Genomic DNA, 72,089 nt, shown 5'->3' with positions numbered 1-72,089 from the left:
TAAAATGAAACATACACAAAAGAGGTGTTGACATTGCGCTTCTACATATATGCACATTCATACTGTGAGAGATGGAGAAACTTGCATATATGAAATGCATATCTATGTTCTTGTGCTCTCTCAGCTCCCAGTAGATAGGACACTCATTATAACTCACTGAATTCATCAGCTGTTGCCACTGGGTGACCTACTATAGGCGTTTCCAGGAAATGGGGTAGCTAATAGACCATTTTGGAGTAGTGTTAAGATCACAGCTATCCTCTGCTTAAGGAGGTTAATATAAAACTAATTGGGGCCTGGGTGAACAGCTCACAAGACAAATGTGCCCACCTGAATTTTGAAAAGCTGGCTCAGTCTTCAGCTCTAACCCATATTCATCCCTGCTTCAGAGTTTCATCTTTTTTTAACTAAGGAGGAGAAAAAGAATGATAATAATCCATATATTATCATAATGGCTGGCCTGTTCTGGCCGTCAGCCATGAAAACTTCTAGAGCAACGTGTTACTTTTAGCACAATGAGGCTGCTAAAAGAGCGATATCAAGGCAAATGCAGAATATTATTCCCAAGAGGTACCATCAATGCTTTGCATCCTTCTGTTTTCAGTGGTATCAACACATATCAGCCATGGCAAAACATTGGTTTGTAGCCAGTGTAGCACAAAGTTAAAGCCCCTTTGCTTTGTATTTGTTCCTCCGGTGAAATGTTTTGCACCAGAGGAATGTTGATGCGCAAGAGGTTGCTGGCAACGTGGTTGCACAACAGATGTGCCGTCTGTTGAGCACCACATTTCCACTAGCTTGACTGTTGCATCGGATTCCTCCCTGGTGCATCATTGAAACTCATCCATCAGCTAGCACAAGAGCCATTGCACTGGTGGACAGACGTAACTGAACACAGCCCATTGTGGAATAACTGTGCAATGGAAGCCAGCTCTTTCCAAAGCTTCCCACTCAAATTTTGCCAACCAAGAGAGATCAAAGAGGCCACCTGTTTTCGTCTGCGGTGAAAAATTCATTCAGATTTGGAGGTTCACTTGTTTGGGTGAACACCACCACCATCATTATCAATTAAATTTGTATACTGACCTTCATCCGAAGATCATAAAACATCTGAGGGATTTCAAGAAGGCAAAACCAGTCTTGATACAAAAAACGTCAACCAACTCAGTAAGTATTTTCGGGTCCATAGGTAGTTATTGAGTTGCACCGAAAGTGAATATTTAGGGCCTGTTTTGGAGGATCTTATACAGGCAAACCATCTGAAAAAAATGTTCTATAGGTACCTAGTGGAGGGAAGTGACCGAATAGAATTTACATCACAACAGAGGTGAATTCTACCCATACAGTAATCTCCATGGGATGAAGGAGTGTACCTCCAAACAGAGAATTCTGGTGCTGTGGATAACCCTTCCCGGTCTCCATGCCGGGTAGTCAATAGGAGCCAATGCCTAAGGCCAATACCTTTCAATTCTGTAATCAATAAAGTGGTGGCCTTTTTATGCCCATTAACCTTAAACAATTTGACCAGTGTCTTCATTTCACATGGGCGAGGGGACTTGCCACACAACCAGTTTCTGGAAACTACAGGAGGGGAGAGGGCTCTTGTGCTCAGGACCTGCTGACAGGTTTCCCTAGGCATATGGTTGTTCCCTGGGACAGTAGGATGCTGCACAAGATGGGCCTATGGTTTGGTCTAGCAGGGCTTTTCTTATATTCTTATGTTCTACACAGTGGGGCAAAGTTAGCAATATCTGTTACTAGAAATGCCTATGACACTGAATTTAGAGATTTGTGTTCAGGAGAAATTTCCATGGATATCTGAGGAAAGCAAAACAGAGCTTTGATTAGACTAGCATTTCCTTGTTTGCAAGGTACAGTTATTAGTTTTTTCTCACCGACTTGTTACATAACCCAGCTGACTGAATCCTCTTACATTTTAGGATGAAAAAAAAGCTTTCAATGCTATTACATAAAAATGCAAGGACGGACTCTCTTTCTTTCCTTCCCCCACACCATAAATCTTCCATGTACCCAGAAGAGCCCAAGATATTTTTTTTAAAAAAACAACATCTGTAATATTCTGTCATTGATGGTGGAGTAGATTGTTTGCCAAACTATTACCATAACTGTCAGCTGAAATCAGAAAAATAATCTCATTGCCCCCTGAATGAATGCCTTTCTAGAATTATTGATAGAGATGCTCCAGAGTCTTGGAGAAATATAAAACATAGTGCTATTTACAAAAGGGAATTTGGCCAAGTCCTTGAGACACAGAGCAAGGGACAAGCATTTACAGAAAGTGAGATATAGTCTGCTCGTTCAAAGTTATGAGCTAGGGGGAGGCAGCATCCAGAGACAGCTGCAGGATTTCATTTCTCTTGCTCTCATTTTGCAGTGGCCTTCTTCTTCCATTCACCCCTTTGTCCTTACAAAATGACTTTGCTGTGGGTTTTAGTGCCATGAAGCTGCATGGAATTGTGCATTGCAGTAGGGCTTGTGATGTCTACATAGCCTGTCTGTGACAACAGCAAATGGCTGTCAAACAGACCAGGGGAACTTCAAGCCTGGGGGACAAATGTGGCCCTCTCCGCCTGGCCCTCGTAACTCTCTTAGGCTGCATCCCTTGCTATCTCTCGTTTGCATCTTCCTTGACAGGTTTTTCCTGGCTGGAATTTATGCTTGAACTCTGATAATACCTCTTGCTTACTTGAATGGAGGAGGTTTGTGTGTGTTTGTGTGTGTGTGTGTGTGCAGAAACTAGCCCACAGCACAAAGGTAAATATTGCATTTGTTGCTCCAACTACCACTGGTTTGTTGTCCTCAGGAGGTAGCCCAGGAGGTGGCCCTTAGGTTGAAAGAAAGGTTCCCCACATGTAAACAGGAAACCAGTATGTCTGTGCAGAGGCCTGCTTGACTTTATACAGCGTTTTTTGTCAGACACAAATGGGGCAACACATCAGACACCCTTGGAAAGAATAGAAGCAAAGGCTGAGGACTGAAAGAGACATAGCCTGCAGCTTCTGAGACTTTGACTTCTAGTGGTTGGGGCATGGGAAAAGCATGGGGAGAGCAAATGCCCCCCTTTCTTCTTCAGAGTCCAGATGTCAACCACTTCTGAGCAGGAGGGGATCCCCCATCCTTAAGTCTGGACAGAAGCTGGCCCAGGGATGGAGTACTGATTGCTCACTTGATGAATGCAATGTCTGAACACTCCTTCAGTTTCTCTCTCTCTCACTTTTTCATTTTCAGTTCAGTTTGCTAAATTTCTGCATCACTTTGCAATTTTGTTTTAATTCTCATGAAAATTCAGCTGCATTTTCATTCCCATTTCTCTTAATAAACATATTTCATGGAATTTTGCCAACATGTACATTTTGCAAACCATTTTCTCTTAAGTATGACATTTTAGGTGTGTTGTGATTTTCACAAATATATGCATTTCTATGCACACTTTCCCCTCATATACATATTTTTGTACACAATTTTGTGAATTGCATTGCAAAATTCATAAAGGTATGGATTTCAAAGAATAGCTGTTTTTCAGTTTTCCTGTTGCTACAGGAAGTATGAATTAAGCAGATTTGCATTAAATGCAGACCAAACCTAACCCCCCACAATCACCTATATCCTCATTAGAAAACAACCCAACATAAGCCCCACCCTCTCCACTTCTGCTGAGGGGGAATGAAAATAATCTTTGATTGAGATGGATGTGCCAACAAATGTCCTTTGAAATGTTGAGCCCCAGGGAAGACCACTTAAAGACCACACAGTTTTCCCTAATTCAGTGAAAGAAAGCACAAGTTCTAACATTTCGCGTAGGAAATAAAGGGCACGTGTGATTCTAGCCCCCCAACTCTAGTCTCATGGCATAGATAAGCAAGGGAAGCCTTCATGAGGACATTCAAACCCATGGGGCTTTTTCAGATCAGGAACTGTGCATATATCTGGGTTACTTTAAAAAACCTGGAGTGTATGTGTGCTTAATGTACAAGAATGCTTGCAATATGCAGGAATTGTTGGTGGAACCAATTTTTTGTTCTTGTTTTAAGTCCCTACATATAAAGTTGTTGTTGTTGTTGTTAGGATCAAGGAGCAAGTTGGGGATTAGGGGATGGGGATCCAGTCCGATAAGCTCATCATTGAGATTTTTTTGAAAATCTCCCCAATTTCTGAATTAATTAGGGGAATTCTCCAGCTAGATTCTGAAGAACCGAAATTCAGGGTAGGGTCAATCCATCGCGCAGTAAACAAGCAGCACAGGAGCAGTCCAGTCTTTTTTAATGTTGCTGTTTGGATGTTGGCCTAAGTTTTGCGATCAGATGTTTCTGGTAGATGCCTCTGCACATAAACGCACATCGCCACCCACTCAAGTTAGTAGCTCAAGAGTGTTTTTAATTGAAAACCATAAATTTGGCCTACTAAATCTACTAACGATTCATTTTAATTAGGAACCCAGCTGCTTCCCGAGATTTTGCAGCCTGTGTTTTAGAACTTGAAGCATACTTAAATGAGTCTCCAGTGAGCAGCTAGCAAGTTTTCAAAAAATCAGCATTTTCTCCAACTTCTTGGTGAAGACCAGAAAACGCAAGGACTTTCCACATGGATGAGATTGTCACCTTTGGATAAGTGACACTTCCTCAGGACTAGCATTCTCCTCAGCTGTAGGGATGATGTGAAAATCAGCTGCTGAACAAAGTGTTCCGAAATAAGCTTGTCTTTCATGAGCCTTTCTGCTGTTCTCCTCATACAGTTAGTGGGAAAAGAAAAAGAAGCTAGACTGGATGTTCAGCATTCACCCTCCACTCCCCCTAGTGGTTCAACAGGAAAACAACTATACATACCATTCAGGTAAGAGCAGCACACCTTGTGAAGCACAGAAGGAAAATTTCAATTCCAAGATGAGCTTTGAACTGGACACAAGAATAAGGAAGCAGAAAGAGTGACTCTGAGAATGCAAAATGGAAAATGAGCTCTCTCTGTCTCTCTCTCACACACCCACACAACCACACTTTTAATTTGACATTTGTCTGTCTCGAGATCTGTTAGATCTAAGAACCCATTAGAGCAAGGGGTCTTACCCCTAAAGGAGTACTGAAAGTTGTCCCTCTGGTGACCTTAGTTCTCTTGTCTATCATTCTTGCTCTTGAGGTGGAGAAAATAAGTCCATTCTGTTCTGTTTTTGCATTTTTCTGTCATTTTTAGACCCCTGCAAAATTGTATTAATATGTATTAAAATACATCTTTTGAACACATTTATCGCAATTACTTAATAGCACACATCGTAGTATCTCATCAACAGGGAAGTGGTGAGCAAATTGTTGGAAGGAATTAGAATCTGTGAAAGAAACACCATGTAATCACTCCATGGTGAACTGGTAGATCAGTGTTGATAATTTTGGCAGACTTTTGGCAACTGTGATATAATGATTTATGAAGAGGTGGTTGAGCTCATGTTCCGGAGGGGTAACTTGGAGGTGGAGCAAGGAAAAATGAGGCCAATCCCAATGCATATAGATGGCACCAATAGCCCCAGACCAAATGGAAACCCATGTGGTCATTTTGTCTAGCCAGTAGAGGACTATGTGAAACTAGGCAGAGAATATGTTTGCAGCTCTGCTGTCAACATGCCAGAACAGGCCTAGAAGAGTTCTACCCTCTACCCTCTGAGAGAACACACAATGAAGTGAGCCCAGCCAATGTAATCTGGGTGCAGCAGGTATCCTAACCTATTTATCAAACCCTTGTAGAGTCTGGAATCCCTTGAGGAAAGGGATTACAGAATGGCAAATCAAGTTGATGGACTATGCCAAAATGGCAAAGTTAACTGAGAAGCTCAGGAACCAAGAAGACAATAAATTTAAAAAAGAATGGGAAATGTTTATAACGTATATACAAAATCAATGCAAATAGGTCAAACCATTAGCAGGATTCTAAATACACTTGTAATGTATTGGTATGCAGTTGAAAACAGAATTAAGAAGACCCATGGATGGGATGGGAGGGAGTCAGGAGATTCAGAGCAATCTCGATATGTGGAATTTGTATGATCTTTTGATGTAAGTTTTTTCTTTTTCTTTTTCCTCTCTTTTTCTTTTCTTTCTTTATTTCTGAAAATCAAATAAAAAATTTTTTTAAAAAGAGGAAAATAATTATCAAACATTACTCTTTTAAAGCCCTAGGCAGCATCAAAGGAACACGGGACATTGCTTTATACTGAATCGGACCCATTGGTCCATCTAGTTCAGTATTGTTTACACTGACTGGCAGCATCTTCTCCTGGGTTTCCCTCCCAGCTCTATCTAGAGTTCTTGGAACTGGGAGCTTCTGCAAACAAGGCAGATGCTCCATCACTGAACTATGGCTCTTCCATTCCATCTGCATGCTCTGATAGCAATGTCCACCACTACTGCCTTTCTTCATACCACCTATGGAAGAACACAATAGTGGCTACCCCTCAAAGAACATGATGTCATGTATGACAGCAGTGGAAGCCCAAGAGGCAGTGCCTGCCTTGCTTCTCCCTCTGCTGCCTCCACTGCCATTGGAGTTGTGGGGCTGGCAGCGGCAATACTGGGGTAGGAGAGCTACACCTGGCAATCAATGTGCCCCTTTGGTTTCAAATATTACATGGGTAGACAAGTCTAAAAAGTCTGGGACACAAATTTTTGCAGCCCTCTAGCAGCTATGGTGTCTCATTTACCAGAAGTACTGCATTAAGACTGGTAGTGAATATTCAATTCTGGCCCAACTAAGCTCCTGAAGTATATTTTGCTCCTGCTGCTATTTTGACTTTTCTTAATATTTAAGTTGATTGAGCTTTCTGGGCATGTTGGGCAAAAGATTCCTGCATTGCAGGGAATTGGACTAGATGTCCCTTCTAACTCTATGTGATTCTATGATGTCCAGGTAAGGCTTGAAATATCCTCTGCCTGAAGCTATGGAGAGTCACTGTCAGTCAGTGTGGACAACATGGAGCCAGGTAGATGAATGGTCTGATTCAATGTAAGACAGTTCCCTATGTCCCTAAATGAATGTCCATAGATTTCAGAAAAGAGCACCCACATCTCTGCTTAAGCAAGACCAGCTACTGACGGATTTGGCTGGGTTGAGCTGAGTTCTGTACAGATATCTAGTGAGTTGCGGGGTGGCAAGGTAGGGAGACCAGGAGAGAAATACTTAGCTGTCTGATGAAATGCTTTAAATGCATAGGGTTCACCTTGGGGTTGGTTTCTGCTCAGATTTCATCCATTAATAACACGTAGGAATGCCTTGGTACTCTCAAGGGCTGATAGGAAAAACAGCACCACTTACAGTTCCTTTGGCTTGGCTGAGAGAGGAAACACCAAACACGGCCACCATCATATATTCAGGACCTGGAATTTACTCCATGAAAAAAACGAGGGTGTGGGTGTCTTTACAGTCGTACCTCCGTTTACGTAACCCTCTGGTATGTAAACTTCAGGATGCGCACGTGGCAAACCCGGAAGTATTTTATCGGGTTTCGCCATGCGCATATGCACAGAAGTGGTCCTCAGGTTGCGGAAACCTCGGGATCCGACCAGACCTCTAGAACGGATCCCGTCCGCAACCAGAGGTACCACTGTATATTGAAAGTCAGGGATTCCTCTAAATCAACACAAGAGAGTGTAGGGGGAGCAAGGGGTTGTAGCTCAGTGGCAGAACATCTGTCTTGCATGCAGAAAGCCCCACCTTCAGATGGCGCTGTGGAGTCCTGACTTTCACCAACGGAATTTCCCTGTGAGAATCACTTTCATCAATGGAATTTCCCTGTGAGAATCACTTTCACCAACTGCATTTCCCTGTGAAAATCACTTTTTTGATGTGTCTAGATTCAGCCCTAGTCTGCAGGATGTGGGAGAGCAGAATCCTTTTTGATCCAGTTTAGAAAATTGCGCATGGAGAGAAGGTGGACAGAGGGAAGGTTTCCTTCCTCTTTCTCAATACAAGAACTTGGGAGCCATCCAATGAAGCTGAATGTTGGAAGATTCAGGATGAAGAGAAGAAAATGCTTTCCCACACAGCACATAGTTAAACTATGGAATATTCTCCTGCAAGATGGAGATGTAGTGTACCTCTGTCTACCAGTTGCTGAGAATCTCCCCCCAAATTCAGCTTCTGAAAGCACCAATTTGCCATTCTTCAATGTTAAAACCCATGTTAAAACAACAACAACATCCCTGCAACACAACTATGGGGACGGCCTTGGCTAAAAGCTTTCTCCCCAATATGCTACTTTTCAGCTTGCAAGAAGGTTTGGGAGGAAGAGCCATAACTCATTTATCTCATCTGGAACCCTGGAGAGCATCTGCTAGATAATACTGAGCTAGATGAATCAATGGTTTGTCTCAGTAGATGACAGCTTCAGGGAAAAGACCATAGCTCATCTGCTTTGCATGTAGAAGGTCCCAGGTTCAATCTCAGCATCTCCAGGTAGGGCTGGGAGAGACCCTGTTTGAAATCCTGGGGCAGCTGCTGCTACTCAGGGCAGAAAATACTGAGCTAGATGGACCAATCAGTTCCAATGTTTTCTTTTTGCACAGGGTATCTTCCACCTGTAGTCTGAACTGAGTGTTGCACAGTCCGACACTTCAGGATTCTACCAATTCATTCTGGTGTTTGTGTGAATGAGGTATAAGTGTTCCATTATAGTGAGAGGTAGGCAGTGGAATAGGGGAGAACTGGGAGAAAGGAATTTTTTTCATTGAGTGTGGTTGCATACATATAATGAGAGTATTTAAAAACAAACCAAGCATCATCATTGCTGGGAACGTGAAAGCGGTCGAAAGAAAACAGAATTGTCCTTCTTTGTTCTTAGTTGTATATCTTAATTTTCTCTTGAACTCAGCACAAAGCAAAATTAAAATTAATCTTAATTCCAGCCATCACAGGTGAGCATGGAGGTTGCAAGCCTGTGAAGACTTATTTTGGAGCAGGCAGACATATAGGCTCGCAGTGTGTTCATGCTAAATATTGCCGGATTAGGCTGATAAGGTGCCAGCTATTTGTTTATTTATTTTGCAGTTGAGAATGTAGAAGGAAGGCTGTTGAGGATTTGACATCTTTTGGCATTTTGTAAATAGCCTTTATGAATCTGCGCCTTAAAACTGTCAACAGCAGCAGAAAATGTGCCCAGGTTTCTAGTAAGTTCAGCAAGCAAAGTGGAGATATGAAATGCACTTAGACTGAATACTTTTTCAAAAAACCAATGGAAGCCCCCAAATGACAGTCAGCAGTTTTTAGTAAAAATAATAATAAAATACTTTGCTTATCCTTTGGGAGGGGAAGACAAGCTAGCTGCCTCCAAGTTTGCACATATGCATTTGCAAAACATGTGAACAGGAGATGTTTCTCTCTGTGTGGGCATTCACACATGTTTCCATTCAGGCATCGAGGGAGGAGAAGAACATTCAAGAAAAAGAAAGGAAAATGGTTCAATAATGCAGAATATATATCAGTCCTTAAAAGGGTTCATGCCTTAAAGGAAATCTGTAATACTGTATTCCTTTGGTCTGAATTTCTATCACTTTCTCCACATACTCTCATTGGAAGAAAATTCTAGGGTTGCTTGCTGAATTTGATCTTTGACAAGTCCTGCACAAAATATCTGATCTGCACCTCTTAATGTGCAGGTTGGAACCTAGCTATCTACTAGTTTTGCATTTCTTCAAAAGTTGCAATGCAGCCCTCAGCACTTTACACATTCCAAAATGATATTCACAGATGAATGAAGAAATGGAACAGACTGGAACAGAGTTATGGATAAAACCACATGTAAATGATCGGAAATGAACAGTAACACCCATCCCTTAAATTCTTTGCGATGCAACTGTTATCTGCTGTAAAATTGGGGATAATTTTTTTCTCCTATTGCTTAGGGTGCATTCAGATGTGAGGAATAATGGTTTTAGTTGTCCTAGATTAGAATGCTAGTGCTTTTGTCCTGTTTTCTAATATTCCTTACACACCTGTACCTGTTGTGTGTTGAGGTCCCCAGGGCCACCCCAATAACTCACACATCACACCAAGATTTTTGTTTAAGGTTTTTGGCATAATTTTGGCCACAACTTTATTAAAATACAAACATGTGAGTGGTTGCTTAGGCATTGGTTGCGACTAGCTGCCCCCACCATAGGGGACAGTCTGACATTCCGCACGCCTGCGAAAGTCAGAAAAGGGGAATACACTTGGGGGTAGCGACAGAGCAGGGAACCTGCCCTCAGCTCACCCCAAATGCAGCCAGGAGCTCTTGCAGTGGCCCGAGCCCCCTTGACAGGGTGGACAAGCAATAGTTAGCCCCCGATTCCTTTAATGGAATCCCTTGCAGCAGCAGCATTAGAGGGGCAGGCACAGCCAATCCATGCCCCTCAACCCACCAAACCATAAACCAATGCCTAACCGCAACCTTACAAGTTGTGACGATTTGCTATGCAGTAGGCAAAAACCAAATGGCCCCAGCCAATCAGCCAGATGGACAAAATTCCTACCAGGCCCCTGCCCCAAGAGTAGACGACCCCATGACAGGCATAGCAAGGTCAAGCGAACAACCCTAATTCTAGGGAGGGGGTGATGGGCAATCCGATGCACGGGCGAAAAGAGGAAGCCCTAGCCTTGTGCAAGGAGTTTTAGCATTTCTGGCTGTCAATCAACAAATGGCAACATTAACTTCTTCCCAACGACAAGGGAAGCCCAATTGCATCAGTGGCCAACGGTCAATTAGCCCGCCCCACAACTTTGGAGTGTCCTGGCGGCCCCCACCACAACACATGCTCTCCATGAATGAGAACATGCTTTGTGTCATAGAAAAGTGGCTTTGTGACCAATATACTGGTTTGTCATGCTAAATTTCATTCACACCAGTGGGCGTGACACAACAAGGAATCTCATTGGACAACATCATTACTTCCCCACATGTTTTGCACATGTGGGCTTCTGTTCCACCGTGATTCCCCCATGAAAATTGGAGGAAAGTCTTCCCCATTGTTTATACAAGTGACATTGGCTGAATCTGTGTTTTGTTATCTTGAAAACTAATAAAAGTATTTGGAAAAAGGAAAAAGGAAATGGCAGGAAAGAGTTGTATGCTGGCATGCCACCCCAAATTTTGTTACTTTTCTCCTGTGACTTTCTGGGTTAATGGGGTTGCAAACAGGTGGTGTTGTTTTTTAACCCAATTAACATGGAAATGAATGCTTAACTTCCACTACATACTGTTAGATTTCCAGAAGTGGCTTTTACATTCGTTAAATCTCAGATAAAATGCAGACGTTAGCAGTCAGGGAAACATTGGAGAAATGGAACAAGCTGCTATGTGAATGTGGCCTTAGTCTGTGACAGAATGTTTGAGGAAAGGAAGTTCCAACCTGTAACAGGAACCTTTATAATATGCCAGAACTTCACCCCACAGAAGGAAAAGTTTTAAATATTTTTGCATTGTGCCAGGAAACAATACCCTACGTTTAATGTTCTGGTTGTTTGGAGGATGAGTGGATTACAAATAGAACAGATAACTGTGTAAGGCTATATTTGCAGCCTTGCAAAGTAAGAACTTGGATGATTTAAAATATAAAAACCTGGAAACTGAGATATTTCAAGATATTGAATTCGTTGGCCAGTACCAAGTCCAGTGCTTGTGGAGTATGACCTCAGAGTTTAGGAAGGCACACAGACAGCCTGCCCTTACAATGCCACTGTAAGGGCATCCAACTTCTGTGAAGTGGCATCAATCACTGCAGCACTAGATTTAGGGTGGTGTGAATAGAATCAGAATAATAGAATCTTAGAGTTGGAAGGTACCCCAGTCATCTAGTCATCTAGTCCAACCCCCTGCAATGCAGGAATCTGAGTAGAATCCTCTGACTTTTGTATGCAGCATTGCACCACTCATTTTTGTCTTTAGCCACAACCAACACTGGCATGTGGTACGCTTAAGGTTTCTCACAAAGGGATGCAGCTCTTGGGATACCTGAAGGAGCGTCTCCACCCCCATCGTTTTGCCCGGACACTGAGGTCCAGCGCCAAGGGCCTTCTGGTGGTTCCCTCACTACAAGAAGCAAAGCTACAGGGAACCAGGCAGAGGGCCTTCTTGGTAGTGGCACCCGCCCTGTGGAATGCCCTCCCATCAGATGTCAAAGAGATAAACAACTACTGACATTTAGAAGACATCTGAAGGCAGCCCTGTTTAGGGAAGTTTTTAATGTGTGACATTTTAAGGTATTTTTAATCTTTGTTGGAAGCCGCCCAGAGTGGCTGGGGAAACCCAGCCAGATGGGCAGGGTACTACTACTACTACTACTACTAAGGATGGAGAAAAATCTCCCCATCCCTGCTTTAGGTGGATCTCCCAAATCCTTTGGGAGTAGACAGTAGAAATGGTGACCAGAATATCTCTGGTGCTCCACGACAGCTCTTTTTTGAAAGTTAACTATGCTGCTGAGAAATTGGCTCTCCCTTTCCATTGACAGAATCTGAGAAAGGTCTGCTTCTTGGCATGAGAAGGCATCAGCCTTGGCTTCAAGCAGCCACTGATAATTCCCAGCATATGGCAAGAGAATAAGCTTCCGCCTACCCCATCAGGTAAGTGCCATCTTCCTGACGATGGCAATGATCGATGTCATGCTTGGAGAGTATTGACTTCTGGGAAAGAGGCCAAGCGGCCAACTGGCCAAAACAAGTAGACAGGATCAGTATGGACAAGGCCTCTGGGTGAGAGAGGCATACGAGACTGAGCAGGCAACCAGGAAACCTGCTTTCTTACTAGAACAATCAAAAACTTTGCATATCTGGCCACAGAAAGTGAATTCCACCGATTTGTTTGCTCAGTTGAAAATTGAGGACCTTAGAAAGAGATGTGGAGTTTTGCTAATTGAAAAGGGGATTCTTGTTCCAAGTCAAGTGACCATGTCTCCTACTTTGGAGAAGACAGTCCTCTGTTTGAAGGCAACTTCTGTTTGGAAAGCTCTTCAAATCCAAGAAAGGAGATAGAAAAGCTTTTCTCCCTCTCCCCTAAGACTAGAACTCATGGACATCCAGTGAAGCTGAATGTGAGAGGATTCAGGACAGACAAAATAAAGCACTTCTTTGTGCAGCACTTTGTTAAGCTATGGAACTCACTGTCAAAGGAGGCAGTGATGCCCTCCAGCTGAGATGGATTCAAGAGAGGATTGCACAAATTCATGGAGGGTAAGGCTGTCAAAGGCCACTATCTATGATAGCTATGTTATACCCCCACAGTCAGAGGCAGTGATGCTTCTGAATACCAGTTGATGGAAATTGCAGAGGGTGCAAGCACTTTTGTGCCTGGGTCCTGCTTGAGGGTTTCACACAGGCATCTGGATAGCCAGCCTGTGAAAATATCAGGCTGGTCTAGATCCAGCAGCCTCTTCTGTTATAGGGGCCATGAAGATGCCCATGAACAGTTAGCAGAACCTGGACAGCAGAGTGAGTAGACACACAAGTCATTGGGTCACAGGCTTCCTCACTACAGTGAGATGTGTTGTACTTCTGTATAAATTATAGCAGTTATTTCTAATTTTGTATTAGTTTCATCTAGCAAGATGTGTATAATGCTTCATTCCAAAATAATTAAACAGCACTGAGCAGTTAACATAAAATACAGTGGACCCTCAGGTTATGTACCTCTCTGGATACGTAATCTTCATGCTGTGAAAGCAGCAAACCCAGAAGTATTTTTCCGGGTTTCACCACTCGCACATGCACAGAAGCACTCTATTGCGCCATGTGCGCGCGCAGAAGCAGCGCCTCTGCTTATAGATTTTTCGGGGTGTGCACGGGCGAAGGCCTGGCCAGGGCAAAGGCCTCTTATATACCTGCTGGGATTGACAAGGCATCTGACCCTCACCTGAATCTCATAACTCTCCCGACAGGTGATTTGGTCTGCAGCCACAGTGTGGAAATAAAGGATGAGATTGCCCACCAGATACCAGGCACTCTACTATTGAAATTAGGCCCCAGTATTTTTGTTACAATCCCCTTCTCAATTAAGTAATCAATTTTAATCTAGAATTTAAATTCTCAAAACTTTCTTATTTGTTAATTTCAGCAAGTAAACTACTGCTCTCACTTCATTACAAACAGTTTTTCCACCTGCAACACACAAGCAAACCTGCTCCTCTTCCTTTCACAGATATTTTGTTGCAATTTGCAACTGTAGATGCCTCTGATTAGTTATCATTTAACTTTTTGGGGAAATAGTTTTCTATTACATGATATTGCTGAATAGTTTTGATGAACTGCAAAAGCATTTTTAGTTTGCTTTCTGTTGCCACCCTGGAACTTTGCTTTATTTGTGCCACTTTGTTTTGTACGATTCCTTGCAAATGAAGGAAAACAACTTTTCTGCTTCTATATGTTGATAATATAATTTTGGTTTCTGAGAACAAACAAGATTGTACGAAAACAAGATTGGGCGGAGGCCTGGCCAGGACATAGGCATCCTAACTGTGACAAAGGTGACCTGTGTGCTTGTTTGCTTGATTAACAGCTGTTGGGAACTTCAAGGTCCCTGCTCTCCCTTCTCATAGTCTTTGTACTGGACCTGGAGACTCCAATAGAGAGCATTCCATGTCAAGAAGGAGGGCAAATGACAGGGCAGGAGCTACATAGAGCAGGGCCTTTTCACTGGTGGTGCCCATTGTATGCCTTGCTCTTCCCAGACCTGCTCTCTTTTGGCCTGTATTTTGGAGCTTTATAATTTAGGAAGACTTTGAAGAACTGGTTGACAAGTCTTCAACCAGCTGTTGACATATGAGTGGATTTTATTTGCTGCTATTCTGGGATTCTGGTGTACCAGGGTTTACACCAGCGTAACAGAGTTGGCCAGGATGCCATAAGACAGGCTTCCTCAACCTTAGGCCTCCAGATGTTTTGAGACTACAATTCCCATCATCCCTGACCACTGGTCCTGCTAGCTAGGGATCATGGGAGTTGTAGGCCAAAAACATCTGGAGGCCCAAGGTTGAGGAAGCCTGCCATAAGGGATACAATTTATGAGCTTTCTCCATTACCCGCACAGCAGGGGGTGTTCAGTCAACAATGCAAAGGCTGAGCTGAAGCATTCCCTGCTGGTTACCTGCTTTCAGCAATAGGGGTCGCTGTTTGGTAGAACCCAATTGGTTAGCTGACAGATTCTAGAGCTCCCTATTGGTGGCTCTGAGGTAATTCACAAAATACAGAGTCCATTCATAAAACACAGTATTCATTCATAAAGCAGTAACATAAATTTCCACTGCTACATATTGGGTGCGTAATTCAGTGGTTGAACAGGTTTATGGCCATGCTGTAGTGTAGTGCTTATGCGACTGTGAACAAAAGGTGGCTGGGCTCACTGTCTCAGGGGTTGTTTTTTTGGGGGGGGCAGGGAGAGGTGACAAAACTGATTTCCAATAAGTGCCCCCCTTTATTCCCACAACAAGTCCTTGACTCTGAATAGTGACACCAGGGACCTAGAAGGTGCAGGGCTTGTCAGTCCAACCCCTGCACAGTCTCATATGGGCTGACCTTAAGGCAATTGGAGCAATTGGGCCAAATTGGGCCCAATGTGCCGCTCCTAAGGGGGCCCCTGCACCAGGGCAATCTAGATGGATTTTATTTATATCTATAAGATTTTGAAGTCTTTGGTTGTGAACTGGGGCCCTACAAAAAAAAAAAGTTGCACCCCACTGCTTCAAATTGGGCTCCACTGACTAGCTCTGAGTCACCTAGTTGCTGGGCCTGAGTTTCCCTGCTCTTGCATGAAGTCTTGGGTTTGCAATTTTGGGAAAGGGGAGACTGCGGCACTGGGGAGAGGGCAGGCTGCTGAGGACCCCTAGATTTAGAGGCCTGAGTTGTCCTGTCCTCACATGAAATCTTGGGTTTGCAATTTTGGGAGAGAGGAGACTGTCCGCTGGAGAGTGGGTGGGCTGGCGAGACCCCCCAGATTTAGAGGCCCTAGGCTTCAGCCCTACTTAGCCTATACAGAAATCCGGCACTGGTCCTAAGCTATAGCTTGTTTAGCTTATAGGTAAATCCGGCACTGGCTGTGGCTCAGTGGCAGAGCACCTGCCTTGCATGCAGAAGGTCTCAGGTTCAATTCCTGGCATCTCCAGGTGGAGCCGGGAGACAGCTCTGCCTGAAACCTTGGAGATCTTCTGCCAGACGACACCAAACTAGATTGAAAAGGTGGTCTGACTCCGCATCGGGAAGCTTCCTATAAGAAAGGGCCCTCGGATATCAATCAGACATCACTTGCCCACTCCTCCTTTGCTCTCTTTTATCAGCCTGAGGAAAAGCTAAGCCAGTGCAGGTGCTTCCACTTCGGGGACTGCAACGGCAGCCACCAGCCCCGGTGCTTTGGAAGCTAACAAATTTGCTGTGTCACAATTGATAATCAACTCGAGTAAAAGAATGTCCAAATCAATTGAGCTTTAGCGAGGGCAAACTGACTGGACACTGCGAGGCTCCCAGCAAAAAGTAGGCCAAGCTTGATAAATTTGCCCTTATTATAGCTATTGATGTTTAAATTTCTTCGGGGATCTTGCTACATGGGTGCCTGGCGGTGACAGAGGTACAGTGACCTCCTTCGATCCTTAATCTACACCTGTTAGCTGCCTCCCCAGTTGCTTGTGAGTATACTCCAGCTTAAAGGTTAACAAAAAAGAAAAACAGGCCGCGTTTACGTGGCGTAGCAACAGATCAATGCCGAGTAAATAACCTTCTCCCTCTTATTTCCCCCAAGCATTATTGATCCTGGTTCTTTGTTCTTTGTCATGTTTCTGTCTTCTAATCCCATGGGACACTAAACGATCGCCTCATATTGGACATGTTAACTGGCACATTATGACAGCTACCATTTTGTCACTCAATGTAGTGTTCTCTCTATAAAAACAGACCTTACTTTAGGGCTTTGTGAGGCAGGCTGCCTTTGTGCTGGATCTCAAGCTTCAGCATACTATGGTTTGTTTATTTATTTGTGTCCAATTCCTCTTTCTTAAAAGAGAATTTAGGGCTGTGCTTTGGCATCAAGGGCCTTGTGGTGGCTCACAATGCCATTTTAATATAGCAGAAAAATCAAATATAATTAATAGAGAACATGTCAAAAAATGTTCTATTCCACCTAATTGTTGGAGGGGTTGTGATAAACTTGCTACACATTATCATTTATGGAGGGAATGTACATCAGTACAAGATTTTTAGAATTTAATTTTGACAGAAATGATAAATATTTCTAAAGAATCTATCGTTTACAGTACAAAATTAATATTGCTGAATATTTTTGTTGATATAAATGTGTGTGTGTGTGTTGTCAAAAGAACATGTCTTATATATTATATTGGCAGCTCAAATAGTTATGACAACTCAATGGAAAATAGCCCAACATTTCTCTGGATGCTTGGTACCACACACTTTGGAATACAACTATATTGGATAAAATTACATATATTTTGAGATTTTGACAAGAACTAGATCTCCTGCTCTGGTACCTTGTCTAGACCCTTATGGAGTTACTGTATCTTTAAGTTTTGGGCTAATGGTGTGATATTGTGTCAAATTACTTGTACTTAAGTAGGACAATTCTGCTAGATCAGTTACGGTCCATAAAGAATTTCTGAAAGGTGGCGTTTTGCCCTAGATCTTAGACAACTTTGGGGTTTTCCTGAAAAGAATGTTCAACAACTTTTGGGGTGTCCTGGTTTTTACTTTTTGAAATATGGCAGCCCTATATTTGTGTACTTTTGTAACCCAAGAAAATATTTAATGTAAAACAATTTTAAAAGGCAGTAAATTGTACTTCAACAACAACCCTTTTCCTCCTTAGTATGTGTGCTTTATGAAGTACTTAACAGGGCCAATTCTAAGTCTGAGGGGCACTCAATAAGGCAAACAAGCTCCTACGTTGGTGGGTGTCTGGGCACCATTGCAGATGTCCTGGAGCACAAGGTCACTCTGCAACACTGTGAGATTTTAAATATACGGGGCAGCTCCTCAGCATCAGCAAGATACCCTGAGGTGGCCCTCGGACCCTAGCAGCTGCCCAAGGCTGTCAGCTGTCAATGCCAGCCCTGAAATTTGACATGACGCTTTGCCTGAACCGATTTCAATCAGTTCAGGTTCAAAAAATGAACATCTGAAGGAACTTCTGTGGGCAGCAATCATTATTATTTGTTATGGGCAGAACTCCCAAAATATGAACAATCCATAATAAGTACAAACAGGTGGCCATCTTCATTTGCTATGATTGATTGCCTCCACTCAAACTCTTCCACCTTTAAAGGTGGCCAGACGACAACCTCATATTTTGAAATAGAGAGCCCTTCAGTTCAGGGTTTGCCAGGCATTCATGGAGATGGCTTGGCCAAATGCCATGGTATCATTCCTAACCTGTTGCAGCTTTTTTATTATTTTATTAGGAATCGGAGCCCTTTTCTTTCATTGCCAAGGTTACATTTATAGGATATTGCACTCCTGTAAGTGCCCTCCATGGATTTCCAAGGGATATTACGGATATCAGTCTGGCGGTGCCATCCCGTGCGTAATCGTTTGGCTTTGCGGATTCTCTCTCCTTAACAGCTATGTAAACTTCCAGATTTGTGGCTAAATTGAGTGTTCACTTGGAAGCTATTGGATTTCTTTTTAAAAAATCAACTGCATTTCCTTAGTTATGAATGCAGTTTCTACCCGCCAGGCTGGGTGAATAAAGACTTGACCATAATAGCTCCCAGCAGGGGAGGAAAGGCTGAGGAGGGGAGGGGAGACGGAATGAACTTTGGGAGCACAAGATCTTGAAGGTGTTTTTTTTCTTTTCTCCATTCGCTCTCATTGCACATAATCCAGTGAATTGCTTAGGTGAGGGGAAAGAAGGATAGCAGGTTGAAAAGCGAGTCATAGAGGCTCACAGTGAATGTGTAAATCAATGAGGACAGGTATTGCTAGCTGCTCTGCTGCAATGGTGTAGCTGCTGTTGTGGGTGTGAGAAGTGCCAAAAATTCACCAGCATCTTATGCAGTCCTTTTCTGAATGATAAATATATATATTTTAATAATCAAGGGGCGGAATCTGTGAAATTATCATGGGTGGGGTGCAGGGTTTTTGTTGTCCATACCTTACTTCTGAGGAGGCCAAGGAGTACTGCATTTCTGTCATTCTACAAAGCATGTCCGCTGTGCTCTGCAGCCTCCCTGGGTGCCCATATTTCTATGAAAGCCCAGGAGAAGACTTACATAGCTAAGTCCTCCAATGAGGCCTCTTCAAAATAGAAAGTGTTGGCATCCAAGGAGGCTGCAGAGTGCTAGAGGAATGTTTACTGGAAAGAAAATTACACACATACCACCTGCTGGCACCTTGCAATGATCTGGTCGGCTCAGAACCTCTACATAAATCCTCAAATATCCTGAGAATGATGGAAGCCTTTTTTGTGTGCAGGGGTTGGGGAACTTGTGAGAAGTGCCCTTATGAAAAGTAGTGCTGTATTTAAGGGGGAGTCTCCACAAAGGATATTGTGATGATAATTAAGAATGAGCAAATGATGATGATGCTAAATTTATATTAATATAGTACTATTACAATATAAAATATGTTATTATTCTGCATATAAATTCTTTAAATTGCAGATCAATGAAAAAAAGTCTACTACTATATTACCTTCCAGATAAGAGGCATTGTGCCTCTGAATGCCAGTTACTTGCAATTACAAATGTGAAGAGTGCCATTGTATTTGCTTCCTGTTTGCGGGCTTCCTGTAGGCATCTGACTGGCTGCTTTGGAAACAGAACACTGAACTAGATGGATCTGATCCAGCAGAGTTCTTAATGTGTGTGTATATGTGTTGCATGCGCCACAGTCCTTGCATGTGCACATTCCCACTCATCCTGCTAGATGAAAAAAGCAATATCCCCCCCCCCCCAGCAGAGGTCCCTTTCCATTGCAGAAGAGGCCTCCTTTCTTCTCTCCCTTCGGAAAGCAAGAGAAACCCAGGGATGAATAGGAGGAAAGGAATGTGAAGCACCTGAAGGGCAAAGACATAAACATTAGTGATGTCCTCCTTGCATTGCAAGGCAACAGCTTTCTATTGATTTCTTGGGGGTGCATTTGCCATCCTTTTTTTATTGAGTAATGATTCCTTCCTAGGTTCATGATGACTCTGCATTTCATGGTCCAGGTGAGGAAATCATCCCTGATTCATCCACTCCTCGTGGCTCTTTTTAAAGAAATGATGGGCACAGCTCCCCAGGATGTTCTCTTGTACATAAGACCCATTGAAATGTATGTGGGATCCTGGGACTCAGCTATACAGTAGTACCTCTGGATGCGAACGGGATCTGTTCCGGAGCCCCGAGCGCATTCAGAAGTGAACACAAACCACGTCTGCGCATGCGTGGGGCACGATTCGCCACTTCTGCGCATGTGTGTGATGTCATTTTGACCGTCTGCGCATGCGCCAGCGGCGAAACCCGGAAGTAACACACTGTCTCCGCAGCTCGCAACCCGAAAATACTTATCCAGAAGCTACTTCAACCCGAGGTATGACTGTACAGCTGAAAAGAAAACATTTTAAGTGTGTTGTAAAGTGCAGTATACAAATGTGACACTAGATGGCAATGGTGAGCTATGGCAAATTCAATATATTTTTCAAAACCTTTTTTTAAAAAGCATTTTCACAGCGTTTTTTATATGTGTGTAGATTCCACTCTGGTGTGCCCGTGAGTTAACCACATACATTTTGATGGGAGCTACATGTGTGAACTGTGTCCGGTGTTACTGAATTTATTTTTATATTATTTATTAAATTTCTATACAATCCTTTCTCTAGAATCACAGGCAGTTTGCAACATAAAAATACAAAAACACTGTAGGCCGGAAGAGTGTAACTATTCCTAGTTATGAAAAGATTTCTCTCTCACTTAAGAAATATAAGGTAGACTTAAATGATTGAAACAATCCAGTACTCAGAGTAGCTTCACCCACACCGATGTCACACTGGTGGTGCTAGTGGGGATCCAGTTATTTGGATAACTGGAAACTTTCCTCAAGTGAAATCATTGCAGTCTTTACAAGTATGAAGAACAGACACTGCATTCTTAGCTTGCTGGGAAAGATGCACATTAAGGGGATTAATGGGAGAAAATAAGAAACTGTGCTAACTTGTAGCTAGGGAGGGCAGAGAAATTCAGTTTGGTTTGCATTAATTTTTCCCTCCCTGAAATAGCATGTGAACCAAAATGCAGCTAGCTTTTGAAATTTGCATTCCATTGAATTTTGTGATGCAGTTCTGCAATTCAAAACGTGCCTACCAAAAATACATCTATTAGGCAAAAGTGTGTCAAAAATGCATACATTAGTGAAAATAACAAGCATTATTTTAAAGGGATAAATTGCTTGCAAAATATACAGCATTGTATACACACCTACCCACATTTAAAAATATGGGGGGGGGTGCACACATGTCCACACAATGTGTGTGTGTTTGTGTATTGTGTGTATAATGTGAGCCCATATGGTATAGTTAGACTGTTAGGTCTGGGAGACCAGGGTTCATATCCCTACTCAGCCATGCATCTAGCTGGGTAACCCTGGGCCAGTGGCTGTATCTCAGCCTAACCTTCTTGTGGGTATTAAATAAAGGGGGGGGGCATGTATGCCACTTTGACCTCCTAAAAGAAAAAGGTAAGATATAAATGTCAGAGAGAGAGAGAGAGAGAGAGAGAGAGAGAGAGAAATCATGCCCAATGAGGTTTTGCTTGTTTATTTCCAAAACAACTGTTGTGGAAATGCGATAAATGGAAGTTTAGACTGGAAACTTGAGAAACTGAGAGGAACGAAAAATGATGGATGCCTCCATCCCTACTTGTAGCTCAGATTTAGCAAAGGGAGATCTGTGAGCTGAGGACACTGATGACCTGTGATATTTTGATGCCTGAAGTGGAACCCACATCTCTCACCGCCCCTGCTAGGGCCAACATGTTAAAATGTCTTGCTGCATCACTCAGAGACCAGATTTGTTTTCATATACCCACATCCACGCCTTGCAGTGTGAAGTGTCCCAAGGAGCTGAAATTCATTATATTAAAAGGCTGTTGCAATTATCAAAATATGTTTGTGAAGAAAAGCGTAAGTGATTTCCCCCCCAAAAAAATGTTTAACAGAGTTCCATTCCTTTTCTTCTTCTCTTTCTTCTCCTACCATCCACTCTCCTCAATTAATAATTGTCTGAAAGGAAAATTGGGGGAAATTCTGCTCTCCGCAGAGCTATGTGTGAGCTGCATGCAGTGGCGGTCATAAATCTAAATTTGGTTGGGTGCCACGAAGTCTGGACTAAGAGCAGATGGCTTCTCGGACGCAGGGAGCGAGGGACTTGGTGCAGCCGCTGTAAGGGACATGGGGTAAGTGAGAGATTATGGAGAATGGTGACAGTGAGCACCTGCCCATGTCAGACTTGGGCACCATTCCCTGCCTTGATGGAAGGTGCACAATTACTTGAACTCATGAAGAAAGGGAGCCAACTTGGTCACTTGTTTGAGCAATAGGTTGTCTTGAGTCATGGCCAATCCTACTGCCAGCCAGCATGAGGGGGACATTCCTCAAGTGGCCAATTTTGCAAATGCCATGAAAAAGCAATCAGTGATACTTAGGGGATGGGGGAAGAAATTTGATTCAGTTCATAGCTAAACACAGATTCACACCTCCTGGAACAATGCACAAACCAAAGCATAGCCACTAGTTTGAAACTCATGCTTCTTCATAATTTGCAATGCAGCTCTCCGATGGGGTAATGTGTACAGAAATTCAATTACTGGCGAAAATTACATGTAAAAATGCAATATACTGGGGAAAATTGCATATAAAATGTGGCCTGGGGAGAAGAGTCCCTATGAAGTGGGACTGATTGTTGAACCACTCCGGAAAGGAAACAGTTCTCTCCCAACAACTCTCAGCACCCTTAACAAACTCCATCTCCCTGGATTCTTTTGGGGAAAGCCATGATTGTTTAAAGTGGTATCACAGCACTTTAAGGGGATGGTGTGAAAGTGGCCTTTAAATCTGATGCTGGATCAGGTGGATCCAGGCTCCCTTTCCCCTTGTACTGCGAGTTGCCATTAGCAATGCCGACAGTTGCTAGATAAAGTTAAAGACTCATGTAGCGATCTTCACCCTAATTGGACTGTAATGTATAGTCTCGGTCAAGCAAATCTCTCCTAGCGCTCCTCTCCACAGACGGCAATCAAGCCATTTAGGGAAGATGCATTGGCTGCCGAGACCTGGGAGTAACCTTAAGCTATGCTGGCCTTTTAGCAGAAAACACAATTAATTTTGATACTGAAGGGCAATTAGGACTGGGGTTAAAATAGGATATATATATATATGCGCCAAATGGAGAATGTCAAAGACAAGGGAAGATTCTGTTGCATGCATTACATCAAACAAGGCATAAGAATTCTTATCACTACAGACTTCATCTCTCCCTGAATGAAATAAACCTGAAAATCAGGAACAGGAAATCCCAGATGAATTGGCTTATTACATGAGGGGTGGTGAATGCTTGTGAATATTAAAGAATATATATAATTCCCCCACTTAAAATATGAATTCAGTGGTACTTTCCAAAATTTGAATGCCACCTCCTTCTGTGTAATGGGTAGATTATCCCTCAGAGCTGTCATTTGGAGAAGGGCCAAATGGAGCAGGTGCTTTGCATGCAAAAGGCAACTGATTTAATTAATTTCCCCTATATTCCTTTGTAGCACACAAAAACACATGCTTCAGTCAGTTCAATAATGGACTGACTGGGACAATCGCTGATCCAAATAGACGATCCTTGACTCTCTCCAAAACTTTCCTTTCCCACCATTAAGTTGATTTTTAACATGGAGCTGAAACAAGGGGGAGGGGTTTTATGGTAACATTTTTGGCAACAATTTTGGCCATATCAAAAGGAGCGTCTTCCTCTTTCTGATATGTGTGTGCATTAGATCTGAGAGGAAAAGTCATTAAAGTGTCCATCTATTGAGATTTGGGACATTGCCTTCTGATGTGTCACATAACACCATGGTGCAAACCTGTTCACAGTGCAGTCCCTGATTCCCAGCAGAGGCATATTTAGGACATATTTAGGGATTTAGGGTAGACACACACACACACACACACACACACACGCACATGTTCACTGGATTTGACTGAGTCCCCAGTCCTGAGCCAAATAGAGCATATTTGGAGAGACTCAGGTATCAGATGTTGAGGCTGCAAGCTGATTTCCTATCAACATGTGGTTGTCTTCCTCTGTTTTGCCTTGCTTGCATATATCAGCGGTGACTTTGCGTTGATGGCCTGCAAGGAACTGGAAGGACATTCAGCTATTTTCCCATGTAATTTTGCCAACCTTTATTAGCGCTTAGGATCTGGATTCTCTCCCCCCCCCCTTCCTTTTCTCTGGTTCATAGATGGACAGATTGAAGGGCTGGCAAGTTAAACGATATCCCCACTATAATACTCTATACAGGGAGTGTCAATGGACAATCCTGCTCTAGAATGCCATTTCTTTAAGTGCGTGTTCTGAGATTTCACCGTTATTAACCCTCTTTCTTTTGTAAGTGGATGAAAGCACTGAACGTTTCTATTTTATGTGAAATCCTAGTGTCCAGGGGCCACTACCGGAGGTATTGAGATCCTCTAATTTAAACCTCAGAAGAAGAGGGAAAATAAGAAGACAGAGAAAAGTCACTCTCTTCTTTCATTTTGCTTAAGGGCTCTGCACAAATACCTCTGCTGGCAAATGGGAATGAAGAGAGGGCCCTGGCGCTACAGAGAAGGATGCTGTTATCATTATCTGCCATTCATCAACAACATAACTTAACCTACATCCAATGTGTGTGTGGGGTGTCATTGTCTGTTTTGGGGTGTTTTTTCTACCCCAATGAGGTTTCCAGTATGTGGGGATGGTTAGAATGCAGATAATATTTGTGTCTATGGCGTCTGGTGAAATGTGTGTGTAAAAAGGTAAAGGTAAAGGACCCCTGACCATTAGGTCCAGTCGCAGATGACTCTGGGGTTGTGGCGCTCATCTCGATCTATAGGCGTTTGTCCGCAGACAGCTTCCAGATCATGTGGCCAGCATGACTAAGCCGCTTCTGGTGAACCAGAGCAGCACATGGAAACACCGTTTACCTTCCCACCTGTTTATCTACTTGCACTTTGACATGCTTTCGAACTGCTAGGTGGGCAGGAGCTGGGACCGAACAACAGGAGCTCACCCTGTCACGGGGATCCAAACCACTGACCTTCTGATCAGCAAGCCCTAGGCTCTGTGGTTTAGACCACAGCGACAATACTCCAAAAACACAATACCCAGAAAACACTCAGAGGAAGTAGAATTTGTCTGTGCAGTACATGTTCATCCCTTTATATTGAGTAAACAGCACAATTTCTCTTCCTTTAATGAGCTGTGGCTTTTATTTTCAATTATTTGAAATATTCATCTATTAAAAAAAACCCTTTATTATAACTAATAACTAATATAAAATTATGTTAGTGGTTTTTGACAGTGTTTTTTTCTAATCCCTGCATGAAAACTGTCCTTGGTTAGAGAACTGTCCCCAAACAGCATTATATGGTTTATGGCAGCATCCTGACACTTTCTTGACTTTTCTCTGACCATTTGCCTATTGGAAAATCCCTCCAAGTACCAACCCCCTTTAGGACAAGCTGCAGGATACTCACCAATGCTTTATTCGCCCTAATATTAAACAGAGCTACAAAACACCCCACCTTTGCCAACTATCCCCAGTGTCAAATTTCAGCAGTACCCTTTGTGACACTAAAATTTGGCACCCCCTGCCTCTCGTGCTCCATTCTACGGCATTGTTGTGGTGTCCTCTGCTGCTGGTGCCCAATGTGGCCAAACTGGTTGCACTACCTTAAAACTATCTCTGACTATCCTGATAACCTTCCCAAGGCAGCTTACAGAAGGCAAACTCTGCCCCCCACAACTCCCTCCAATCAGGTGGTTGTGGAGAAAATTCCTACTCACCCTCAAAGCAATCTGTAAACCTATACTGCTCCCTATAGGTTGGGCAGAAGTTGCAAACAGGCCAGACTTAAAGTCAAGAAGTTTCTACATATCTACGCCAAAACACCCTGCTTCTATTCATAGTTCTAACGACACTTTTCAGCAAAAGCGGCCAATGAAGAGGTAGAGCAGGGATGGTGAAAGGTGTGGAACTTGGCAGAGGAGTTGTGGTTTTGGGGGAGATTCTCAAGGGCCAATTAGAAAGACTTGGCAGACCATATCCAGCCCCCTAGACCTGAAGTTCCCCACCATGTATATAACCCAACCCCAAAGTGGCTGAGTCCCAACAGAGATGCACCATTTCAATATCTTGACTATGCACATCTGCCAAGCATTTCATCACCTGGATCAAGACAGAAAGCATAAGAACATAGGGAGAGCTTGCTGAGTCAGGCCAATGGTTCACCTAGTCCAGCATCCTGTTCTCACAGTGGCCACCCAGATGCCTGCAAAAACAAACAAACCCTCCAGCAGGATTTGAGCACAAGAACACTCTTTCCAGCAACTGGTATTCAGAACCATGACTGCTTCTGACCACAGAGGCAGAACATAGCCATCAAGGCTAGCAGCTCTTGATAGTCTTCTCCTCCGTGAATGTGTCCAACCCTCTTTTAATGCCATCCAAGTTGGTGGCCATCACTGCCTCTTGTAGGAGAGAGTTCTATAGTTTAACCACATGCTATGTAAGAAGTACTTTTTATTGGGGAAGTATGCGAAGAAGTACTTTCTATTTCTTTTTTTAAAGGCCTGTGCTTGTTGCGTAGGTCACAGAAGATTTGGCACTTAGCATACAGATTCTCGGCTGGGCAAGACAGTGAAGCGACTACAGCTGAAACATGCTCTGCCAAGTACACTAAAAGCTACCCTACCTCGGCTCCTGGCCAGATTCCCACATTCCCCACCCCGCAAAGGAGGAAAGCTGGAGACACCCCCCACTGCAGGTTAGAAGACATACGCCTGGCACCATGTCAGATGCTTAACCTTTCACACCTCCCTGCTCTTGCACGGGAGAAAAAGAACTTGTTGGAATGCCTCAAGAGAGAGGCTGAAGGGACAAAATAGTCCCAGTGCCCTTTGGGGCCAGGCAGGATGCCCAGGGCCGGAATCTCCCTAACACCTTCAACCTTCAGTGAGTCTCTGACAATAATGATATATGTTTGAATAAGCCCTTTTGCGCTGACCTACAGTTGTCCTGGTTGTTTTGTCAGCTGTTTCGAAAAGTGTTTCCCATTCTAGAGCATAAGTCGTTGTTGTGACGCCCCAGTCCTTTCGTTTGTTTGCTTGTTTTAGAGAAGTGTGTGTGTGTGTGTGTGTGTGGAAGTCCTCCCTCTCCCCACAGCTTGAAAGTTTGTGGGCCTTATTTGTTTTCAAGCACTTCCAGCAGGCTGCTACCCTGACCTCCCGAATCAAATCAGTAACTCCGCTCCTCTTCATTTCCTCATCCTGTGTCCAGAGTTGCAGGAAGTGGGTTGCGACCTCCTTTTGCAGATAATCTGAGGCACGGCAGGCAGGGACGGAAGGCTGGACTTCATTTCAACAAAAGCTCAGAGTGCTGGCCTGGGCGCATTCCGGAAAGAGACACATAGGAAATGGCTGTCGTGTCGCCAACAGGCTAAAGAGGGAGGATTTTGGCATCCAACTGGGTGTGAAAATGTTAGGTCATCTGTAATAAGAGGGATGGCTGGGAAGAGTGGGGTGCGGGAAGCAACTCAAAATAACCCCTTTGCCACACATTGAAAGATAAGACAGAAAAGCGCTTATCTAGGCAACCGTTAAAAGACTAAAAAGCATTTTGTTGTTGTTGTGCATACAGGGTATGAGCCAAACCCTCAATTGTTTGCATAATTTCCCCCTTTATCTTCTGCAAAACCAGAGAGATCCTCAGTTCACGAACGGGGCATGTTAGAGCTCATGGGATGGGTGGATCTGTCAATTTTGATTTCTCTCAGTGTTGCCTTTTAAGATCAATTCTTCATATGTGGACATCAGCGTTTTAGTGCAAATATGCCCCTCGTAATATGCACCTTTTCTATGTAAGTGTGCCTAATATGTACAATTTTGCAAATCAGAATTCCCTAGTACAGTAATACCTTGTTTTAAGAACACTACTGTTTATGAACTATTTGGTTTATGAACTCTGCAAAACTGGATGTAGTGTCCCAGTTTGAGAACTTTACCTTGGTCTAAGAACGGAATCCGAACGGTGGAAGGGCACCGGCGGCGAGAGGCCTCATTAGGGAAAATGCGCCTCAGTTTAAGAACAGTTTTGGTTTAAGAACGGACTTCCGGAACAGATTAAGTTCGTAAACTGAGGTACCACTGTATAATACATTTTTGTATGCCATCTCCACAAATATATGCCTTTTATGGCTACAGAATATTGTATACATTGCTTGTCTGGTGAACTGCATTGCAAATGTCAGAGATAGGCAAATTTCAAAAGATGGCTGGCTGGGCTTTGGTCTGCGTATTGCTTTGGAAAGTATGAATTATGTAGGCTGAACTCTAATTGTGAACTGAATCAAATTGTGATCTCTGGTCACAGAGATCTCAGAGTAAGCTGAGATGTCTTGGAGTCCCTCAGCAATACATATGGTGGAGTTTCCAAGCAAGGACCATAGCTGACTGGCTGAGCACATGAAGGTCCCAGGTTCAAGTCTTGCATTTCTGTTGAAAGGTTTCTGGCTAATAAGGTTGGATAAAGATTTGGCTTCAGACCTTACTTCTTAGGTGGGCAACCTTTTTGCCTGCGTTTCATGTTGGCTGGCAGTTGGGGACCATGTACTACTCTGCGTGCCCCAACAGTGGTCATGGCCTGTGGCATGCACACACACACACACACACACACACACACATTAAGGTTGAACTGATTGTCTGCTTAGTGTAAGATGACGTCATAGATTTCTTGCAGCTCCAGCAGTCTTTGCAATGAAAAACAGAAGCCAACCAAGCCAGGACTGGAATTCCAGACAGCAACCTGATCATGATAATTCCAACTCTCCAACAGAGGGAGCAAATAGACTGTTTGCAGGCAGTATTGGGAAGCCAGACAGTATTGGGGAGCCAGGTTCAACCAGAAACCACTGCACAAAGACTATCTAGAACACCCAGGAAGTGTGCTAAACAGTCCTAGGAAGGTGCCTCATATACCAAGTCCATCTGGATCCTTGGTCCTTGGTCCATCTGGATAAATACTGTATAAAGCAGGGGCAGGGAAGCTCAAGCCCAGGGGCCAAACGCAGCTCTCCAGGACTCTCTGTCTGGCCTTCAGGACACTGTCCCCAGGCCACACCCCTCACCAGACCTGCTTCCTTGAGCATTTTTGCCTGGCTGGACTGCACCCTAAAACTCTGATCATGCCTCTTGCTTGTCTAAGTGAAGGACAGCGATGTGCTCTACTCCTGAGCTACAGTTGTAACCCTTCCCCAATTTTAACATGCTCATCATCCAAGCCCAATCAGCTTTCATAAGCTCTGCAAGAACTTTTTTCTTTGGGCTGGCCTAAGATATTTGGGTTAAGCTGAGAAATATAGGAAGCTGCGTTATATGGAATGAGGTTGGGTATCTCAGCTATTGTGTCTACTGACCAGCATCAGATCCACGGGCGGAGGAAGGGGTGTGTGGTGGATGCAGGCCACTCTGGGTGTCACCACTGAGAGGGGTGACAAAATGCCAGGTGGCACTCTCCACGGGTCCTGCAGCATGCCCAAGCCACACATCTCTCCTGGGAGAGACGTGGTGGCTTGGGCACGTGCAGGCTCCGCGCTGCGGAAACGGTCTGCCCGCTGCTTCCCCCAGCTGTAGGGCGGCTGAGTGGGAGTAGGCAGGTAGACTCCGGAGGCCCCGTGTTGCGCCTCGCCCCTATGGGCGGCTCGCCCTGCCCTCGCCTGACCCCTATGGACGCACCGCCCCAGGCATCCGAGCGCCTTCCTTTGCCACTGATCAGATCTCCAGGGTTTCAGGCAGGGGTCTCCACTAGCATTACCTGGAGATATCAGGGACTGAACCTAGAACCTTTGGGATACGTGTGTGCTCTACTATTAAGCTATGGACCTTCCCTAAAGCAGCCAATCAGGCTGCAGCTGATTACTGAGCAACAGGTGTAGTTGAGGTACTTAAACAGAGATAGAAAGAGAGACCCAGACAGCTGAGCTCATGGAAGAGGCTGCACGAATCTCCTGTGTGCATATCAGGTTTAGTGCATAAATCTCGCACTTCATTTCTATCATGCAACTCCTTAGGCTAAGTTCCTTGACAGCATGCAAAATGGCTCAGGTTTTCAGTTTCACAGAGGAGAACTCAGCAGTCCTTCAGGAGGCAACTTCGGATTTGTCTCTTTGTTGAAGGGTAAGGCTGCAGAAAGATGAGCTTGCCTATAGGACCCATTTGGCAGAGTAAGAGCAACCCTGAACCTAGTATTGCACAAGGCAGGAAAGAGGCAGAATCTTTGACCTTCAGCTGTCCAGAAGCAGGGAGAATCCTGTAGGAAACAGAAAGGGGAGCAGAAATTGTCAATGCTCACTTATTTGTCCCATGTCCAGAACGGAAATCAATCCAGCAAAACAATCGGTAATCACTGTTGTTGTTGTTTTCAGTCCACAAATGCAATTTATTGTGACACACACACCCTTTGCATTGCATTTCCTTTGCAATGAAAGAAATGGAGTAGAATAATGTAATGACAATGTAAGTTATAGAATTTCACCGCAGCGGACAGTGGGACAAATAACATAGTTTTTGGCAGAAGGCAAACTGCAGTGGAACAGAAACAGCACTGCATGCAATAAATACAGGGCAGAACCATTGGTCCATCTAGCTCACTATTGTCTACACTGACTGGCAGCAGTTCTCCTGGAGATGCCAGGGAATGAATTAGGGGCTTTCTTCACGCAAAGCAGATGTTCTACCGCTGAGCTATGGCCCTTCCCCATTTGAAATAATCCTCAAATACCTCAAAAACAATCCTTCCTTTCCCTCCCACTGTCTTCACTTTAATCTTTGCTTCTTATAATCTTCTGCAAAAAAAAGTGTATTTTATTTCTTTTATTATTCTCTCTCCTAAAGGAAGTCCCGTGTCCTTCTCACCCCTGTCCTGCATGCGATATCGCATGCCTTTATTTACCTCGACCCCACCCCAAACAAAACTCAGATAATTTTTCCCAAATGAGAACTGGCATCTCGTCAGAGTCACAAAGATGAAAGGAAGGATTAAGTCTACTTTCAATATTACGGAATGGTTCGGAAATAGATATCAGGGTTTAAGAGTCCAGATGGTAATTCAACAGTCTCCTTGCTATAAAAATGATTTGATTTATGGGAGTCACTAATGGTATCACAGTTTAGATCTGGGCCGCTTGGCTTCCTCTCCTCTGCAGCTTTTGAATTCATTGGGTCCCCCCCCCTTCCTCTTTCACTCCTACCATCAATCCTTCACTACAAAGAGATACTATTATCAAGAATTTGGGAGTTCTTTAAACGCCAGCAATTGATAAATGTTAACAATCCTAATCCATGCAAATTACTGCCCGTCTCATTTATAACACAAAGTGGCTGTGCTTATCCAACGCTTTCTAAACAAACTTTGACAAGCTCCAGCTCATTCAGCGATATCTCCTTCTGGCTGGAAGCAGCATCCAGCCTTCTTTCCTCCAGGAGCTTTCTGTTTTCATATAAGTTTCGATGGAATCATGGATTCTGGGTGAAATCAAAACCCCTTTTGCACACAGTGTGTATGGAGGGGAAGGGGGCTGTTGTCAACTGAACATAGCAGTCATTCCACCTGAACAGGTCTGAACATTCTGCATACCCTCCAACCAGTGGCTGAGCATATGGCCGCACTGTCCAGGATGGGGGCGTGCTCCCGAGGAGAGCGTGGCACGGAGGGTGCCCTCCCAGGAGCGGAATAGCTGCTCGGGTGCCCGGAGCAGAGTGCGTGCCCTGCAGCTGGGGGCGGAGTGAGCTGCCCATGGGGGCAGAGCGAGCCTCCCATGGCAGACATTTGGCATGCAACCTGCCTGCAACTCCCAAGCTTCCCCCAAGCTGTGAAAACGAAGGGGGAAAGGGGAAATGCTGTCGGCAAAGCGGCACAGCTCCCCCCTTACCCCAACGGCTCAGGGTAGGCTTGGGAATTGCAGGCAGGCTGTGCACCGAATGTCACCCCCTTCAGTGAGGGCACCCGGGGTGGTCCGCCCCCACTGCTCCCCTTCCTACGCCCCTGCCTCCAACATTTCTCCGATGAAAATAGGGGCATCCCCTTCCATAATGATAATATTACTATTTATACCCCACACATATTACTGGGCTGCCCCAGCCACTCTGGGCAGCTTCCAACATATCTAAAAATATAACAAAACATTAAATGAAAATAGGGACATCCTAAGGAAAAGTGGGACACCCCAGAATCAAATCAGAAACCAGGACTGTTTCTCTAAATCAGGGACATCCCTGGAAAATAGGGACACTTGGAGGGTCTGATATTGCACCAGTTCTTGCCCTAATGCAGTAGCTGTAGATTGTTTTCTGGGCTCAATTCAAAGTGCTGTTTTGACCTCTAAAACAATGCACAGTTCATTACTACAATGCTTCTACTGCTACCTCTCCCCATATGAACCACCCCAGGCCCTGTATTCTTCATCAGAGGCCCTTCTTCATGCACCGCACCCAAGTGAGGTGAAGACAGTACACACAAAAGAACAGGCCTTTTTAGTGGTGGGCCCTGTCTGTAGAATGCCCCTGTCTGCAGTAAGACACATCTGGTGTCATCCTTGTCAGTTTTTAGGCACCGGGCTAAGACTTTTTTGTAACTCAGTGCTTTGGCAACTAGGTGCCTCCATCTTTAAATGTGGTGGGTAGGTCTGGTCCTTATTAATATGTTACTAGATGAGCAATTCATGTATTCTGAACTATTCATTGTTTTACAGTTTTTCAGCTTTTAATTTGCTTTTATTTGTTGTGTTTTATCTTGTCAAGTTGCTTTGAGGCCTTTTCTTTTGTATAAAGTGACTGATGGATGCAATTAAGCTGGCACAGTGACCTGGCTGTCCTTCCACCTTCTGCCTCCCCACGCACAGTGTTAAGCCCACTGGTCATCAGCTAAGGTTAAAATCACACCTGAAATGGCATGAAACTGCAGTTATATTGAACAATAAATCAGTGTTGTGGTCCCAATTCTGTGGAAATCAGACCTCCCCTCTCCCATTGAACTTAATGAAGATCTTTCAGCTGGCATGTTCATCACCATCATCATCATCAAATACCTGCCCTTCATCCTAAGTGTCACAGGCAGGTTACAACAATGTTAAAAACAAAGAGGTTTGGCCATTCAATACCTCTTCACAGGAAACTGGGAATTGTAGCTCTGGGAGTGGAATATGGGTCTCCTAGCAACCCTCAGCATCCTTGACATACTACAGCTCCCATGATCCTTTGGGTGAAGCCAAGACTGTTATAAGTGGTTACATGGGTACATGGCGTCAATGTGGCCTGAGTGATTCCAGCTAATCAGGGATAATGTACTGCATGTCATCCAGTGTTGGAGACAATTACGGAAAATGAAGCCTATTAGCATTTGGGTGAGGCTTTGTCTACTGGTCACATGAGAGTTCCTAGCCAATCAGGGACCAGCCTTTTCATCATGAGCTCCGGAGATTGCTGTAAGTGGGAGGGCTCAGCATTAATTATTTGCTTTGTAAAAGACATTGCAATTTTTTATCTCCAGAGGCAAAATGAACACCATCGTTATCACTTTCAGGTTGTGTGTTTTTAAAGCATCAGCACTGGAAATGAAAATGAATCTATATCAGGAAAGCATGAAAGAGTAGTACAGAATTCAAAAGCAATTCCGTGGTTTCTTCTTATCATCATTGTTTCAATTCAACATAAGTTATAGCTGATATGAATAGGCCCTGATTGCTTACCATATGATGCAAGCGTTAATACTGGCATCCGCTGGAATGCAAAGGCAGAAACCCTCCTCCCCCCAGCTCTTTTCTAAAGGAAGCAGTACTTGAAATGGGCAGACATGTTGGGCACTACCAGACATTTCTGCAAATGGCATTATTGCCACTATGTATGGAAACAGTATACCCACGACTAAGAATGAACTCCACTCTTCATTCTATAGGGTGGCTTATTGAGCACCAGTTCAATGCAGTGGCAAGAATGTCTGATGCAGAGTGGGAAGACCTAGGTTCAGATCCCCACCCTGACATGAAATTTGGGCTAACCTTGGGCTAGTTGTGGGATGTGATCCGTGAGAGGCAGTCAAGTACAACATTCCTTGTAATGCTAGAGAAGACATGCGAGGGAATGTTTGGTCCAGCCAGTCGAAACTTCCTGTTTCTCCTGGCTGGAGCATCCTTCCTTTTGCATGTGATAGAAGGTGGGCGTGACCTAACCTGTCCAGGTAAGAAAAGGACAAATCACGCAGCACACCTCCCTCTTTTTTCACTTCCTTCTTCGTTTGACCAGCTTTTTAGTTAGGACTGCTCTGCTAGCTCTCAGCTAGCAGAAGCACTCAGATTATTCCCCCATATGGGGTAGATCCACATGTACATATTTGTAACTAAGTCTGCCGTCAGGGATCCAACTGTGAACTGATGTAAGTAAACTTTTTTATTAATTTTGAATAAGATTGTGGTGTCTTTATTCTTTTAAGAGGGATTCAAGGGAACTTACCAGGAACATACAATTCAATCTGAGACAGACTGAATTGTGTAATAGTGAGAAGCTCACATGGGCCTGCAACCAGCTATCTGCTGTGCATGTAAAAGGGGAATGTAAACTCTGCTAAGTAAAGAAACTTGCTAGCACAAGTTAGGAAGGATATCAATAAACAATATATCCTTTCCTGCTACCCTGAACATTCCCATACTAGTCACCATCTCTCAGCCTGCTCTACATCATAGGGTCGCTGTGTAGATAGAATGGGAGGGGAATGATCCCTGTATGCCATCTTGAGTTCAGGGTATAATTTGAATTCATTATTAATATGGATCTCCCAATGATTTCTGTGAACACATGGCTCCTGGTGACCACATCTCACAGCCACACCTTCTGGCAGCTGCATATTTACAGTTAGTGACAAAGAGAGTTCAAAATGCATATGATTACATATATTCTTTCTCGCAAGCAAGACCAGAATCCAGCTCTTTCCTAAATCCCAGGCTGGACCTAGAACCATTTATAGTAGGGTTGGGACAGCTGTGACTATCCAGATGTGGCACAGTCAGCGGTCAGAGACAGGAGCGGTGTGTCTCGCTTTGCCCTGTCACTGCTGTGACACCACCAGCACTGGTGGAAAAGCGGCAATGGCACCGGCATTGAGTTCTGGTGAGATCTAACAAGATTTTGCACACTGTGAAATTTCATGAAATTTCAGCAAGAAGTGGCGGAGGCAGTGGGGCGGATGGGGTGCCTGAGGGGACCACCTCAGGGGTTTCTGCTGCCTGAGGCAGTTGCTTCACCCTGCCTTATGGGTGGGCTGGGCCTAGTCAGGAATGATGGGAGTCATAGCCCAACGACATCTGCAGAGCCGCAGTTTCAATGCCCCTGATTTATAGCAAAGTTCTATAAAGTGCTATCTGCATTCAGCCCAAGCATGGTTGCTGCGGGCATGGTCAGTCAGGAGGCATGATCCTGCTCTCGCTTTTTGATGTATTCATTGAATACATGGGGGCGTTCATAGGAAAACCCCTTGCATTGGTGGGGGACACCTGTCACAACAAGAGGTGCATTGCTACCTGCCAGCACTGGGCAGAGCCAAAGGAAAAAAATGTGAGGATTAACAAATCCTAATTTCCCCTTTGTACTCAGTGGTGGAGCAAGCCGATCGGGTGCCTGGGGAGGCATGCATGCCTTGAGCCTGGAGGCGGGGCGAGCCGGGGCAGGACGCTCCGCAGGGCCTCCAAGGAGTCTGCCTGCCTCCTTCCACTCAGCCACCCTACAGCTGAGGGGGAGATGGTGGGCAGATTGTTTGGGGCAGTGCAGAGCCTGTGGACGCCCAAGCCACTGCATCACTCCCAGGAGAGGCGCATGTCTTGGGTGCGCTGCAGGCCCCACAGTGAGCGCCACCCGCCATTTTGACACCCCTTCAATAGGGGTGGGGCGGCCCGCCCCCTTCCTCCACCCCCTTCCTCCGCCCCTGTTTGTAGTGTGGGTTAATTTCTAGACACCCTCTCAAACCTCCATCCAGACAATCGAGAGGCGTTCAAGCCTGCAAAAACATCAAAGGAGGTTATGAAGCCAAGTTGGTAATGGTGTGTGTGTTGCTTGGGTAGAATCCTGGGGACCAGGTAGAGTAAAAGCCAGGCTTGCCCCTTGCTCCAGCTCCTGGGGTTGCCCACCTCTGGTCTCCTGCTTAACAAAGCGGCTGGCATTCTCTGTTCCGTCCTTGCTTTTGCTTCTCACCCTGGTGCAATTTCCATCCTAACTCAATTATATTATTATTACAGCGTGTCACTTTGAGTCGCTTTCCCCCTTATTGGCATATGGCTCTTTTCAGTTTCATTGCTAATTCTTTTCCAGTGGACTTGTTTAAAACATACTCATTTTCTCCTTAGACTCGGCGCTGTTCACGCATCACATTTCAGTGATGCCTCGCTAGCTTCCTCGGGAGGAGGAGGAGGAGGGAGGGAGCCAGGGAATCGCCTGGTGCGGCGTTGCATTTGCTCGGGTTTAGATGCCAGATTGTCAAAATACAAACTAGATGGCGGGGAAAGGTGAGCTGTGCCCCCCATCTGTCAAGAATTTTGCATAGGAGGCGGGTCCCAGCTGAACCTCGTCCAAGGCTGTGGGCAGAAGCGGAGAGAAGGAGCTCGGCAATGCGCCGAAAACAGCCATCTATTAATAACTTCCTCGATGTTTAAATGTCTTCCTTTTGACAGTGTGTGGTCCTTTTTAGCATTTGCTTTCTGGATGGAAGCTAAGAGGCTGCTGGCAAGATGGGTCCTCCACCCCTTCATTCTTTTCCTCATCCCAAGACTTCTCAGGCACCCAACATTTGGCAGGGATAAGCAGGGGCGTCTTACCATAGAGGCTAGTGGCGTGGGGCGCCAGGGCGCCAAGTTCTGGAGGGCGCCAGGGAAGAGGCGGAGGCTGGATGCAGAGCCTCCCATCATCAGCTTGCTGCCCTCGCCCGCCTCCACCATGCCATGCCAAAGCAGCGCCGCGCCAGGAGCCTCCATCTGCTGTGGCCACCATGGCATGAAGAGGCCAGCTGAGCATGGAGGCGCCACAGCCAGCCTCCAAAGGAGCCACCCTCCAGCTGCTGCCCACCTCCTCCAGCCCCACCGGCAGCGCTGTCCTCCCTAAAAAACTCTTGGAAACGGGGGGGGGGGCACTGGAGGGAGCTTTGCATCACAGTGCTGAATATGCTTAAGACGGCCCTGGGGATAGGAGGGTGCTCTGCATCATGGAGATGTGCTAGATTCAAGCTCTTTGGGGGCAAGATAGCTTCAGAGAATGCTCAGGGCTTGGAATCCAGATCTGATTGATTTTAGGGTCAGGAAGGAATGCAGGAAACTTCCTTTTACTCAGAGCATTGCTCTGTCTACCTTAGTTAAACTGACTTGCAGCAGCTTCTCTCTGCTGGAGACTGGACCATTAAGACAAATTGGGGACTATCCCAGTCCGCCTTCAACCATCCCCCCCCCCCCCGGCTGCTTCCTTACCTAACAACCAGTCCAGAAAGTGGCCCTGACTGTCAGATTTCTCCTGCTCAGTGTTACCCTTGTAAGGTTCAGCAGGGAGGAGGAAGGGGGCAAAATTAGAGTTAGTTGGCTCTGTCTCTCATTGGCTCTGGAGCCCCCTACTGCTGGCTGCCTTGACTTCTGCCATACTTGCCCCAATGCACATCAGTCAGCATTGCATCTCCAGGGGTTTCAGACAGTCTTTCCCAGTCCCACCAGAAGGGGACTGGGCTCTAACCTTCCGAGTGCTAAGCAGATGTTCTAATGCTGAGAGTTAGTCTTCCCCAGAAGCCCCCTTAGATTGAGTTGGACTAGGACTGAACCGGCCATGAGACGAGGTGAGGCAGCTGCCTCGGGCAAGTTGGGAGGGGCAGCAGGCTCATCCATTATGTATCACTGCCGTCCACTCCCCTACAGAAAGAGGGAGATGCAGTGGCGGGAGAGGTGATTGATGGGGAAAGTTTTCAACCCATCAGCTGCATCTCCCTATTCCCTGAGAGATGGAGACTCAGCTTCTGTGAACCAAGCAACTCCTCACTGAAGAGGTTGGTTCATAGATGGTGTGTTTTTCCAATGCTGGTCCTCACTCCCACCACGACCTCCAATATTCCTCAAATGAAGATCAGTATCAGGAAGAAGGAAGGCATAATGATCATCGCTGGGATGGTGGGGGCATGAGGAGCCTCAAGTGTACATTAAAAAGCACCCTTAACAAACTACAATTGGGGAGGCACCAATTTCTGATTCATTTCAGATGCCAAAATGTCTGCGGCCGGCCCAGTGTTGACCATTTAGCTCAGTATTTTGTACTAGCAGCAGCTCTCTGAACTTTCAATCAGGGGTCTCTCCTAGGAGATTGTGGGGATTGAACCTGTGACCTTCTGCATACCAAGCAGATGCTCTACCATTGAACTACAGCCTTTCTACCCTGCCTGATTGCTCTCCTTTCCCTGCAGTATGCAGTATGTCTAACTTGCTTGGCACACTTTCTTTTATTTTAGTGCAGCCATCTCTTTCTCTCTCTGGCTCATGGTCGTCTGGATAGTGTGCACTGATCTTTGGGAAGCTAGATGAATGGTGCTCACCCATAACTGTCACTCGGCCACAATTCTGTGCCAAAAGCTGTCTTCTGATTTCTCAGTGTTTTGTTGTTGTTGTTTTTGTCCTCTGCAAAAAAGGCTTCCCTTTCTCTGCTTCATTCTCTGGGCACTTTAGAATTTCAATGTGTGGGGGGTTTTGAGCTTAGCTTATCATGGTGAAATGGCTGAGTGTGTGTAAATGTGGTTCCCTCCCCTTTCTTTCCAGCAACCCTTCTTTAGCAACCTGCAGCCTCCCTGGCTGCCCACACTTGCTATTCTTTAGAAGCCCCATGAGAGGAATTAACTTCATTATGTCTTATGCAATGGGTGGGTAAAGTTGAAGATTTGAGACAGGTAAAATAAAGGGCTTCTTCATGCAGCACATGAACTCGCTCTCACAAGAAGAAGTGATGGTCACCTGGGCGGCTCCCAACAGAACATGAAAAACACAATAAAACATCAAACATTAAAAACCTCCCTAAACAGGGTTGCCTTCAGATGTCTTCTAAAAGTCAGATAGTTGTTTATTTCCTTGACACATGATGGGAGGGTGTTCCACAGGGCGGGCACCACTACCGAGAAGGCCCTCTGCCTGGTTCCCTGTAACCTCACTTCTCACAGGGAGGGAACCGCCAGAAGGCCCTCAGGGTTGGACTGAATGATGGGGGTGGAGATGCCCTTTCAGGTATACTGGGCCAAAACCTTTTAGGGCTTTAAAGGTCAGCACCAACACTTTGAATCGTACTCAGAAATGTAGTGGGAGCCAATGTAGGTCTTTCAGAACAGGTTTTATGTGGTCTCGGCAGCCACTACTGTTTTTGAAAGCAATTACCCCACCACCCTTCATCAGCTGACGGAGCATGTTTGCAGAATGAAAAATTTTCAGCACGGCATTAACTTAGCATCATGATGCATCCAGGGCCATGACTCCTGTACAAACTCTTAATTCCTCCTTTGCTGTGCCCTTTGATATCCATATGAGAAAAATGTTGATCTGCACTTAAAACCAAGATAAGCTTCCCTGTTTTTCCTGTCCTTTTTGCAGTGGGAATCTGGATGGAAGAGGACAGGAAGAGGAGCTTGGCGTGTGGGGATAGCACTGGGAGGGTAGGTGTAAAGCAAGAGTTATGGGGAAAGGGGGGTGTCACATTCCTAAGGACATAGATGAGATGCTGTCAGGGAAATTACATTGGTCATGAATTATCAAAAAGAAGGGGGCATTTATTTATTACTATTTTTTGCAAACTCTGAAGTTTCACAGCTGTGTAAAACTATGAAAAACAGCTAATATCCTGAATAGCTCAGGGGGGAAAGCCCCCTGGAAAATTTTTTTGGCAAATAAACACTTCCTATAGCCCAGTCATTACTGGCACAGGAAGATCTTGTGAGCCACTTTTTTTAAAAAAAAGACAACTTTTGTCCTTTTGAAACATCATTATTTGGCACAATTTTTTTTTTGACAAAAAGGATATTTGGGTAAAGAATCAGCATTTCAAACAAGAGAGATTGGGAGTGAGACAGAAGCATTTATGAATAATGGAACATTTCAAATCCATCTGGTTTCCGAGACACTTTCTTTTTTAAATTTTTGTTGTTGTTGCAGCCAATTATATCGCACGCTTGAGTGATAAGTGGTTGCATCCTCAGGCTTATTCCTCGGGCTTAATTTCTACAGCGATAGTTGTTCCCAACCTGAGAGGTTAGTGGCCATATGGAAGCCCAATATGGCAGTTAATATTACACTTGTAATACCGTGGGAAGTTGATTCCAGAAATCATAAATCCATAATGTACTAGACTAGACACTGAAACCTGGGGGGGGGGGGGGAGTGAACAAGAGGGAGGTGGATTGTTTCAAGAAATTTCCCAGCAAAGGCTGATCCTTCTTTTTTTTTTTTTTTGTAGTTTTGAGGATATTCCAAAATAAAAATTAACTAAGAGGATTTTTTTGGGCAGCTTTCCATTTTGAAGATATACTCTGAAGTTCTCCAGCTATAAAAAGTCCCCCAGAGCAGATTACAAATCATTAAACTAAAACCTAGTCTTTGATCTCAGGATTGCAATAATCAAAAACACGACATAAAAGGAAAATGCTTGGGAGGGAGGAGGAAATAAGTAGGCTCAGCTTCACATGCTTAGTTACAAGTTGTTCTAATGATCAGCTAGGATGAAAAATTTCAAGGGAGGGAGGAGGCAAATATTGCTGGACTCTCAGTGCACCATTGCAATCGCCCTGCCTCTCTTACTACAGCCTGATGTAACCACATAAAAATTGCTTTGTGGGGGCACTGTTTGGAAAATGCCCACATGTCCAGAAATAATGTTAATGATAGCAATATAAAAATGGAGGTTTTCTAACATGCTGGTGTTATTCTGGAAACATTGTCAGGCCACTAACGAGTCTAAAATCCGGGGGAAACTCTGCAAAACCCTGGTGACATTCTTAGTGGGAATAAGAGTTGGAATATGACAAAAATAACTCTTTTGCATTAAACACAAAATGAGTTTTGTGAGTGAAAACACAGCATTGGGGTGGGCTATAGCATTTCAGGTTACAAGTGACTGGCTGCAGATTCAATACCCCCCACCCCAATATAAGAAACCCACTCTTTGATGTGGGGGGGGGATGTGTATATTAGGATATAATATTCAATTCAAGGCATGTATTTTTGCAAACCTACAGTCTTGTTTTGTGCATCGCCAGCAATATCAATGTAGCGTAAAGCACTTATTTTATGGTGTACTGGCTATGCTGGAAAGTTGCATGAATCTAATAATTCCAGGCCAGTAAAACAGTTTAAAAGCTTCCGTGATCAACCTGAAGTTGACCTCTTAACTCTTGAACAAAATGTGCTTTTATCAACATGAGCTGCCACACAAATTTTGAAAGGAGGGGAAAAAATAACAAAAAGGAAAGCAAATAAAATGTGCCCATACCTTGAGAGGTAAAAAGAAAAAAAGAAAAAAAAAGAGTTAGAGGAGAAAAATGATACATCAGATGGCATGCCTTAGGCAAAATCCAGAGTCAGGAGGGATATATATATATATATATATATATATATATATATATGGTACATACATACATACAACATGTGTACAATTTCTGTATCTGAGTATACAAATACTTGATCTGTACACTCATACTGTCATTCATATGTAACCTTCAATAAGTGTGAACCTGTGTATACAATAACTGAGTTGTACGAATCAACAGGGGCACACACTACTGCTTGCCCAGAGATGATTTGTACCTGTGTTCAGAGTAACGTGTGAACAAATCTAGGGCAACAAATTAATCAGTTGTGGGGTGAGAATGAAGATACATAAATGAGGTTGTGACCAGCTCTAGAAGTTTGTTCCATCAAAATTCTTTGGATTGCCCTTGAAAATCTTCAGACATTTAGTCTCTGAAGGAACTTCCAAACCGATGTCAAATTTTACTTTAACACAAATGTATGAAGTTGCCTTTGACTGAATTTGAGCTCACTGCTCATAATTTTAGGGGAGTGCAATCTGTGCTCTGGTCATGAAGAGTCGGACACGACTAAACAACAACAACAACAACCTGTGTACAAGAATAGTCTTCATACCCGAGAACACAATAATTGAGCTGTGTACACTGTTTTACACAAACAGTTGCACACGTGCAGAGACAGCTTCTACCTGTGTTGAGTTGAACATGTGAGCAACCCTACTGAGTTCTGGCAGCAACATGAGGTGAACACAAGTCCACTTCAGAGGGGAACTTATTTGATTATGTACTTCTGGTTGTGGACATTAGATCTCCTTTTCTGGATCAGAGGGTTCACCATCAACCACACAAAATGGACTTTGGGTACTAGTCAGCCCACGTGCCCTAGCAGCGCAAGGGTTTCCACTTGTGCAACAGGCCTTTCTTCTTTCCCCATGCATGCCCCACACCTTCACCAAATCTTCCCTGGAGGGTTGGAGGAACCCATAGAACAGATTTAGGGAGCACGTCGGAGGAGAGAGGAGAAGTCTCATTGCACAAATCCTTGAACTGACTCGAGATGCGTTCCTCAGCACTAGTTTGGATACAAACCATTGTGGCCATTGAAAAAACAAAACTGAACCTAAAAGCTCCTCTGGGGAATTCTCTGAAGCAAGAACAGCCTGAAGTTCACATTCACCCTTGTCCAACCCTTGGGAGGGGTAATGGCCAAAATTGCATGTGACCACTCAGCACTCTGCCAGCCCCAGAACTGTGCCTCCTTTAACATTTATTTCTTCTTCTTCTTCTTCTTCTTCTTCTTCTTCTTCTTCTTCTTCTTCTTCTTCTTCTTCTTCTTCTTCCTTGAATTTATATTGCATCCTATACTCACAGGTCTCGGGGCGGTTATTTGTCAGCACCAAAACTGGTGGGATCTTGGGCAGGGTGCAGAACAATGTGTGCAGAGGCGAGACTACGGAGCCTCGGAACGGAGGATTGAGTCAGTTCAGGGAACCACTGCTTTGTGAAAAGGAAAGTGCTACATTTTGGGACATGGTACAATGAGAGCGGAAACTGTTGCCTTCTCTACCCCTGACCCCCTTGACTGGGATCCCCCTAGGAGCATGATGGGCAACTTATTTTAATATAGAATTTTTAAATTTTTCTAACCTGTCATGGTGGATAAGAAATTGGGGAATGGCCATTGCTGAGTGGTAGAACACCTGCTTTGCATGCAGAAGGCTGCAGGGTCAATCTGTGGCAAGGGCGAACAAAGACTCCCTGTTTGAAACCCCAGAGAGCTGCTGCCAGTCAGTGTGGACAAGACTGAGTTAGAGAGACTCAGTGTAAGGCAGAGTCCCATGTTCCTATGCTGTCACTTTGCTAAAAGATAATTGATATTAGTCCTCTTTTAAGCTGGCATTCCCCGAATGTTGGATCCTCTTGCCCTTTAGTCCATGAACCGAAGATCTCAAACCAGCCTTTTAATTTAACGTTTGGCAGACTTTCAGTTGCTGAATAGGAGGGGAAGAAAGGGAGGAGGGAGGGAGTTTGCAACTACAAGGAAGGTGGGAGAAGGAAAACGGGGGGGGGGGGCGTAAAGAGAATGGGATTCGTTGGGTGGGGGAGGGAAAGGACAACCCTGTCAAAAAGCGACGAGTGATCCGCTGCCGGCTTTATGCTATTCATAGAAAATGCCAGATTCTTCAAATAGTAACCACATGTACGGTGCGTTTGCAGGCTCAGTGTTCTCCTGCAAAACAAAACAAAAAACCAAACCCAATACATTCTTCATCTTAACATGCCATCAAAAGCAGGGAAAATATCATCCAAGCCTTCTAGGCTTAACCCTCCATCCCTTGATTGTTAAAAGTTTAATTCAACGATTGGGGTGGGGTGGGGGGTGGGTGCGAGTGGTGGTGGTGGTGGGGTCGGAATGGGAGGAGATGGAGAAAGAGGTAATAATACTCCGTTTTGCTTCTCAGGCTTTGCTAATGGAGCTGCCTAATGTTTGCCAATCATACATCCAGTCAATTAACGGATCTGTTTCCACACCATTTTTATTCATAGCCGTGAAATCTTGAAAGCAGCAAGATGACAGCTGACATTTCTGATCTCATTTGCCTTGAGAGAGGGAGACAGGAGTGCACAACTCTGGGATGACTCAGGCATTGCTAAAGCAGGAATCGCTGGAATGTCTGCATTCAGGAGAACATGGGCTTTATTATCTGTGCATAGGTTTGGCTCTTGAGCTGAAAGCTGAATTCATTCTAAAGATTTTGCTCCTGTTCCTGTCTCTTCACTAACTTCCCACGCAGAGGCGTGAGAGGCCGTTTCACACCATATGTTTGAAACACTGTGCTACCACTTTAAACAGCCATGGCATTTCTCCAAAGGATCCCAGGAACTGTGGTTGATTAAGTGTGCTGGGAGCTGTTAGGAGACCAATATTCACCTCTCTGAGCTACAATTCCCAGAGTTCCTTGAGAAAAGGGAAAAGAGAAGAAGAAGAGTTTGGATTTGATCGCTTTATCACTACCCAAAGGAGTCTCAAAGCGGCTAACATTCTCCTTTCCCTTCCTCCCCCACAACAAACACTCTGTGAGGTGAGTGGGGCTAAGAGACTTCAAAGAAGTGTGACTAGCCCAAGGTTACCCAGCAGCTCCATGTGGAGGAGAGGGGAATCGAACCTGGTTCACCAGATTACGAGTCCAATGCTCTTAACCACTACACCACACTGGCTCTTGCCAGTGTTAAGCCACTCTGGTTGTTAAGCCACTCTGGTTGTTAAGCCACTGATTGTTAAGCCACTCTGGTTGTGTCTTCATTCCAGAGGGGGGCAATATCTGCCCCGGGCACCAAAATAAACCCCCTAGAAGGCTATTTTGGCATTAAGTAGTATATAAATATTGTCATAGGTTTGAGGGGTCAGTCTGAATGATAACTGTGGGTCCCTTTCAGGCCTGTGGGTCTGTATCAAGGAGGCTTGGAATCTAGAAGAAGCTGCATAACCAGACAGACAAGGTGCTTTGGAAGATAATGGCCTTTGCTAGCCAGTTAAGTACTGCCATTTACATGTCCAAAGAAGTTGCCCAGTCGCCATGGAGACAACTGGCTCGGCCTTCTCCCACCTCACCTAGCTGGATGTGATGTCATCCCGGGAGGGAGAACAATAGGCTAAGGGGAGCTGTTTGAGAGGTTTTAGTTGATGCTGGAAGTTGGAGAAACAGGGGCTTGTGTTGCTGGACTGCAGGCTGTGGTCTGGGGATCCACCTAGGACTCTCACAGGGCAGCCAAGATCTGTAGAGTGTTACTGCTGTGAGCACCTTCATCCTATGCTTAGGTTGTATATATGTGTGAGACTAAAACCATAGATCCTAAAGACACCGCAGTCTCCACTGACCTTCATTCCAAGGAAACTGAGCCCTGGGTAAGCACTGGAACACCTGGAATTTCTAGCCACTTGGAAATTGGGGTGCATGCAACAAAACAACAATAGTCTGACAGCTGAATGAAATGCCATTTGGGACCCAGTTCTCACACTTTTTGAAATATCCCCTGCTCTTTTTAGGCATCAGAAATAGAGAAAAGGAGAAAGAGTGAGATAAAAGCATTGCCATCAAAATAAGCCACTATTGACAAACCTCACCTTTGTTCAGGTTTGCTCAACCTTCCAGGGCCTGGGTTTTTGTTTTTTTTAATGAATATAGGGGAAGGTCTCTCATATACACAGGAAAGAACAAAATGAAGATGTTGCTTTCACTCAGAAGACCCCAGAGATCTGCCAATGGTAGAGAGGTTTGGCAAGGTTTAGCCATGAGAGGGCCCAGACCCCCGCAGCCTGGCTTTCCTGTGATGAAAAGAGATTTACTGTAGCTGTTGTAAAGGCGATTTGTTTTAGAGGAAGAAAATGAAACAAGGGCCCTTATTCAGAGCTGGTGGCCACTGAGTTTCTGGAAGGATTCCTTGGCTGCCTCTCAGCCTCCGAAAGCTCCAACTGGGTTTTGCAGTGTGAGTCCAGCTCAAGACAAAAGCAGCAGGAGCTTTTCCCATCCCATAGACAGTATGGAATAAGTGCTCTTTTTAAAGAATGCTGAAAGGAAATATTGGCTGGACACCCACTCTGAAAAAGAATGAAAAGACAATCATTTTGTGAGGGTGTTGAAAGCAGAAAAGGCAACGGCTGTGAATGGGAAAGAAAGTCCAAAGGAAAACGAGTGTGTGTATGAGAGAGAGATTTGAGGGCTGTGTGGTAGAAAACCTGACCTGCAACCAAGACTTAAAACCTTCTGACATTTACATATTTGGGGTTAACTCATGGAAAGCTTCTGATTGTGGTTGGGACAGGCACTCATCTGTTGCTGCCTAGTGGAAGGTCCAGGGCAGACAAAAGGAAGGTCTTAGCCTGTTGAACATGCAATAAACAAGCAGCATTCACTGCTGCACGGTGTCACAAGAGGTTCTGGCTTAGATGGATCTGAAGAAGGACCAGACAAAGGCTTGGAGGAGAGGTTTATTGGCGACTACTAGCCAGGAGAGTTGGATTGATGCTCTTTGAGAACCTAAGAGCCCTGTTGAATCAGGCCAATGGCACATCTAGTTCAGAATCCTGTTCTCACAGGGGTCTCCTCAATGCCTATGAGAAACCCTCAAGCAGGGCGTGAGCACAAGAACACTCTCCCCTCCTGTGGTCTCCAGCAATGAGTTTTTGGAAACTTTACTCCCTCAAATTCTGGAGGCAGAGCATAGCCATCATGGCTAGTAGCCGTCAACAGCCTTCTCCTCCATGAATTTGTTCAATCCTGTTTTAAATCCACCCAAATTGGTGGCCATCACCACTTTGTGTGGGACAGAGTTCCATAGGTCAACTATGCATACCATCATACATTCCAAGGTTGTTGCCGGAAGTTATGGAAGTGAACCTAGAGGCTCCTCCCTAGGAAAAAAAAACAGGAAGCTTTCCCTAATCCAGTGCTCAGTTGTTTTGGACTACAACTTTCATCAACCAGAGGCAACAGCTGTGATCTTGAAGGAAGCCAAAACTCTTTTTATGAAGGTAAAATCTCACAGGTACCTTGGTAGCATATCCCTACCCTCTTTGACAAAACCACACAATGGGACTTTAAATGGGTGCATCAAAGACCTGGCATATCTTTTTATGAACCAATTACAGATCTGCTTCACTTCCTACAAACTGAAGAAGCATAAGAAGAAGCACAAGAAGAACTTGCTGGATCTGACCCATGTCCCCTTTAGCCCAGCATCCTGTTCTCACTGCAACTGATATTCAGAAGCATCACTGTAACCACTGATCACATTATCATCCATGAATTTGTCCAATCCTCTTTTATATCCATGCACAGTGGTGACTGCCTCCCGTACAAGCAAGTTCTATAGTTTAACTAAGCACGCCTATCTTTGTGACAGACAGACTGGATTTGAATCCAGAGAACCTTCATTTCCAGCATTCTAGTTTGCTGACATTGACCAGCTCTGCTGCTTGATCAAATCCACTTCAGCCCAGCTTCAGGAAAAAAAGCTGCTAACTGGGTCTCAAGGAGGCTGGTGTTGTTGCCAGGATTCTGCTCTATAGCAGTGGGTACAAACTATGGACAACTCCATCCACTCCTCTGCAGATGGCAGGCACACTCTCTAAATCACAAGAAGACCTTGAACTTTTCACCTTAACTTGGCATGTCCCTGAACTTCCGTTCTTCCCCCCACCACCCTCACCGCCCCACTGTCTATCCTGGAGCCATAGGGGGAAGAAGAAAAATTTATACTCACATGCCCTTAAATTGCTGACATTCCATGTTTACAGAAATTGTTTACACAGAGAATTAATCAGTTACGGTTTTAAATTTTAATTAAAGAATGCTTTCTGGGGTTATTGCAAAACAGACAAAAGCCCATAAAATGTATAGGCTGTGTTGTTCTTGGACCAGGGAACAGCCTGCTGATCAATCATCCATGAGATGGGTGTGTGTGTGTGCATCTCTCTCCCCCTCCACCTTTTCCGTTTAACATAACACTCTCCACTACAGCAGCATTATTTCAAGGGCCCCTTTCAGAATAAAAGCAAGAGTGACTAATATTTACAGACAGCGGGCCATAAAATGTGTATTTGACTGCCCAGGTTTATTGTCTTTAAATGGGAGAATGAGCAGGGAATCAATCATGTATAAAAACAACCCCCCCCCAATAGAATCTTTTCGTGTTTAATGTAACACTTTCTACTTGAGTGATGTTCACCATCCCCACCCCACCCCTCAAATGGGGGGGGGGGAGAGATGTTGGCAAATTTCACTTGAGCCGAGGCTTAGGGGTGAGTTGTGGGAGTTGATTAAAGCCAGGATCAAAGAAAGGCTAGCTTTGACAAACCACCAGATTCTTCTCTGATTCAGATTTTGATCTGAGCTGGAGCAGAGTATCTTCCTTGTCCCTGACATTCCACCCCACCTCCCAAAGCCCTCACAAAACACTGGAAAGATTCACATCATACCTTTAAAGTACTATGATACCACAACAGTCATGGCTTTCCCCGAAAGAATTATGGGAGCTGTAGTTCATTAAGGGCTCTGAAATATGATTTCTAAACAACTTAGTAAGTAATTAAATTAGTCCAGCAAGTCCTAAATGTCCACTGTATTCCGCTAGTGATGCAAAAGCTCAAATATAAATGTGGAAAATAACAGGGAAATGTCAGGGAAACAAGAAACTGTTATGTCCCTTAGCTTCAGTGGGTCTGCTATGAGGATAACTTGGTTGGATCCAGCCCTTTATGTCCCCACCCCCGTGATGTGGGCGATTAACTTATTTGCAAAGCCCTCATAGCCCAAGCCAGATTTAAGGAGGTGAATTAGAGGATGACCTTCTGTCAACCATTTTCTTAACCTTCAGTTATTTTTTCCAGCCTCACATCAGTGAGTTGTTGAAGTTGTATCAGACTATTTCAGGAGGACACACACACATGCACAACTTCACCTGCTGAAGTGCTCCCGGTCGTCTTGCACATTAGCTCCGAATCGCCGGGGGAGGGTGCTCTTAAAGTGGCCACTTTGCCCTGAGCAATTATGTACTTAATGATTCAACCATCAGGCAATAAACGGCAAAATCGTTCTCTGACCTGATGTTTAGAGAAGTCACCTTTCAGAATCGGGGACACCCAGGTTAACTTTCCTTAAAAACTTTTATTACGACGGTCCTGACTGTCAATTAATACCTGAAATATTGTCTGTTTCTTTTCTGAAATGACTTCTGTGATGGCTCGTGGGCACATAAAACCTCGTTATTATTTTGAGGAGTGTTCACAATGGAAACTGAGCTTCCCTGGCTGAGCACAATTTTGGCGCTAATTAAATATTCTGAATTTCTGTGAAGATTATTGTCACCTGTGTAATGGTTCATTGAGTTTATGAGCCACATAGCTTCTTTTTATATATATGTTCCCATCAGAATAGTTAATAGGCACTATTCCTTGATGCAGAACTGGGAAGAGGGTTTTTTTGGTGCTATGGCCACATCTGCACCACATATTTAAAGCACTCTTATACCACTTTAAGAGTCATGGCTTCCCCCAAAAAATCCTGCGAACTGTAATTTGTGAAGGGTGCTGAGAGTTGTTAGGAGGCCCATATTCTCCCCACAGAGCTACAATTTTTAGAGTCATTTAGCAGTCAATCCTTCTCCTCAAGTACTTTGAGAAGTACTTTTAAAACCCATGGATTCATGCGCTAAAATGCCTCACATTGGAAGATTTATCAAGTACACAAAGTACTTGTAAGTGTGTAGGAAGAGGTTTTTAGTTCCACTCTCATAACACTAGAATTTGGAGACACACAATGAAGCTGGATGTTGGAAGAACCAGGACAGACAAAAGGAGGTACATCTCACAGCTAATTTTGGAATTCGCTCTCGCAAGAATCAGCGGTGACTGACCACTTGGATGGCTTTGAGAGAGAATTGGACAAATTCATGGAGGATAGGGCTGTGTTCTATCTCCACTGTCAGAGAGAGCTCCAGTTCCTGGGAAAGAAAAGCAAGGAGAATGCTGTTGCACTCTGTTCCCACTTGTGGACTCCCATTGTCATCTGGTTGGCCCCTGTGTAAACAGAATGCTGGACTAAAGCCTTTCAGTCTGATCCAGCAAGTCTCTACTTATGCTAAAAGTTTCTAAGTTTGGTAGGACCATTACTAACAATTTTCTGCCCTCTTAGGGTTGCCATATGTCCTCTATTTCCAGGACATGTCCTCTTTTTCTTTTTCTTTTAAAGAGAGTCGTCATAGCAATCCATAGTTAAAAGCAGAAGTCTGCAAACGTGTCCTCTTTTTTGCTCTTCAAAATATGCCAACCCTACAAAATCTGCCACAGGAGGTGAGCTCCTTAATAATAATGCTGGATCTAGAGGGAGAAAGTTACATTTGTATTATGGGGACACCCAGTGATTTAGAACCTTTGCAACTTGCTTCCATTGCCTTTTTAAAGAGATCTAAGGTCTGGGGGACATAGTGATTGCACGTTCGTTCTAATGTATCATTTGGAAGGCTCAGTAGATAAATGAGATCTTTCCTTTTAGTGATAGTGTACAAGGGTGACACAAGTTTCTTGAATGTTTTGAAAAGGGCAGACACTACAGCAGTTATATCTGACATCATGTAGACACTGTGAAGAATGGAAGATCATTGTCCATTACATGGGGAGTCACCCATTCATGAGAAACCGTAGTTGAAAGGCCAGGCAAAAGTGAGGAATCCCAAGCAAAATCTGCTGTCATAGCTAAATGATAAAACACATCTACCTTCACCACCTTGATTATCATCTCTGAGATTTAGAAAAGAACAGGAGAATTGATCTCCTGTTGTTATTCCTGAACCTCAGGAGTCAACAACAAAACAAGGGAAAGGGAATGAATATTCCATTTCTTCAGTGCATTAAGATGTTCCTTAGCTTGGCTTTCTGCTTTTGTACACTGCTTCACCAATGTTTTCTTCCCCTAAAAGAAAGGAAATCTTCCATGTCTACGAGCCATGGTGGCTGCATCCACAGTCAGAGATGGAAAATACTTCTGAATAACGTTTGCCGGAAGCCATAGGAGGGGCAGGTGCTATTATTCTTGGGTCCTCCTTGTGAGCTTCCCAGAGGTATCTGGTTGACCTCTGTGAAAAGAAGATGCTGAACTTGATGAGCCATTGGCCAGATCCTGCAGGGTCTTCTTATGCTCTCATTTTTCTGCCTTGTTGCTCAAGGTACTTCAGAATTTCTCTGGAAATCCTTTATAATTTCTGTGGGTACCAGGTTTCTAGAGGGGTGCGGGTGGCGCTGTGGGTTAAACCACAAAGCCTAGGGCTTGCCAATCAGAAGGTTGGCGGTTCGAATCCCAGTGACGGGGTGAGCTCCCGTTGCTCGGTCCCTGCTCCTGCCAACCTAGCAGTTCGAAAGCACGTCAAGTGCAAGTAGATAAATGGGTGCCACTCAGGCGGGGAGGTAAACGGCGTTTCCGTGCGCTGCTCTGGTTCGCCAGAAGTGGCTTAGTCATGCTGGCCACATGACCCGGAAGCTGTACACCGGCTTCCTCGGCTAATAAAGCAAGATGAGCGCCGCAACCCCAGAGTCAGTCACGACTGGACCTAATGGTCAGGGGTCCCTTTACCTTTACCTTACCAGGTTTCAAACTATTTCTTGTGAAGTGGCCAAGGCTGGTGCATGTGCTCTTTTCCCCTCAGCACTTGGCAGTCTCCCAGCTGCCTTCACTTCCTGATCTGAAAAAGCTTTGTAGGAGGAGTTCCTTCTTCCCCTGAGCATTGACTGAAGAGAACTGGGAAGGCTGCAGAGTGTGAACCACCAGAGAGGTGATTTGCAGCTGGAAAGAAAGGACACAAGCAAGCCTTGGCCACCACAAAAGTAAGGTCACTACATCAAAAAGCATGCATCCCTCCCATGGTAACTCACTGCAGTCTCAAGAAGGGATAGGGGAGAAATTCAGTTCAATTTTGCATGTTAATTTGCCCACCTACCTAATTTGCATTTCCAGGAACAATATGCAAAGTGAACACAGCTGCCCTTCAAAATGTGCATTTCTCCAGATTTTGCGATTCAGTTCTCCAACAACAAAATTGTACCAAAATGTGTAAATTAGTAAAAGTGTCCATAAAATTGCATATATTCATGAAAATAACTGGCAAATGTACATTATACTAAGAGAAGTCACATACAAAAATGTGTATGTTATGAGAAATTGTCACTTAAATACTGACCTATGTACTCGAGGATTTATTTATTTTTAATTGCACTGATGAAGAACTGTGATGAATGGAGTTTAAGACAGAGGAAAAGAGGAAAACTAGGGGGAACTGAAATTGACTGATTTGTCCATCACTAGTCTCAAGCAAGGATTGAGCTTCAAAAATGAATAAACCTGAGTTGGTAGGAATTGAAGCTGAGGCCTTTGCATACAAGGCATCTACTGTGCCAGGGTGCTATCGCCATTCCCCATACTTGGTCAGTAGTCACTGGGTAGATTGGAGAGGTCTTTTTAAATTATTTTTGCCTTGTGGCTGTCTGGCAAATCCCAGTGTTTATTCATGGATGCGTCTCACTCGTGCAGTTGTCTCGACGCAATTTGCATCCCATAAGAAGACGGTGACAGCAAGAGGCTCAACAAAGAAAGAATCTCAGCACAACAACACCGGCATTCTCGAAAGCTGTAAGAGCAACAAATAGACTGGGTTTTGTTCTCTTTCTCGGGGATTTTCTATGCATATTTTACTGTCAGCTTCATGACATTTTTGTCAGCTCGGATTCAGAGGCCAGAGGTGCCCCTGGCAGGTCCAGCAACATTTTTTTTTTTATTCTCCACTGTATTTTCAGGGGAATAAATAAAAACAGAGCGAGAGAGACAGAGAGAGAGAGAGAAACAATACAGACATGGGCAGAAGTTGAGAGGTTATTGGGAGAGCTTATAAGCAGCCTGTGTGTATATCTGTTGAAAAATATCCACTGAGTGCAAAACATCCCATCAAAGAGAACATATTGGTGTGCTAAATGTATTTGCCCAAGAAATTTCACAAAATTTAAATTTAAATGCACACAGGCATAAACATAAAATGAGGTTTTGACCAAGAGCAAGTGCCTTTCCCCCCAATTATATGATGCATTTACCACATACGTTTGCATAAGATTTCTCTTTCTCACTTGGAAGCGAATCAGTGCAGAGTAAAATTGTGGAATTAAAATGTTAGTTTGAGGAGTGAGTATAGAGGAATGCTATTGAAAGTTTTTCCTCATTCTGTGCTATTAGCTTTGTTTTAATTATGAGCATGTGAGAGAATGCACACAAACATTTGATTGATTGATTTTTAATACGTTGCAAAACGAGAAGAGGCCTGCTAGTTCAGGCCAATGGTCCATCTAGTCCAGCATCCCATTCTCTCAGTGGCCCATCAGATGCCTCTGGGAAGCCAGCAAACAGGACCTAAGGGCAAGAGCAATCTTCCCTCCTGCAATTCTCAGAAACTAGTATTCAGAAGCTTATTGCCTCCGACTTTGGTGATAGTAGAAGAACTAGCACTGATCTTTAAACAACAACAGCACCACATTTTATTAAAGACATTTGGCGGGGCAGGGTAGTGCCCCATGGCTGCATCAGTGGGTTCTGCTGGTGCACCCATGTAGCCCCAATCTCACCACTGGCCTGCTGCACCCCAGCTCTGTCTCAGTAAGCTGCAGTGATGTGGGTGTCAGGAAGACATATCCATAGTGGTACCCCAGCACATGAGATACTACTGAATCTCCCCTCACTCATTCCTCATTTCTAAAATAAGTTTATGGTTTAAATTTCTTCATTTAAGGTGAAATGTATGTAGGGAGTCTCTCCCCCTCATCTCAGTACCTCAAATGAGTCAAAACTGGATAAGCATGTCAATGATTAAGTCAATATTAAAACAGAACAGAACAAAAACCCACCTCATTTGAAGTCTAAGTATTGGATCTCGTGCTGGAAACAGAGATATTTTTGTAGCTTCCCATTAAGCTACTCTCATGAACTTGGAATGAGACATTATAGGAGGAAAAGAAAGACGTTTCTGTCTGGAGTTCTAGAAACCTCTCAAAAACACAGTGTGGGAGGTTCAACTTTTCTGTTGACCTCAAAGCTGCTTTGAAACGATCGTTTTGTGTATGAAAGAGTGGGATTCCTTACAACAACCTCTGATCTTGTTGCTAATTTGTAGGTGGGTAGAGAGTAAAGCTGTGATCCTTCAACACATATGGGATGAAACCCTACTGGATCCAACAGGGCCTACATCTGAGGAGGTATGCATACAATTGTGATGCATGTTATGAAAATGCCTAACATTTAGAAACCTCAGTGACAGTAATATTGATTGCCTGATAACATTCAATTAATTTATGTTGCACAAAACTGTATTCAGCCTCTCAAGTCTAAATTTATTTTTATGAAAACAACCAATGATGTTGGTTGATGTTAATACTTCTGAAGAATATACATGCCTTGCTTATAGACTCAGTGTTGCTGCTCCTGTATCTTGCTTTAAGGACAGAATTTGCATTTGGGCTGGTTCCTTCATTGATTACTTTCACCTGCTCAGGTTGTAATCATAGTGAGATGAGGAACAGACGTTGGGATTCCTTACTGGTGAGTAGAAGCAGCAGCTGCTCTGATGTCACAGAAGGTTTGTGATGCTTTTGCAAGTAGGCTGGAATGCAAAAGAGGTTAGCTGCCAATTTGATGGGGTCAGGGAATTCTGACATAAATGGAATTGGGAGCAGAAATTACCAAAGTTCACTTATTTGTCCCATGTCCAGAATGAAAATCAATGTCCAGTATTCATTGTTGTTGCTGCTTTCAGTCCAGAAATGATACATAATTGAGTTCAGTTCTCTTCCTATGTGCATTGTATTTCCTTTACATTGAAATGAATGGGGTGGGATAATGTACCGACAACATAATCTATGTCAATAATTGCATATGTTACACATGTGATGTAATTTCACCACAGCAGACAGTGAGATGAGTAACGTAGCTGTTGGTGAAGAATGGACTGCAGCAGAACAGAAACAATACTGCATGTGACAAATACAGGACAGAATTGAAAACAATGTTTTCTACACCCCTAGTCAGAATCATATTGTCTAAGGCAGGAGAGTGCACCATTCTACAGCAGCAGTGGAAGTGCCATGTCCAGATCACAATAAATAATAGTTCAAATTCCATTATGAACTGGTTAGGCCAGGCCTGAAGTGCCAGGCTCAATCAGGGTGCCAAATTTTAAGGACATTTCCAAAATCTAGAGCATGACCAGAGGAGAATAACAGGGATAATGAGGTTTTGGAAACCAAGCTCTATGAGAAATGGTTTAAAGTATTGGGCATGTTTAGCTTGGAGAAGATTAAAGGAGGGAGATGGCACCTGCCTTCAAATATCTGAAGGGCTGTCATGCAGAAGATGGACTATAACCTATAGGTGGAAATTGCAAGGAAGCAGAGTTTGGCTAAACGTTCAGAGCAGGAGCAGCTAGCATCTTCGGAGGAGATGGAGTGCATTGTGCAGGAGGGCGATCATTGCAATATTTCATATCTGCACTGAACAACGTCATAAAAGTGTGTGTGGATGAAAACACTAAACCAGTTGCAAGGCCGTAATTCATGTTTGTGTTTTTTTATGACATTGGCTGTTTCAGATATGCTGGAGCTCTTGAAGCAAGAACGCAGCCCCAGATTCTACCAAGGGTCCACTCTGGCTTTACAATGGCATACAAAAAGAAAGGCTTCTTCATTTTTTCCCCCTTCTTCTTTTGCCAGAGTCCAATAACTTTGCTGTCTACAACTGTGAGAACTACAGCTATCTGGGAAAGTAATGATGGTCAGGGGCTGATGCCTGAGGACCGATGTCTCTTCACAGCTATGTCTTGTGTGTGTGATTTCAGACTGTTCTGGAAATTTCTTGTGGGGGGAAACAGAGAAAGAAAAAGAGAGCTCCTTCTTTGGAGGGAAGAATAATTTCTTATAGGTAGGAGACTAGTGTTGGAAAGAACTGAAGATTAAAGATGTTTACCTGTAACATTAATTTCCAAAATGGAGAAGGAGGGGAGATTTAGAAATCTTACATTATATATATATATGTTACAGAAATGACAAACTTAGGTCCATTAATTTCATTGGGGCTACTCTGAGTATAACTTGCTCATACTCAGAGTAGACCTAGTGAAACTAATGGACTTGATTTACATAAGTTCATTGATTAAAATAGTTTTCCTTCAGGGGTGGGGAATTTTTTCAACTCAAAGGCCACATTCCCTTTTGTGCAAGCTTCCAGGGGCCAGAAGTGGGTGGCGCCTGAGACAAATGTGCGTAGAGCAATGAATTAAACTAAAAGCATGCTCTGCCAGGGTATATCATCTTGTCTGGCTTTCTGACAAGTTGGGCAAACTTTGGCTGTTATCAATAGAAAGAATACAAAATCCAGGATGATCTGTATGACATCTTTCCCCATGGACTGCTTATTCTTTCTGACTACTTTATTGTTCATCATCATAGGATTTCAACACTGGTGACATGTATTGAAGGGTTTTCAATGGTTAGTGGTTGGGTACCAGCAAGTTCTTTTGCAACTAGATTATCTTAAATTTCTCATATATATTTTTGAACTTAAAATTCATTTCTCCACATATCTACATCAGTTTGCTGCTTTGACTATTATTGCAATTTAAAAGCTCCCATTAAAATTCATCAGGATTATTGTGTGAGTCATTCCTCCTGCGTACATTTATGCAAGCAATTCCCACATTTTTGTATGTGATTTTCACTAGCGCATGCATTTTCACGCACACTTTCTCATGAAATAGACATTTTTCAACACCTTACTTGGATGGATAGTGGGGTGTATTGTGTGTTAGGGGAGTGGTAGTATGTTTGGTGGGGAAACATCATGTTCCTTCTGAGATATTTGTCCACCTTTGGTCCCCACTCTGCACTCAGCTCTCACCTATGGCTCCTAGAAGCTGTTAGCATGTGACAATGACCATACCCCAGGAATGGCTTCAACTAGCCAGCTGAACCAGGTGAGGGTAGGCAATGAGACTCAACCCCTTCAGTGGGTTAGATACAGGCTCTGGCGGATAGAGGGGGCATGAACAATAGTGGGTCTAACAGTCAAGCAGGTGGTTTCTGCACATGATGTAGAGGGAAGTGAGGAGCAGATGGGACACGTCAACCTGGGAAGGTGGCCCATCTAGGAGAAGGAAAACTCTGATCCTAAACTTCTGCTGCCCTGTGGGAGAAGAAAAGGCTAAGGAGTAAAACCTACACAAATCTGGAGTGGAGTCCCTAAGATGGTTGGAAGGGACAACTCCTCGTGGCAACTTCTGCAGTCAAGCTGCTGCCAAACATATCTCTGCTTTCCTTTGGACAACATCAGTGAGGCGGGCAGTCATCTGAGCAGTGCAGGACCTCCATACACAAACTGCCCAGGCTTCTGCCCCAGAGAGGTCACTATGGTGCTCTTAACACAGCCATTTGACTTCACCCCCAGTGGCACACTCCATTGTCTCTCGAGACAAATGAATGTCAACAAAAATTTGAATGGAGATGTGCACTGCAAAATTCAGAGACATGTGAATTGCAACAGGTAATTGTGTTTGGGTTGGTAATTGTTTCAGGAAGCCCCTACAAGGAGTTTGGTATTAAAATGCAACCTGGACCAAATTTCTCTCCCCTCTCTGGTTGCTACTGAACCCCAACTCATTTGCCTCTATGGAGGCAAGTGGAAGTCAAGCACTATCATGGTGTGTGTGTGTGTGTGTGTGTGTGTGTGTGGTTTTTTTTTTTTTTTTTAATAAAAATAAAAATTAAGAGGTCCTCCATTGTAAACTGTCAGCTTGCAGCGGAAGCTACAGGAGAGGAAATTTAAACTTCTATGTGGAAAGTGGTTCACTGGAATTAGCAAACAACATGAGTGAAACACCATGTTGAATGAGCTTTTGATGATAACGATCTTCCGTTTATATCAAACATTGTTTAGCCAGATGGACGCCAAACTGCTTCAATGTGCTTTGCTGCCAGTGCAAAGCACCTCTAAAAAGCCACTTTTCTCCTGATGAAGTGCAGCTGTCTTGTGGAGGGGAGGAGCGAGGCACCATGGGATGGCTGTGAGCAATTCTGGCACCAGCACCTGGCAGCCTCAGGCAGCTGCTGGGGCCCACCAGTGCCCCAGTGGGACCCACCAGCCCCAACATTTGCTCCAGGTCCTCCAGATCAGGAAACTGGGTCTGTGTGTGTCCCTATTAATTCCCTGAATTCCCTGGCATGACACCATGTCAGGCACTCTGGGGTATCATGGGAAATTGTAATGGCAGCTCCCAGCCCCCTTGGAGTGTTGCTTCCACTGACAGGCTATATCCGAGGGCCCCCACCAATCCTTACAATTAACCTGTAGGCAGGTTCTTCCACGGTCCATATATTTGTTTGTTCATGACATCTATGCCCTGCTTTTTAGCCACAAAGGCTCAAGAGCAGCTATCAGAGAAGCAGTATTGCCCCTGCCCTTAGGTTTGCAATCTGAAAAGACATGGCACACAAGGAAAAAGGGAATGGAAGGAAGGAGGAAAAAGCCAAGCTCAAGCACAGGTTAGGTAAAGGCAAAGGGACCCCTGACCATTAGGTCCAGTCGTGACCGACTCTGGGGTTGCGGCACTCATCTCGCTTTATTGGCCGAGGGAGCCGGCGTACAGCTTCCGGGTCATGTGGCCAGCATGACTAAGCCACTTCTGGCAAACCAGAGCAGCGCACGGAAACACTGTTTACCTTCCTGCCAGAGCAGTACCTATTTATCTACTTGCACTTTGACATGCTTTCAAACTGCTATGTTGGCAGGAGCAGGAACCAAGCAACAGGAGCTCACCCCATCGTGGGGATTTGAACCGCCGACCTTCTGATCGGCAAGTCCCAGGCTCTGTGGTTTAACCCACAGCATCACCCGCGTCCCACAAGCACAGGTTACAGTTCTTCTAACACAGTTAAGAACAACAACTCCATATTTCCACATCAGTTTGCTTTTTTAAAAAATCATGGGACTTAAATACTAATTTATCCCATTGTATCCATTTTTGTATACAATTTTCCCTAGCATACATATTTTTTCACATTTTTTTTGGTATGTTGTTTTCACTAATATATTCATTTGCACCCATACTCTACCCTAGCATATACACTTTTTCTGCACATTACCTGACTGGGGGACTCCCTTACAGAATTCTAAGAAGTGAAAATTTCAAGAGATGGCTGTGTTTCGGTTCCTGCAATGTTTCGGAAAGTGAGTATTTTGGTATGTTCGCCTTTAAAATGCATACAGAATCGAACTTCTCTCCCATCTCTATGGGGAACTCATTCTTCTCGTGCATGTGATCACCTCTGATGGCTGGGATGCCACCTAATTGCAATGAGCATCTGATTCATCTGCAAACATTTGCAGTACATTTGAAAGATTGCCTTCCCGCCAAGAGTGAATCCAGTCAGTGCTCATAACTGAGAAGCTTCTGAAAACTTTGTTTCGCTTCTGACTTCACAGGGAGAATTCCCCCTGCTTCCCCCTCTTCACTCTTACGTTCTGCTTCTTGGGCTTCCATTGTTCTATCCGCATCCTGACCCTCCCTGACCCTGCCTTGTGACTGGTCCTGATGGGAGCCCAGCTAGAAGCTGTTACAGCTTCATCGACTGCATGTTTCAGGACAAATCACACGCCAGCCCTGACAATCTTGGCAGACAACCCCATGCTGACATGGTGAGCTAAGAGCAGTGCAACATGCAAAGGGAGTTTTCTGTCCACTGACCACGCTCCGTCTTGTACATTTGCTTTCACTTGCATTAGCCGAAAATGGACTTTGATAGCTCCCGATAAGGCAATGTATACATACAGCGCTAGATGCAGTTCTTTGCTCTGTTGCTTTCATTGCTTTTCCCATGCTCCCCCCCACAAAAAAAACCCAAGCAGAAGCAACATCAGACATTATGTTTTGGGTGTATGATTGTGTTACCTTCAGAAATATGTAGACTAGGTGGGGGAGTAAAACTCAGGAAGGTGGTGCCCCTCTACACACGCAAAGATAAAGAGAAAGAATATATGAAGCCACTGCTATCAATATATCTGCTCTCAATTACCGTATTTATCTGTGTATAAGACAATGTTTTGGAGGGTCTTCTTATACACAGATGGTGAATGCACAAGGGTTCGGGCTCTGATCTGGGAGGTCTGGGCTCGGGTTTGGGTTTGGGTTTGGGCTCTGGCATGGGCGACCAGGGTTGAGGTTCAAACTCTGGCTCTATCCCGATTTCTTAACCTTGGGTTAAAAAAAATAGGGATCATCTTATACATTGGGGTGTCTTATACACAGAAAAATACAGTATATAGCCAATTGATTACTGTGCTCTGCAGGAGATTGCCCCCCACGGATACAATCTTATCAGGAGGTCTGTTCCATACAATAGACCATGGTTTCCCAAACTTTGGTCTCCAGCTGTTTTGGAACTACAACTCCCACCATCCCAAGCTGGCAGGACCAGTGGTTAGGGATGGTGGGAATTGTAGTCCAAAAACAACTGGAGACCCAAGTTTGGGAAACCCTGTGATAGATGGATCAGACCTTAAGTGTGGTGACTGGTCCTCTGGATACTGCTGAACTACAGGCCCCATCAGTCCCAGCAAGCATGGCCAATAGCCAGGGATGATGGGAGTTGTGGTCCAGCAACACCTGGAAGGCCTAGGGTTCCCCACACCTGATTACAATGCAAACATTTTGTAAATCCTTAAAAAAATACTTCACAAAATGAACCTATTATTGAGTGCCAAAAAAACCCCTAAAATGTGGCAGTATTGGGCTGCTCAGTTCATCTGTCCTGGTGGAGCAATGGATTCTGAATAATTCCATGCCCTAGAAGAACGCAAACTGTCTTTTTCCTTCCTCCAAAGCTTTTATTATATTATAAACTCAATATAATAGTATCACATGTAATATTTCTTCTACCCTGAAGCACTTGGCATTGCGCAGACTAATTTCTGAAAGCCAACAGCAACCCCAAATTCACAATTGCAAATCCTCCAGTGGTTAATATCATGCAGAAGTGGAAATGTTTCTCTCCATTTAGGAACATTCCCATGTAACATTTGGCAAAGGTTTCTGCATCGTTAGTGAGAACTGGGTGGTATTTATAGGATACGAGGGTGGTCCCAACATAGCCAGTGGACCAGCAAAATATTTTATGCTTTTGTGTGCTCTTGTCTCTCTCTCCTGTCTTGCCACAGAAAAAAACACACACCCACACATTTAACTAAATTTGCTAGGCCAATGAGGAAGCCAGCCCACTTGACTGGACAGGAGGAATGACACACGGATGCTGAATATACAGGTCACAAAAATATGGTTTAAAATATTACTTCCAGTCTCTCTTCCTGTGCAATTGGGAAATTTGTGTAGCTTATGCAGAGGTCTCCTTTTAAGGGAGAAAGCATTGTAGATTTGTATGGTGTCTTTAAAAAACACACAAAAATGGTTCTTTTACTAGCTGTGATGGCTATGCTCTGTCTCCATGGTTAGAGGCAGTATAGTATAATTCTTGCATTGCACAGAGTTAGACAAGACGACCCTTGAGGTCTATTACAATTCTACAATTCATTCATTCACTCATTCATTCATTCATTCACTTGCTACCCACAATTCACCCTAAGGTGATTTGATGAATCTATGAATATCAATTGCTTGGAATAGCAGAGCACTTGTGTCCGGCATGTAGACTTCCCGTGGGCATCTGGATGGCTACTGTGAGAACAAGATGCTGGACTACATGGGCCATTGGCTTGATCCAGCCAGCTCTTCTTATGTACTTATGCTTTGCAACTCACTCCCATCATCTTCACTGCCCAACGCTGACATGGTCCAAATCAAATGATTTATTTTAATCACTGCTGCTCTTTTAGTGATGCCAAGATAGGGACTTGAACCCAAGATTCTCCACTGCACTCTACATTCAACATTACATCAGTGGTCTATACAGCAAATGCCTTGAATAAATGAATGATAGAATTGTAGAGTTGGAAAGCACCCAGAGTGTCATCTAGTCCAGCCCACTAAATAAAATAAATCATTTTGTTTGCATTTGAATGAGAAACTGTCTAATATAAACCTTTATCTAATATGCACAGCTAGCCTTTAAAATCTGCACTTCTCCAAATCTTGCAATGCAGTTCTCCAACCAACACATATGCAGATTTGAGTTAGAATTATTAGATCAGGTTACTGCAAAAAAGTGAACCGAATCGTTCAGGAAAAGACAACCAAAATGACAAAGGGGGTGGAGCAACTCCCCTATAAAGAAAGGTTGCAGCATTTGAGACTTTTTAGTTGTTGAAAAGATGAGGAAGAGGTGATATGGTGGAACTTGATTGAATTATGCATGGCATGTAGAAACTGGATAGTTAAAAGCTTTTTTCACCCTCTCTCATAACACTAGAAATTTGGGGGCAACCCTTGACAGTGAACATTTGAAGATTCAGGACAGATAAAAGGAAACACTTCTTCATCGCAGTACATAGTTAAACTATGGAACTCATGTCCACAGGAGGCAGTGATGGCCACCAACCTGGGTGAATCTGAAAGAGAACTACCATATTTTTTGCTCTATAAGATGCACCAGACCATAAGACACACCTAGTTTTGGGAGCAGGAAAACAAGAAAAAAAAAATATTCTGAATCCCAGAAGCCAGAACAGCAAGAGGGATCGCTGTGTAGAGTTCCCTCTTGCTATTCTGGCTTCTGGGATAGCTGTGCAAAGCCTCTTCAGGGCAGGGGGAAGAAGAGTTTGGATTTGATATCCTGCTTTATCACTACCCAAGGGAGTCTCAAAGCAGCTAACATTCTCCTTTCCCTTCCTCCCTCACAACAAATACTCAGTGAGGTGAGTGAGGCTGAGAGACTCCAGAGAAGTGTGACTAGCCCAAGGTCACCCAGCAGCTGCATGTGGAGGAGCGGAGATGTGAACCCGGTTCCCCAGATTATGAGTCTATCACTCTTAACCACTACACCACACTGCCCTGAGGAGGCTTCTTGCAGCTATCCCAGAAGCCAAAACAGCAAGGGGGATCGATGCGCAGTGAAAGCAACGATCCCTCTTGCTGTTCTGGCTTCTGGGATAGCTGTGCAGCCTGCATTTGCTCCATAAAACGCACACACATTTTCCCTTACTTTTTAGGAGGGAAAAAGTGTGTCTTATAGAGCGAAAGATACGGCAAAACAAATTCATGGAGCAGAGGGCTATTGAAGGCTACTAGCCATGATGGCTATGTTCTGCCTCCACAACTGAGAGAAGTAATGTTTCTGAATATCAGCTGCTTGAAATCACAGGAGGGGAGAGTGCTCTTGTGCCCAAATCCTGCATCTGGATGGCATCCTGAGAGCAGAATGCTGGGCTGGCTGGACCCGTGTATTCCTTCCCCTGCCCTCATTTTCCTAGAGAATGCCAAAAGCTTCCATTCCCACCTTGAAAAGCCTCCCGCTTCTTCTTTTTCCTTCCAGAGCCCGGAGCCTTCAAGGTACAATGAAACGGGCTTGAAATGGTTAACGGCAATGATATATTTGGACTGGTGAGCCTTGTCTCAGTCTGCTTTCTTAGCCTTATGACCTGTAGGCATACACCTGGCATAGGGGGTCAGGTAACAGCCCAGTTCGTTGATCTGTGGGTCAGGACCTGGCGGGCAATAAGAGACCCCCTAACCCTCCCTTGGTACGAGTGATCACTTAAGGAAACAAGAGAACTTTAGAGGATATTAAATGTCAGTCAGTCTTTCTTTCAGACTTTATTTCCCTCCTTTAATTATCACGTAAGGTAAACATGAAACAGCCCCAAGAGTCACGAGCCAGGGATAAGCAGGAGCTGTGTTCAGGAACACGCTCACTAAGCCTCAGCGCAGATTCATGGCTCGTGGAGAGGGGTGGAGGGAAATTAGACGTTTGTAACCTGCCCTATTAAACTTCACTGAGCTGCTGTTAATTATAATCCTGGCTCGAAATTGCATTGCTCTGGATTATACATCTGGGCACATTGCTACTGCAAGCTCATTTGCAAAACTGTAAAGAAATGTCAGCGCCTGAGAACCATCTGTTTTCCAAATGGAGACACCCAGAAAGAACAGGGAGAGGCTGTGCGTTACGATCCTTTTCGCCACTTCTGACATGCCTGCCTTTCTTCCTTTCGGAACATCTATTATTATGGGAAAGGGAACGTCAAAAGGAGGAACAGGAGGGACACCCACAGAACTGAATCAGCGTCGCTCATTAGGGCCAGTTAAGATGGGAGGACAGCAGTGCAGGTAAACAAAAGCTGAAACAACATTTCTCCGGATTTCTCTCCCAGTCTATTTAATTTATTTATTTCATAAAAATTATATACCACTTGACTGCAAACCTTAATGTGGAGTTACAACAAGGATGGGGGGGGGGGACCAATAAATTATCAATTAAAGCAATTATTATCATTGCTTTAAAAATTTATCAATTAAAGCCACTATTCAAAGCATTCAAAAAATAATTAAAACCAATGATAAACTAGATTAAAACACATTAAAACTGTCGGAGATTCTCTACCTCTGCTTGAAAAATGTAGAACCACTACACAGTACCTGGCTGTTTCTTCTTTTCCATGGGACCTCTTTCACATGCCCCACACCTCGAACTGGATTTCTAACCAGAGATGTGGTGGAGGACAATATCCCATTACTGAAATAAGATGTCAGACCAACTGTACATGAAATGATGAGGACACACTCTTGTCCTTTGTCTCAGGTAGCAAAATTTCTTGAGCTGCTCCTGCATATAGCTACAGAAAGTCAAGGTGACATTTTCAAACTTCTCCAGCTTAAACCTAAAATTGCCCTATCACATAGAAATGATGTGTGTAGGGGGAATCCATTCTTCTTTCTTTGGGGGAAAGTGTGCACAGGTGAAAGGTGGAGACTATGTCCAATGGCTTGCACACATCTTACGATGTTTTTACAAATGAAAATCGGGAAACATATTGGAACATATATAGCTTACCACTCCATCCTCACAGTGACCAACTGTCCCCTCGGCCATGGCACATAAGAAGTCTGCACACACGACCTGGGCACCATGTTCTCTGGTGGGCAGCCATCCAGAAGTCAAACAACAATGGTAGGCAGGAGCAGAGGCTAAAAAAGAAGATGGACCATAGGACCTAGTGGGCAGAGCAATATTCCAGCCACACAAAAGTCAGAGTGTTTCATGCATCTCCATCCAGGTAAGAATAGCATAAGATCAGACCAACGTCCCATCAAGTCCAGCACCTTGTTCTCACGGTTGTCAACCAGGTACCCATAAGAAGTCCAGAAGCAGAATCTGAACACCACATCTCTATCTCCCCATCTGTAATTCCCAGCAAATAGTATTCAGAGACATCCAACCTGAACCTCCTATTAACCCTGCCTTTTCTGAGGAGGTGCTTGTTCTTCTAAAGAACCATTGCCCTATTCTCTTACAGCTTGACAGCGGTGAAGGATGGATTGGAAGGGTGGTCCTCTGAGCTGGAGGAAGCGGGAGGGACAATGACACCCCAGGTTTATGCCTTCTGAGTCTGCCTCTGTGCCAGGCATAGGATTGTGGTCAGAGTATGTGTCAAGGGGTGCCTCAAATGATACAAACAAATAATAGTTTTACCATGTAATCTGGGCAGAAAAGCTCTGTTGTGGCAAGTTCATGAGCAGTTATCCAATAGTACTCCATCTGTTTTGAATGAGGTTTGACCCGCCACCATCTTGTTTTCTCCTGCTCCAGAGGGTAGAACCTGGACCAGTGGATTCAAGTTACAAGAAAGGAGATTCTGTCTAAACATCAGGAAGAACCTTCTGAGGCAAGAGCTGTTCTAAAGTGGAACAGATACCCTTGGATAATGGAACCTTCCTTGGAGGTTTCTAAGCAGAGGTTGGATGGCCATCTGTCATTGATGCTTTAGTCAGGATTCTTGCAAAGCAGGGGGTTGGACTAGATGACCCTCGTGATTCCCTCCAAATTCTCAATTCTATGAAATAGGGCTGGGAATGTCTCCTGCCTGAAAGCCTGGAGATCTGCTGCCAGTGTGTGTCGACAGTCCTGGGTAAGGTAGGCCTGACTCAATGACATAGCCATTGATTGTGTCTATTCTTTTCAACCTGTGTAGTGATTAAGTTTTCTGCCCAGAGAGGCATTTTAAGGACTCTACACTGAAACAGAAACTGTGATCTCGGGTGCAAGAGAACGACAAGGAAGCATAAAATTCCGGAAACAAAAACACAGTAACAACTGAGAGAACAAAGCTAATATAACCAACTGCCAAATGACTTGGAAAATGAACAAGATTTTCAAGGATGTGGGCTACAGAAATTAATGCAATCAAACCAAATATGCCTGCATCGTCAAGGTTAATGCGACTTTAAATCCTTCCGAGCCCTTTATATAGTACCTTCTAGAGTTTCGCAAAACAGGTTCTTTCCATTAAAACTATAAACTTCATTGGCGTAATTAAAACTGATTTAAAGTAAAATTAAGCTTGACATGCATTGGGAGAAGTTATGCCATTAATTTTCCTTTTGCTCTGGATCTGGCTGAGTTAGGTGGGAGATGAATGGGGAAATGATCAGCTAGTAGTCATTCCCCCCCCCCCCCTCTATACTGCCTTGAAACGTAGTCACGACCAAAATCTCACCACAGGTAACATTCCATTTAGAGGCAAGATGGGAGAAATTTTGAGGACAGTCTTCAATGAGGCGACCAGGTTGTCTCATGGGCAACATCCCAAGGTTCTCATCCCCTACTGGCAGCAGTAGGGGATGGTGGCACCTTTCCACCCCCTATAGTTGGTGCCCCATATTAGTCCCAATGGGTTTGTGCCATTTTCAAATCAGTTTGCATTTTAAAAAATCCTGCATGAAACATGCACACATTTCTCCTAATGTATGCCTTGTTTTATACATAATTTTGCTTAATATACCTGTTTTAGCAACTTCCCCTAATACAGTGCAGATGTGTATGTTCTTTTCACTATTATATACATTTTGTTGTATCATTTTTGGTTGGAATATAGCATCACAAAAAAATGGAGAAGTGTTGATTTTGAGGGATGGCTGCTCACCCCCTGAGAAGTCATAACAGTGAGTGCATTTTTTTTTTATCCAGTTGTGGCAGAAAATGCTTTTAAAAGTTCTAAAGTTTTATTTAAAAACACCAGTTTCAAAGGCGGCCTTCATTGAAACCTCTTCACATATCTGCAAAATAAAAATGGAAGGCTTAATCCACTTTAGAAGGGCTCATGCGCTGTCAGTTCCACCCACTTTGGCCCAAAGGGGGGGAAAGTTGAAAGTGCGTTTAGACTCCCCATTATAGTGAATGGAAACCCAGAGCTTTGCATTCTTCAGAGCAGTTCAGAATATGGAACACAGGTCAAAACAGAGAGAACACAGAGTGACCCAGAAGCAGACTTGAATTTATTTATTTTTAATTGTACAGACACAGATACGGGGTGAGTCTTGGGCCCCATATACACACTGGCGACTTGGATTTGTATGAGTGGGGTGTTAAGTTGTGGGTGAACATATCAGACAACACAGCGATTCTTCAAACAGCTCTTGTTTATTCACAGACCAGAACAGAACTGAGCTAAAGGGTTCAGCCAGCCTGCTTATATACTAGAACGCAACAGTAACCACTTTCTGTAACTATCCAATCACTGAATGTCACTTTCAATCCCTTATTTGCATATGTGGACCTGAGTGAAAACTATCTACAGTATCCCCCTGCTGGCCCAGGGTGAGAACTTCAGTACATAACATGGGGGCAACTGTATGCCCTCAGTTAAAACATTCAGTTACAAGTTGTGGCTGTGCAGGACCACCACTCTCCCATTGAATTTTGCTAATTGTTGTACAGAAATTTACAAAGATTGGGTTCTTCAGGCATGCAGTCACATAAAGTGGAACCTGCTGGAACCTAGTGGAACCAGAAGCCAGAATGCCTTAGGACCATGAGGACCATGGACCAAACCACAAATCAGATGGTGCTTGCAGGAGAATGGGTGAGCAGGCAACATCCCTCTGAGGTGAAAAAGTTCTGCAAAGAACTGCCAGGCTAGCTTCAAAGAAAGGTATGCGTGTATGTGTGTGCTTATGTATGTATTTCTAGAATTGACCTCACTCAGGCTCTTTTCTCCTGTTGTGGCGAGGGGGAAGGCATAAAAATGTGCAGCCACGGCCGGGCAAAACCTTGCCATCTTTAAAAGTTTGAATGCTAATCGTGAACATATTCATTTTGCCTTGCTTATTAATCACAGCCACGTCTCCACCTGAAAGTGAAGTAAGAACCCAATTAGAATAAAGGATTGCAAGCACTCTCTCCCTGTGTGTGTGTGTTTTAAAGGCTGCGGAACAATGGAACCAGATGTTCCCCAGTGCTTATAAGAAGCCTCGTGAAGCAGCTGGGAGAGATTTTGTTTCCATCAGCCGCTGGTAAAAAGCAAGGCATTAGCGGCACGCAAGCTCGCTTCCATTTTTAATACTCATATAAAAGCTGTACTCCTTTAACCCAAGGAATATTAGCCTTAAAAAGGTGCATGTGTGTAGGAACACCACCAAAAGGTCCATTGAATTTGTTGGCAGAAGGAGGAGGGCACACATTTTTTAAAGGAGGTGGAGGAGGTGGTGGTGAAAGAAGAAGCTTTTCTCTTTAGCCTATCAAATTTCCAATTTGCCCTAAGAGTGTGTGGCTTGGGGTGGGTACTGAGAATTGGAAGAGGGAAATTGTTTATAGCCGGAAGAGAGAAGAACCTAACTTGCTTCTATTTTCAGCTCTGGAGAGATTCTAGGACAAAGGAGCATAAATGGAAATTAAAGCAGATTTAAATCAGACATCTGGAAAATCCCCCCTTTCCCACACACTGAAGGTAATAAAAGAGTGGGGCACAGCCTATCCTGCAAAGTTGTAAAAGGCAAATTTCCTTGGATCGTTCACATGCCAGTTGTTGTCACTACTGATGGTAAATGGGCATTTACTGTACCTAGAGATGATTAAGGAATTGTATATATGCAATTAACTGATCTACAACTCTCACTATAATGTGGAGATCGGACCTTAGCTATTCACTGGATTTCACAGTCCTCCCAATATGCTGGTGCAGTTTTCAGTAGATGAAATGTACCAAGATGCACTTTTAAATGCACATTTTGAGAGAAATCAAAAAATTTAAACACACACACATGATTTAAATACCGTGGTACCTCGGGTTAAGTACTTAATTCGTTCCGGATGTCTGTACTTAACCTGAAACTGTTCTTAACCTGAAGCACCACTTTAGCTAATGGGGCCTCTTGCTGCCGCTGCGACACCGGAGCACAATTTCTGTTCTCATCCTGAAGCAAAGTTCTTAACCTGAAGCACTTTTTCTGGGTTAGCGGAGTCTGTAACCTGAAGCGTATGTAACCTGAAGCACATGTAACTGAGGTACCACTGCATGCATATTGAGAGGGTTTTTTTTTAAAGGCAGGAAAATGTGGAAATTCATAACTAGAATATGGATAAAAACATGGGAAATGATATTAGCTAGAAGTAGATTTGTCCATCCACAATCCTACTTCATCTGAGGTGCAGAGGTAGGAGAGAAATTTGCTTTGCTTTGCCTTTCAAGGCAAACATAATACATACTTTCCAAAACATAGAGTATTGTTTCCACATCTCAAAATCTTGTGGTGAAGTTCTTCAACCCAAAATATGTTATATTATGAAAAGATAAAAATGCATATATTAGTGAACAAAACATACAAACATGCATTATATTAGGGGAAACCTACTTGCAAAAACTGGATATGGGGAGCAATGTACAATAAAATGTTCATGAGATTTTTAAAAATATCAAATGGATGCTGAAATATGGAAAACTGAATCTAAAATTGGAAGAGAAATGGGAAACTGAGAGAAACTGAAATAGACAGACCTGAAATTGTAGCCTACATGCAACTTAAATGGCAATTTGGTGGCATCTGATCCTTCAACTGTACCTCCTGGTCATTTAATTGATGAGAAGAATTTGTTCACAAGATCAGTTGATGTCAAACATTAGAAGCCACATAGTTTAGCAGCTGGGTTGAGTTGTAAGAATTTGGAAAGAGTCAATCCCTTAGCTTAGGGCAATAATTTCTGAAGCTGAAACCCAGTTTGTTGGTTTCCATGATTTACTCATTCCACTTGCATTCACCACTTAAGGTAAGGCCAGTGATCTTGCATAAAGCTGGTGGCACCTTAATGAATATTGCAACTGTGGAATCGGTGACAGCTCAATTGATTCCCACTGGAATCCAATGTAGCTTTAGAATTTGTAAAGTAAAGCAGTCAATGAAAAAGAGAGAGGGGGTCAAATAACAGCCTTATAGGGAGTGGGTAGGGAGTGGGATGGGGGAGAGATCCCCTAGGAGTTCAGTTTTTTCCCATTGACTAGTCAGAAATCAATTGATACGGATTTCAGATCATGGCAGTAGATTATCTAGTATTGAGCTCAAACAAGGAGGCATGGCTAGGTCTTGAATAAATGGTGACAACTAAATTAGCAAGTGGGAAATTAACACAAGACGAGGCTGGCTGGATCAGGTCCATGGTCCATCGAGCCCAACACCTTGTCTTTGAGAGCATCCAATCAGATATTTCTGGGGAGCTCACAAGCATGCCATGAAGGCAAGTGCTCTCTTCCTGTTTGTTTCTGGCATCTGGTACTGAAAGGCACACTCTCTCTAAAACTGGACATTCTATTTAGCTGTTGTGGTCAATGGCCACTGATGAACATATCTGCCTCTATGTGTTTGTGTGACTTCCTTCTAAGGCAGTAGGCATCACCCACACCTTCTGCCAGAAAACTCCAAGCTGGCCCCTTCACTTCAACCTCCTGCTTCAAGCCCCAGGGGTGCCAACTATAGAGAGCAGAAGCGTCTTCAGCCCCCTCAATATTTCTGCTGGCCTGCTAGGTGAGGGCAGGAGACCCAGAGGGTGATTTTCCCTCTCCAGACCCCTCGTTTCTGATGGGTGAGCACTGACCTGTCAGCTGAGGGCATGGAGGGTGATTTTTGCCACAATTGCCAGAGCACCTTCTGGGAATCCTCAAAGGGACGCTTGTGCGTCCTGGCAGGCCTGGGGGAGGGACATTGTGCATGTGACGTCATGCATGTGTGGCACCCCCCCCCCCAATATTGGGCCCAACTCAGCACGCCTGCCAAGCCCTGAAGACCCCTGCCAGCCCAGCCCAGTATCTTCCAGTCTTCTCCCTAACTCTCCCACAAAGATCAGTGTTAACCTGTTGGAACACCTAGCATGCTCAGTCCTCACTGGGCCATTTGGGGATTCTCCCCCATTTAGGGTCTTTCCTCCTTAAGTTTTTTTGTATTCCTTCAAATCTTGGAGTTCCCCAGGCATATTTATCCCTCTCTGTTGTCTGTGGAAGGCAGCAGAAACAGCAGCAGTGTTACGGCGTAAGCAACAACACTCGCTCTTGAACATCAGAAATAGAAGGAGTGATGGAATCTCAAAGATGACATTCAAATGACTCAACATGTGAGTTCATATCGAGTCCATTGCCATCTCAGGTTTTATGCCTCAGATAGATCTCAGCGCCATCGAAAGTATACTTTTAGTTTAATATTTCTGTTACCACAGAAGGAGAAGTTAGATGAATGACTTCCTGCCAAGTGCATTTTATTGAGGAACAT

This window comes from Podarcis tiliguerta, assembly GCF_965153285.1.
Source record: "Podarcis tiliguerta genome assembly, chromosome: 14".
Lineage (NCBI taxonomy): Eukaryota > Metazoa > Chordata > Lepidosauria > Squamata > Lacertidae > Podarcis > Podarcis tiliguerta.
This window is presented reverse-complemented; position numbering follows the sequence as displayed.